Source organism: Quercus robur, chromosome 7, assembly GCF_932294415.1.
Source record: "Quercus robur chromosome 7, dhQueRobu3.1, whole genome shotgun sequence".
Taxonomy (NCBI): Eukaryota; Viridiplantae; Streptophyta; class Magnoliopsida; order Fagales; family Fagaceae; genus Quercus; species Quercus robur.
The window spans coordinates 35,392,960-35,464,838 of record NC_065540.1 but is presented as its reverse complement, the minus strand read 5'-3'; the positions used below and the strand labels follow the sequence as shown (position 1 = coordinate 35,464,838).

At 35.2% G+C, this 71,879-nt stretch overlaps 5 protein-coding genes across 6 annotated transcripts in view; 3 read left to right on the top strand and 2 right to left on the bottom strand.

The window, feature by feature from the left end:
* Positions 1–15,183: 15,183 nt before the first annotated feature.
* LOC126693233 (protein ROOT PRIMORDIUM DEFECTIVE 1) lies at positions 15,184–17,765 on the bottom strand. The gene is made up of 2 exons (XM_050389142.1): positions 17,420–17,765; positions 15,184–17,328 (listed from the first exon to the last, which is right to left on the bottom strand). Exons 1-2 carry the CDS (start codon positions 17,534–17,536, stop codon positions 15,850–15,852), a joined length of 1,596 nt encoding a protein of 531 aa, XP_050245099.1. The 5' UTR covers positions 17,537–17,765; the 3' UTR covers positions 15,184–15,849.
* A 24,278-nt stretch (positions 17,766–42,043) lies between these two features.
* Positions 42,044–50,885, top strand: LOC126693231 (aladin). Of its 2 annotated transcripts, none has more exons than XM_050389141.1 (14): positions 42,044–42,386; positions 42,479–42,534; positions 42,740–42,889; positions 43,609–43,723; positions 43,879–43,975; positions 44,107–44,290; positions 44,645–44,699; positions 45,962–46,049; positions 46,142–46,217; positions 48,330–48,429; positions 49,434–49,485; positions 49,883–50,020; positions 50,194–50,281; positions 50,526–50,885. In XM_050389141.1, exons 1-14 carry the CDS (start codon positions 42,329–42,331, stop codon positions 50,586–50,588), a joined length of 1,320 nt encoding a protein of 439 aa, XP_050245098.1. In that variant the 5' UTR covers positions 42,044–42,328; the 3' UTR covers positions 50,589–50,885. The 2 variants fall into 2 exon arrangements, with proteins under 2 accessions (XP_050245098.1, XP_050245097.1); XM_050389140.1 differs by having other exon boundaries at positions 42,047–42,386; positions 43,876–43,975.
* Positions 50,886–56,635: 5,750 nt separating this feature from the next.
* Positions 56,636–59,530, top strand: LOC126693230 (50S ribosomal protein 5 alpha, chloroplastic-like). The gene is made up of 3 exons (XM_050389139.1): positions 56,636–56,859; positions 57,730–58,098; positions 59,168–59,530. Exons 1-2 carry the CDS (start codon positions 56,745–56,747, stop codon positions 58,071–58,073), a joined length of 459 nt encoding a protein of 152 aa, XP_050245096.1. The 5' UTR covers positions 56,636–56,744; the 3' UTR covers positions 58,074–58,098; positions 59,168–59,530.
* Positions 59,531–62,399: 2,869 nt separating this feature from the next.
* Positions 62,400–63,599, top strand: LOC126693229 (50S ribosomal protein 5, chloroplastic). The gene is made up of 2 exons (XM_050389138.1): positions 62,400–62,600; positions 63,013–63,599. Exons 1-2 carry the CDS (start codon positions 62,510–62,512, stop codon positions 63,372–63,374), a joined length of 453 nt encoding a protein of 150 aa, XP_050245095.1. The 5' UTR covers positions 62,400–62,509; the 3' UTR covers positions 63,375–63,599.
* Positions 63,600–66,711: 3,112 nt separating this feature from the next.
* LOC126693228 (E3 ubiquitin-protein ligase At1g12760-like) overlaps positions 66,712–71,879 on the bottom strand; it is a 6,229-nt gene continuing 1,061 nt past the window's right edge. Inside the window, exons 2-4 of the mRNA XM_050389137.1 lie at positions 70,846–70,965; positions 68,954–69,245; positions 66,712–67,424 (exon numbers count right to left, since the gene is read on the bottom strand). Coding sequence (XP_050245094.1) covers positions 67,263–67,424; positions 68,954–69,245; positions 70,846–70,965 — 574 coding nt within the window. The 3' untranslated portion in view covers positions 66,712–67,262. The remainder of the gene's footprint in view (positions 67,425–68,953; positions 69,246–70,845; positions 70,966–71,879) is intronic.

Genomic DNA, 71,879 nt, shown 5'->3' with positions numbered 1-71,879 from the left:
ACAAGCACAAAAAAATAAAAATGAGATATTATCCTTGAAACCAATTTGAAAAGTTAGGAAAAAAAAGTTCATGATTGCGAAATGAGAGAGAGAACTACAAACACAATAAAATAGAAGCATTTAAGCATTTAAAGCTTTATTGGAATAGAAAATGAAAAGTTGTAAGAGTAAGAGATGTCATTTAAGGTTTTTTATTTTTACCATGGTTTTTAGACCTTGACCATTTAAAGAACTAGAGAGAGCTACAAGGTTTTTAAGGTCGAATCGAGGTTCAACTGAGATCAAACTATGATGACGTCAAAATTAATTTAATATTAATTAAAATACAAATAAATGTATTAAATGTGTAAAAATATGGAAATTTACCCTTAAAAAAATATAAATCAATTTAAACAACTTTCAAATGAATTTTTTTTTTTTTATAAAGTGAATAGAAAATAATAATATATAAACAAGCTTTAAAAAATTGTGTTTATTAATATTTCCAATAAAATCATTTTCAAAATAAATTACGAATTTCATATTCACATTTATTGATGTAAAAGCATGATTCTTGAACACAAATCAATTTAGAAAATACTATTAAGTAAATAGTGATAAAATTAAATGCAAAACTATTAATCTTGTCTGCATAACCCAAACCTTATCACGAGTACTGTGGCTGACTTAATTGACCAAGCCACTCACTCTTGGAAACCTAATCTTGTTAGATCCTTGTACCCCCCCCCCCCCCCTATAAGTTCTGAAATTCTAAGCATCCCAATCTCTAAGACAAGTTCTGTGACAAATTCTCTTATGTGGAAGTTTTCAAATTCAGGGGATTTTAAAGTTAAAAAAGCTTATGAGATTCTATTGGAAGATGCAAATGTGTCAGCCAATGCAAACCTTAGACCCCATATTATCCCTGATGTTGTGTGGAACACTTTATGGAAGGTTAGATTACCCTTGAAAATTTGCAATTTGGTCTAGATGGTAATCCATGATAGCTTACCAACTTTTCAAACTTTAAAGGGGAGGGGAATTCCAATTGCTGCCCTCTGCCCCTTTTATGACTGTGATGAGGAGTCTACTAGCCATCTTTTCCTTCATTGCCATTTTGCTAGAGCTTGTTTGTATGGTTCAGCTCTAGCCTTGCATTCTTCCTCCCTTGGTCTTATAGCTGTTCAGCAATGGATCATTAATTCCATTATTAGACATAAGAGTTTGGATGAGAGTAACTTGAAATCTTTGCAGCTGATATTCATCACACTCTGGGCTATTTGGAATCATAGAAACCGGGTGATTCATGAGGGAGTTACTCCTGATCCAATGAATGTCATTTTAACCACTCAAAATCTGTTTTGCAAGTACCAAGAGATCTATCAAAAGCATTACAGTACTGATCATAAGACATCTAGGCAGAAAATTATGGATCAAGGTTTTCATGGGCAATGGAGCATCATCCTCAAGATTTCTGGTGTCAAGCAAAGAAGAAAGAAAAGAGCTACATTTGCATATGAGGCTAGGAACAGGCAGGGTACAGTGGTGTTCTACAGGTGCAGCAACAGTGCCGCTAGATCAGTCCCAGATGTTTTGCTTGAAGGCCTTAGAGAAGCAGCTGTAATAGCTTTTAGGCCTCAGTTCAACCAAATTTTGGTTTTGAGCAATTGTAATTTTTTGGTTCAGATGTTTAACACAGGCCAAGTACTAGATTGGGAAGGAAAAACCTTGTTTGCTGATTTATAGCCCTTAAAGCAACGGGGTATATGCTTTTCCTTTCGTTGGATCCCTGCTTTTGTGCTTGTTAATGTACATAATATGGTTGTTATGGCCTCCAGTGCTCCCATGCACTTCCAATGGCCGCAGCACCTAACTTTGTAATGCTCTGTTTTCTGGTTGTTTATCAAAAAAAAAATATTAATCTTGTAAAATTAAAATAAATAAATTATAAATTTTATGGATGACACAAGAAAGCCAACCAGCTCAGCTGTTAGTGCACTAGACAAAGGTCTTAAATGCGTGGAGAGAAAGTTTATGGAGTGAAAGTCATTGTCTTCAATAATAGGTAACCTAAATGACAATAATAATAGGAATTAGAAGACTAAAAGACTCCAGAAAAGATATTTAACTAATAACTAATAGAGAGATACTACATTTACAACATTTTCATAACAAATTATAAGTGATAAGTTGTTATTAATTCTAATTTGAATTCACAACTAAAATTACATTTTTGCTCAACCATAACAACAACGTATGATTAGGTGTAAAAAAATATATTTTGGACATAGCATTTCTCTAACTAATTACTTCTTCTCCTTTTTTCACCACTTCAGCTACCAAAAAATTTATGAGTACAAATTTATTGTCTTAAAACCATTATGGGAGAAATTTATTGCCCTAATAATAGGCTTTATTAAGAAGTAATAACTATTATTTTCTTTGTTATTAGGTTGCTTAAATGAGAATGAAAAGTTATGAAGAGAAATTTATTGTCTTAAAATATATATGTGAGAAAAAAATTTTTTTTTTTTTTTGAGAAGATATATTTGAGAAATTAATTGCTCTCACATGGGCTCTGTTAGGAAATAATAAGTAATAACTCAAATGAAAATAAGAAGAAATAGAGGAGTTCTAACACATATTGTTATCTTATGATTTGTCAAAAGGACACGTGTCATGGTTGTATGCATCCATATATATTTACGGAAAAAATACTCATAAACCCCCTGAACTTTGAACTAATGGCCAAAACACCCCCCATGAACTTTTATATTGGCCAATTCACTCCTTAAACTTTACACTGCTGCCAAATCAGAACTTCAGTTAATCTTCCGTTAATGTGCAAATGGAATAGTCACGTAAGTGTCTTGTGTACTTTAAAAAAGCCAACTCATCAATACCATGAAATTGAATCCCAACGGAGAAAGAAGAAAAACATTGGTCTAAGAGCATCCACAATAGTGGATCTAAATTTTTAGCTTTTTAGCTGCACAAAAAGTCACTTTATCTATTTTACCTTCTCACACCCTACAGCAATGGAGCTATTTTACCTTTTAACACAATAAAATAATATAAACACTACAATAAAATAATATTTCATTCAACCACCAACACACCACCACAACCACCATCAAACCCATAAAAATCACTGCACACCCACAACCCTACCGTCCGCATCAAAACCAATGAAGAAGAACAAAACAAAAATCCAGAAAAATCAACACAGCCAAACTAGTGAAGAAGAACAAAACAAAAACCCAAAAAAATCAACACAGTCAAACCGAAACCCATGCCTGATACTCTGTCCGATTCGGTACCGACCAACGAGACCTGCGTCGATCATCAATCAGTGATCATAAACAGTGATGATAAGTGCAAAGTGAAACGGAATGCTCCGATTAGAGGTGAGTCGGGTAATGTGGGACCTAATCGGAGCTAAAAACGGAGAGAGAGAGAGAGAGAGAGAGAGAGAAAATGATGAAGATCGGCAGAAGTGGTGGGCGATGACGATGACATGTGCAGTAGTGGGCGATCGACATGGGACGGCAACATGGGCGATGATGATGAAGATCCAGAATAGATCGGCGAAGCAGAGAGTAGATAAGGGAGAGAAAAAAAATGAGAAGGAAAGAGGAAGAAAGAACAGAAGCCGAAGAGAGAGAGAGAGAAAAAAAAGAAAGAAAGAGAAAATATTTTTTTAATGGAAGAGGAGAGAGAAATTTAATAAAATAATTTTTTTTTTAGCTCTTATGAACCGTGCACATCTATCAATAGATGTGCACTGTAGCAATGGAGCTAAAAAAAATAAATTTAGCTCCACTGCTAGGTGTTGATTTTGGGGTTTGAGGAGCTAAAATATAGCATTATAACAATATAACACCACTGCTGTGAGTGCTCTAATCGACACAGAGCAGAGTGAGAGAGACGGTAGAACCACAACCACCACGATGTCCAATGCTTTATCCTGCTGGTGTCTCGCCGTATCACAGAAACCTCAATCCAAAAATTAAATCAAACCTAATACAAAAACTAGCAAGTGAATATGTGTGTGTCTATATATATACATATTCACCTTAAGATCCATCTTTACAAAAGCTACACCTTATTATGGATAGGAGTTTAGATTTAGTGGTTGTAATTGAGTTAGCCAATGGATTGATGAGGGTAAATAGACTGAGAGAAACAAGAGCTCACGCCGTTGTTTGGATTGGCAATAACAGCAATGTTAAAATTCACGAACAAAAGAGAACAGAGCTTGACACAACAAATGGTTCAAACCCTTATGGAATCACAGCTTCAGGTTCAACAATATCAACATCACCAGCGCTTAGGAGAACGGCCATGCTCTGGTTATTAAGGTCGGTTCAAAGCGAACACTGAAAGATAAATAAATCGGCTTAGTTTGTATGCTTAGTCCCACCGTGCCGTTCTACAACCACCATTGTCACCGCCTCTCACCTCTGGTATTTTTTCTCTTTCTTTCTTTCTAATGCAGTTTTGTTACCTCTGGTATTTACCAAGGTTTTTCTTCTTTCTCCGTTGGGTCTCAATTTCATGGTATTGATTTGCTTTTTAAAGTACACATGAGAGTCACGTGACTATTCCATTAGTACATTAATGGGAGATACACTGGAGTATTGATTTGGCAGCATTATAAAATTTAAGGAGTAAATTGGCCAATATAAAAGTTCAAAAGGTGTTTTGTCCACTAGTCCAAAGTTCAGGGGTCAATGGGCATTTTTTTTCTATATTTACTCTATAGGTGATAAGTACAAGTAGAGGTGGCAAAATCTAACAAGACTCTTGAACGCGACATGAAGTTAACAGGTTATGGATTGAGAGTTAACTGATTCATGTTATATTCGAGTTGACACAATTAACCCGTTTAATAAACGTGTCATATTTATATGGTATTCGTGTCCAACCCACAAAACCTATTTAACCCGTCTGACCCGTTTAATCAAATATCATTTTACCAATATATCCTTCAAAACCGTAAGTATATAAACTTATTGGTTATTGTGGTTTATTTTCTTTGACATATTATGAATGATTATTTGTGATATTGAGTATTTTAGTTTTGAATGATTATTTGTGATGTAATTATTCGTTGGTTTTGAATTTTTTTTTTTTTTTTTTAAATCTATCTATTTGGTTTTTTGTAGTTTAGATCAATTGGGTTAATACTAAAAAAAAAATTTTTTTTTTTTTTTGCTTTGATAAAATATGATAAACAAGTCAACACGATTAACCAGTTTAATAAACAGGTCATTGTAAGATTGAGGAATCTTGACCCGCTTAATAAACTTGGTAAATTAGTGTCGACTTATATAATCAAAAAATCATAAATTGACACGACATGATCCCGACACACAAACACGAATTGTCTTCCCTAAATACAAGAGTCTTCCATTTCTCTTGGGAGATATCTCTCTCTCTCTCTCTTCTACTAGATATCAACTATTGTAATGCAGAAATTCATCCGTGGAAGGTATTTGTGGACGGCGCTTCAAATGCTATGGGGGTCGGGGCTGGTATTGTCATAATCATCCCTGAGGGCATACGATTGGAACACTCCTTCAGATTGGGATTCAAAGCCTCAAACAACGAAGCCGAGTATGAGGCCCTACTGGCCGGTTTGAGGACCGTATTGCATATAGGTGCAAAAGATATAGAGATTTATTCGGACTCTCGGCTGGTTGTTTATCAAATCACAGGAGACTTCGAGGCTCGAGACTCTCGAATGAAAGCTTATCTAAGTGTGGCCTGCCGTGCACCGGGCACGAAGCGGTCAATGGTCATGACCTTCCTTGACACCATCCTTCCGCCGGGTTGGATAACTTCAGCCGACAAGGCAGCCGCTTCAATCACTGGTTGCTGGGGCTCAGCGGGCGGATTCTCGGGCTGCTGCTGCTCTTGAACAGGGTCCTCTTGTTGGATAGCTTCGTGGGCTAACTCTCTAAGGCGCCGAGACACGCGTTCCGCGGACTCGTCTCGCAAAGGGGCTAGCTCGTCCGAGCAGGTGAAGCGGTGTCCAAACTCCCTCGCCTCCCCGGTTGTAAGTTTCGGCGGCAAGAAGTTTGCATATCGGACGTCTATGTATGACAACAGGGGGCTATCAACTAGAAGTGCCTGCTTAAAGTTCTGCCAAGTGGAGTAAACTGGCTCTACTCCGAGGATCAGGTGCGAAGCCCGGAGTTGTTCGTCCCAATGCACGTATATCTTAGAACGAAGGATGAAGTTCAAATCCTTGGCATGGACGGTTCTGATGTCCGGAACAAACACTTTGCCGTCTGCAAAAGAGCAAGTGTCATATCAGTATCTGATAATAAAGATTTACTTCAGTAAAAAGAAAAGGAAAAGTGGAGGAAAACAATTAGATCAAGGGATTGGTACAAACCCACTTCGTGCAGTGAAAGGGGGCAAGGGACGTCCCCGGCAAACCAATTGCCGCGCACCCGAACGAACTCCCCGGCGGAGTTCCTGTTCGAATCAGGTAGGCATGATATCAGCCGTACCCGATTATCTCTTGTCTTTAGGTAATAGTTGGTAGCTTTGTTCCCACAGAGGCTATACATATGGTTAATGTCATGGTAATTTAACTGTAAATCAAAAGTATGGTTCAACCTACTGACGCAGCTAACTACCCGGTAAAAGTTGGGGGGAAGCTAGTCGGGACACAGCCCCTAGTACCTAAGTGTATCTGTTAAAAGGGGATCCACGGGGAACCTAACCCCGCCTTCTAAAATTGACATCAGAGGAAAGAAGGCTATACCTAATCCTCGGTGGAAAGCAATATCACTCTCATGGCAGTAAGCCACTTCCACGTCATCGGGAATACTAAATGTGCTCCTAAAGGTGGCCAAGGCAGCCGGAGACTCTAGAAGATAAGAGTAACCCATCTATAACGCTTAATGCTATGAAAGGGAAATTGAAGAAATAAAGTTGAAGGAATAGGAAAGGGAAGAAAACTTACTTTGGGTTCTAAGGAGGAAAGGAACACTGGGCAGGTGAGTAAGCGCACAGAGAGTTGATCGACAGAGAGTAAGCGCGAAAAATCAGAGGTGGAGGAAAAATGAAAGAATGTTCTGAGGGAAACTATTTATAGAGTCAAAAAGGGGGGCAAAGAAACGTTTAATCAAGCAATAAATGGGCACGATTTACGAACGGCCCTGCGAATACCAAACGTAACCAATACGCGCGCCGCTTCGGTTCACGAACCGTCAAGCAATAATGACAACTGTACCTGACGCCGCGAAACAACACGTCTTTTGAGATGAGCATTAATGAGAAACCATAACCACAAGTCCCAGGCCATAAGATCTCCGAGGTCAAAAAGCTCGGCCAGCTCCTTGATTCTTCCCAGCAACCGGGTATGAATCAAGGGGAGGCTAATGTACGGCACCGAGATCCCAAGACCCATATGGGCCCTAGGCCCAGGCCCAACGGAACAACCCCATTGCCCTAAGCCCTTCTTGAAACTGCCTTAGTGGAAAAACAAGTTTTGGGCCTTGAATTCTAAGAAGTGTTCGGCAAAAGCTTTCCCGAACAAGCGTATGAACCGTGTTTGGGAAAATCATGAAATGCTCGGGAAACTGCATTACCGAGCACAATCGACTAAGCTGGAACCAAGTTCCAAGGCCATAATTGTTGCATCCCACTCTCACCTAAACACCCACTTAAATCAGATAATATTGGACCTTCAATAGCACTAGCGGTGGCTGTAATCATAATCTCTCCACTAACCTTAGCTATAAATAGCAGAAGTTTGGGAAGAGGAAGGGGTTCAGAAAAATAGAGAGAGAAAACAGTCAAGGAAAAAGAGAGATTGAGTGTTGCTTTGAGTCTCTCTGTCGAGAACGACCCAGAGTAGGAAATCTTGAAGCCCACTACAAATAAATTGTGAGCCCAAGTGAGTTAAAGCCCAATAGTCTCATCTCTGGTTCCCACAACTATCATCCTTCAGTGCGCCTTTACAGCATTTTCATAAACAAATCTTGTCTCCTGTCTACAGCATACTTCTTTTAATTATCCAACAAAGAAAAATTAGATTGCTGCAATCAGCTAGCCAGCAACATCAATTTTGTTTTCTCTCCCTTTTCTTCTAATTCGGATGGCCCAAGAACTGGATCTTAAACTCAAGAAGCCATTTAATGCCATTTAACAGAAAAGATCACGACTCCAGAATGAAGAAGAAGACAAAGTGAAATGACATACACAAGCCAGCTATCATGAACATAATTACACTCAAAACTGTATTATAAGATAAGGGTCCGTAGGCATAGCAATATAGCATGCTGTATTATCTGTTTGATTTTCCTTTGACCCATCGATAAATTGACAATGCAGGGACTGCTCAGTTGACCCAAAGTTGAACGAATGCTTAGGTACAGTATTATTGACCCACGGACTGCTCGTTTAACCAAATCGGAGAAGCAGTTTTTGCAGCCCAAAGTTTGTGTTCAGACAAGCTGCGCACCTCTGTAGAGCTCTGTATTATAGTATGTTTTTATAGCAGCAATATATTCCTTGGCTGCCCTAGTGTCCACAATTTTGGTCGCCCGAGAAGGTAAAAATTGTTTCTTGTCTTATCTCTTCTTCCTATCATAATTTTGTTCCAATCAGAACAGAAATGAATAAGTATGTGCAACATCGCATCATTAATCCATCCAAATTAGCTCAAATAACCTTCTTGGTGTCCAAATGCATAAAATGATTCTCATTCAAATTTGTGCCTCACATATATAGTCAAATAGAGGAAAGAAAGGAAGTAGCAAATCAAACTATTTCAATATATACCTGAGATATTTGGAACTCTTAAATCAACTCTGGCAAACCATGAAAACGATTTTTGTTTTTGCTGTTAGATGTATTAGTATTCCATCTAATACTTCATCCATTTGAAGTGCGAGTCATATATCCTTCTCTAAGTAAAGAGAGGTCAATTTGTTTCTAGATGAGATCTCCTCCATAGTAATTGTCATGCCAAAGCATAAAATATCGAGCTTATCAAGTTTTCTTATTTTTTATTTTTTTATTTTAATTTTAAGTTACACATGCAAGTAGTGAGCTTTGAACAACTTGCGACACCCTCCACCCACACTTGTGAGAGGAGGAAATGTCATTTGAACTATGGCACATTGGCAAGCTTACCAAGTTTTCTTTATAAACTTTTGAAGAAAAAAAAAATAGTAGCAAATTGGTTCTTTTGTTGGGACTTCGGACATAAACCACTTTCATTATGTTGAATATTGACTCAAATTCCTAATTATTTTTTGTTTGGGTTTCCTTGACATAGAAGGAAAGGTTTTTTCCTTGGTGTTGAAGAAATCATTTACTTGGTGTGAAAGACATTGAGTCTCCTTAACATAAAAGGAAAAAGGTTTTCTTGTTGAAGAAGAAATTCGGTATTCCTTATCCATCAAGAAATAGGATTAGAACCTTATAAACAGGCATTATTGCAAAAGGTTTGGTGGCTTTTGCCCAAGTTTCCTCCCACATGAGAGAGTAGAAGACTCCTAGAAGAACATGAGTGGGCTTCTTAGAAGAGTAGTTTGGTAGATTTTTGGGTTGAAAAATTACCCATGATTGTGGGTCGAAAGTTTATTTGTTTTGTGAGTATTAGAGAGTTTTTGGGTGTATTGGCACCTTGGAATTGTGAGTTTGTGTTTGCAAGAAGAGAGGTTTGCTATATGTTGGTGAGATTTCTAAGTGTTGTTTGTGTGAATTGTGAGCGTTGTGAGGATTGCTAAGAGTCATTCTAATCCATATCGTTGATATTGGATATTTTTGGTTGGCGTTGCTCATGGACATAGGCAAGGAGTTGGCTAAACCATGATAAATATTATTGTCTCTTGTAAATGTTTTACTTTCTTGTTCATGTGAATGTTCTTCCATTAATCCCAAATCATAATAATTGATGTTAAAGCTTCCGCTATCACACGACACATTACAATGACAAAAAATTTCAAAAATAAAGAAAACATGAAATGATCAGAGTGATAGCAAAAATAATAAGATGGAACCAGATAAACAAAACATGTCAGGGATTAAACATTGATTTACAACGAAATTCACAGGGAACTGAAGCCCACTTAGAAAGAAGAAATTGGGTGGAAATTGAAAGAGACTTTGGTTGTTTTTTAAAGACTTCAGTTTTTAATTATTTAGTTTTCATTTGAATAGAGGACTGTCAAAGAATTTAAATGAGAATACAATTATTTCATAATTTTCTTTTCTTCTCTTAAGTTGGATGATTCATAACTATTTATCTGAGTCCACACATCAGGTGTTTATCTCAATTCTCGACTCCATGGGTCAATTTGGGCTGTAGATATGAAAGAAGACAAGCATTTGGGGTGCAAGGAAATCTGAAACATTGTGACAGCTGAACCTTTACTAGAACATTGAAATTCTATTTCACAAACACTAAAATGACTATAATTTTAACAAACACTAGAATTTCTATGTTCTACTTAACATTTATTGTAAAATTATTGCAAAAATAATATTGTTAAAGTATCAAGTTTTAATTGGTTTTTATGTAGACCTACAATTAACATCACTTTTTACATATCTTTAACAACTTGTCACCTTTTTTTCCTTCTCCTCAAGGTAGGAGCATTTTCCTCTCACCCTGGAGAGTATTTTTTTCCACCGAGCAGCGCCGCCAAGTGGACCTTCACCCCATTATTCTAATATTTTCTTCTCTGCCCTCTGCTACCTACGACCCTCACCCCCTTTTTTTTTCTTCTTTGTTTTTATGCTACCTAGGACCCTCTACTGCACTGACCATACAAAACATCCATAAACACACCTATTTCATTTCTTTGGTGCTCAAAAAAGATATTTAGTTGCCCTTGAAATTCATTTTCCTTCTACTTTTATAGTTGAGGTTATCAAGTTGTAGGTACACAAAGGTTGTTCAAATTCTTCCACCCAATGTATTAAATGCAAATTAACTTTTTTTATGGGAAATTATGTGAATTTTATGGGAGAAATTTATTGTCAATAATTGTATGAAAGAAAGTAATCTTCCCATTGACCAAAAAATAAAATACCTCTATTCTACAATCAATATTAGAAAAGTTACAGAAAAAAAAAGTTCATGATTATGGAATGAGAGCCAGAACTACAAACACAATAAAAGAGAAGTGTTTAGGCATTTAAACCTTTATTGGAATAAAAAAAGAGAAATGCTATGTCTACAACATTTCTACAATATTTTTACAACAAATCCTAAGTGGCAAGTTGTTACTGGTTGTTTTTGTTGGGGCAAAAAAGTAATCTTAGTGTTAGTTTTAAATTTGAACCAATAACAACTAACCACCCATGATTTGTTGTAAAAATGTTGTAAAAATGTTGTAGACGTAGCATCTCTCATAAAAAAATGAAAAGTCGTAAGAGTAGGAGATGTCATCTAAGGTTTTTTTATTTTTACCCCTTTCACATTGGCTACTAAAATGTTTATGGAGAGAAAGTTATTCTCTTCAATAAAAGGTAGCCCAAATGACAATGATAATAGGAATAGAAGACAAAAGGATGCCGGAAAAGATATTAAGCTAGGGAAATTATGAGTATAAATTTTTTGTCTTAAAACCATTATGGAAGAAATTTATTGCCCTAATAATAGGCTTTAATAAGAAGTAATAACTATTGTTGTCTTCATTATGAGGTTGCTCAAATGAGAATGAAAGTTTATGAGGAGAAATTTATTGTCTTAAAACATTTAATGAGAAATTAATTGCTCTCATATGGGCTCTATTAGAAAATTATAGGCAATAACTCAAATGAAAATAAGAAATAGAGTTCTAACTTCTAACACATGTAATCTTATGATTTGTCAAAAGGATACATGTCATGGTTGTATGCATCCAAATATACATTTACTCTATAGGAAATAGGTAATACAAGTAGAGGTGGCAAAATTTAACACAACCCGTGAATGCAACACGAAGTTAACAGGCTATGAATTTGAGACATAAGAGGCTTGTGTCATATTTGGATTGACACAACTAATCTTGTCATTCCTGCCTCTACATACCGCATGCTTCTTTTAATTATCCAATAAAGAAAAATTAGATTGCTGCAATCAGCTAGTCAGCAACATCACTTTTGTTCTCTCTTTTCTTTTAATTCAGATGGCCCAAGAACATGATCTTCAACTCAAGAAGTCATTTAATGCCATTTATCAGAAAAGATCACGGCTCCAGAATGAAGAAGAAGAAAACAAAGTGAAAAGACATACAATCCAGGACGGACTCAGGATTTTACATTTAAGGGAGCCACAGTATAAGCAAATAAAATAAAATAAAGAACTCCAAATAAGCATTTATATAGTATTAACAAATTATAAATACACAAAATCATTGTTTCTTAATACATTAAAAAAAAAATTAATACTAGGCTAGTTGTTTTTTTTTTTTTTTTTTTTTTTTTTTTTTGAAGTTAGAGCATTTACAATATTGGTGCTAAAAAATTTAGTTTTTAGCACCTTAAAAAGCTACTTTATATATTTATACTACTTCACTTTACAATACACCTAACATCAAATATTCTATATTTTTAACACATCATTTAAAATAATATAAACAACTCATTACAATAATAAGGATGAAAAAGAATTTGAGTTTTTTAATTGAACAAAGAAATAATTTTAATAAAATATTGTATTTTATTTTTAACAACTTGCTACAGTAAACTGGTATAAAAGTTCAAAAAATTTAGTTTTAACTTCTCCAATAACACATGGTTTTTTGGTGGTCAAATAGTTATACAGAATTTGACAATCAAAATCAAATTTTTTATGACCTAATTTTTGCTAACTTATTTAGAATGATCATTCCGCACATACTGGCACTAAATCAATGATTCAATATATTCCTTGGCTGCCCTAGTTTCCTCAATTTTGGTCTTTCTTCTTTATATCTTCCCCATTCTCTGGGCCTCAGACTGAGGTAAAAATTGTTTCTTGTCTTATATCTTCGTCCTATCATAATTCTGCTCCAATCAGAACAGAAATGAATAAGTATGTGCAACATCACATCATTAATCCATCCAAACTAGCTCAAATAATTTGCATGGTGTCCAAAATGCAAAAATGATTCTCATTCAAATTTGAGCCTCACTTACATAGTCAAATAGAGGAAAGAAAGGAAACAGCAAATCAAACTATTTCAGTATATTCTTGAGATATTTGGAACTCTTAAATCACCTCTGGCCAATTCTGTAAACGATTTTTTTTTTTTTTTTTTTTTTTTTTTTTTTTTTGCAAATAGATGTATTAGCATTCCATCTAATATTTCATCCATTAAAAGTACGAGTCATATATCCTTTTCTAAGTAAAGAGAGGTCAATTTATTTCCAGATGAGATCTCCTCCATAGTAATTGTCATGCCATGGCAGAAAATATCGAGCTTATCAAGTTTTCTTTCTTTTTATTTATTATTTTAATTTTAAGTTACACATGCAACTAGTGAGCTTTGAACCCATGACACCCTCCACCCACACTTGTGAGAGGAGGAAATGCCATTTGAACTATGGCTCCTTGGCAAGCTTACCAAGTTTTCTTTAGAAACTTTCGAAGAAAAAAAATAGTAGCAAATTGGTTCTTTAGTTGGGACTTTGGACATAAACCACTTTCATTATGTTGAATATTGCCTCAAATTCCTAATTAATTTTTATTTGAGTTTTCTTGATGTGGAAGGAAAGCTTTTTTCCTTGGTGTAGAAGACAAAGAATTTACTTGATATGGAAAACATTGAGTCTCCTTGACATAAAAGGAAAAAGGTTTTTTTGTTGAAGAAGCAATTGGGTATTCCTTATCCATCAAGGAATAGGATTGGAGACTTATAAATAGGCATTATTGCAAAGGGATCGGTGGCTTTTGCCCAAGATTCCTCCCAAATGGGGAGAGAAGAAGACTCCTAGAAAAACATGAGTGGGCCTTCAAAGAGTAGTTTGGTAGATTTTTGGGGTTGAAAAATTACCCATGGTTGTGAGACGAGAGTTTGTTTTGTGACTACAAGAGAGTTATTGGGTATATTGGGTGTATTGGGACTTTGGAATTGTGAGTTTGTGTTTGTGAGAGGTTTGGTTTATGTTGGTGAGATTTGTCAGCGTTGTTTGCGTGAGTTGTGAGTGTCATGAGATTTGCTAAGAGTCATTGTAATCCATATCATTAATATTGGATATTTTTTGTTGGCATTGCCTGTGGACGTAGGCAAGGAGTTGGCCAAACTATGATAAATATTGTTGTCTCTTGTGGATGTTTTACTTTCTTGTTCATGTGAATGTCTTCCGCTAACCCCAAATCATAATAATTGATGTTAGAGCTTCCGCTATTGCACAACACATTACAGTGACCAAAAATTTCAAAAATAAAGAAAACATGAAATGATAAAAGTGATTGCGAATATAATAAGATGGAAACAGATAAACAAAACATGTGAGGAATTGAACATTGATTTACAATGAAATTCAAGACTTTGGTCTTTTTTTGAAGACTTCAGTTTTTAATCATGCATTTTTCATTTGAATAGCAGGGACTGTCAAAGAATTTAGATAAGGATACAATTAATTCATAATTTTCTTTTCTTCTCTCAAGGTTGGATGATTCGAAACTATTTATCTGAGTCTTCACATCAGGTGTTTATCACAATTCTCAACCCCAAGGGTCAATTTGGGCTCTAGTTATGAAAGAAGACAAGCATTTGGGGAGCAAGGAAATCTGAAAAATTGTGACAGCTGAACCTTTACCAGAACATAGAATTTCTATTTCACAAACACTAAAATGACTGTCCAAGCAAGTGTTTCAGAAATTTGGACAACCAATAAGAAAAACAACCAAAATATGATAATGAGCAGACAAATATAAACAAAAATTGTAAAACTCTAAGCTAGTGGGCTCACAGCCTCACATACAAACAAAGAACCAAAAAATGAAATAGCCATGAAGAAGCATATATTGAATTTCCAGCAAGTAGATGGAAACTAGCAAAAACTTCAGGGCCTTATTGTTAACCAAACAAGAAACAAGACATTATGTAATTTTATTATTATGAGCAAATCAATTGTCACAAACACTATTCCCCCAAATGGTTGAGAATATAAAGCATAAACCAATACCGGGATTAGATGATAAGTTGGAGATAGAGTTTATTCACCATAAGATATGCAAAGAATAGAGATTTCTCCAACAAGTGAATCAACAAGCCTAGATAGACCAAGAATTTAACCTGCTTTGAATAACAGATTTTCGGCTCTGCACATTGTTCTGTAGTAAGGCAGTTCTTACAAATAACATGACAGAAATATACCCAAAAAAGTATGTCAAGGGATATGTCTGAAGCTTCTTTAGAGAAAAAAAAAAGTTTCAACAGACATAGCAATATTTAGCATACAGGAGGAACCATGACAACTTTCAAGCAAATGATAAATGCTTTCGCTATAATACAAGGGAAAATCTATGCAGATATCATGAGATAACCAATACTTATTATGAACAAATGTTCTTCCAGTGCTAAACAGATGTTTACTGAACCAATCAATAAATTCTATACCCAGGCCATATTCACACATACAAGCATACAATCAAGACAGAGAATTTTTAATGAATATGAAACTTACCATACTCAATGTCCAAGGTGAGTTACTTGACTCTTGAGTGGATCATTGTCTGATGGAACCTTCTTGAGGTCCATGGCCACAATCTGACCTATTCAAGATTATGGGTCATTGTTGGACCTATTCACATATACACACTTGCTGGAGAATAAATGTTGACCATCATATGGCTTATTTGATTCAACCCTCAATGCAATTTTCACTTTCACCACTTCCTTTCTCATTGAATTCAGTAAACTCTGATTACTCACTGATTTCACTCACACTGTTATCGGGATTTTCATTGTCAAAATTCTCCAAAATTGGGATAACCCAGTCACCATCTCTCCTACCTCCATCTGCCGTACACCCTGCAGAACTACTCAGCTCCTTGATTTCCTTTTCAGCTGCCAGTTCTCGAGTACTTCGACAGCCTTGCAAGACAAGGTCCAACAATTTCCTTCTAATAACATATATTGGATTTGGCTCGATCAAATGCCCTTTACTATACACCTCTCTAAGAAAAACCGTTTGTGCATTCCCTTTAGTAGAAATGTAAAAAATTCCAGGGTTCTCCAAAAGTAGTTCACGCACATTAACTTCAATAGCAAAATCCCTCTTGAAATGAGCTAACCGTTCAACCTCAACCTTGTTCTCCACCATCAAGCTCAAGAACTCATGAAGAATCCCAACCGCCCGCTTCTCAAACTGCTCAATCCCACCACAAGTTCGAACCTTTACAACCTCTTTCCTATCATAAGGCTTCAAATAAGGCAGCCTTTGCCAATTCTTCAACTTATCTCTAAACCCTGCTTCTTTCTTAAACCCTGTAGGGAAATTGATAGGAAATGCATATTTGGTCTCGAACTCACTCAACCACTTCTCTCTATACTCTTTTTCCCTCCAAAATTCAACCTTTGCAACCCCCACACTCTCATCTTTATCAACCAATTCAACTATCTCCAACCCAACCAACCTAAAATCAGCATTATACTTAGCCAGAACTGAGTCACGAAAATCCTCAGGCAAACCCAATTCCCTTCTAATCAATCTCAAAGCATGAACACCAAGAGTCCCATTTACAGACATCATTAACAACTTCTTTACACGCTGTACAGCTTCTAATTCACATTCTTTCACAACTCTCTCTTCCTCTTCTATCAAAGCCTTCATCTTTTGCCTAACTCTACAACAAAGATTCCTCCTAATTGGGTGTTTAAAAACCTCAAAAACATGTGGGTATTTGTTGATAAATGTGCCTATGTTGACATTTAGTCCAACGATGTTTTTCCACCTGGACATGAGTTGTAATGAAACGAAGGGACCACGTTTTTTGTTTGACATAAGTTGGTGGAGATTGAGGATGGTTTTGAGTTTTTTGAGGTGGGTTATTAGTTCGTCTAGCTTTGGGTCTCTGACTCTGTCCTCTAAGCGAGTTCGAGCTGAGATTACTGGCTTTTTGAACCTCTTTTGGGTGAAGGAGTTGAAAGGGCCAAATGGGCATTTTTGTGGGTCTGTGAAAGGGAAAGAAGAAGGCGTAGAGCGAATGATAATGGGTCTGACTCTATATAATGCCCTCATGATATTTGATTCAGAGAGAGAACCTGTTTTTGTGTTGAAATGAAGATGCGAGCGAGGCTTCTTGATACTTGAGTTGTTCTGCTGAATCCGAATCCGAACCTGGTGCCGTTTGGGCAAAACAACAGTCGCGGAGTAAGAGCCTCTGCACAATTTCTGGCTAAACTAACCCAAAAAAAAAAACAAAAACAAAATCAACAAATTTGCAAACAAAGTCAGTAAATCACGATGAACAGAGCATCGCATGAGAGAGAACTGCAAAAATCAACCCAAACTGAAGGATGTAGATTTGTTCAAGGAGGAGCTTGGTTGGCCATGGAAGTTTGAAAATAAATTTCCTATCACCACCAAAATCAGCCCACAACAGTGGCATAGCAATCCCAGCAACAAAAGGAGCGAGTTCACATCCGCGTCAGCGGTGCGGCATGGTGGACGGCGCGGCGTGGGTTGGTAGACAACTTGTTGAGATCGGCGGGCGTGGCTGTGAGAGAAAGAAAGAGAAGAGATACAAAAGGAGACCAGGAGAGGGAGAGAGAGATAGACGTGTTACTGTTAAGGGAACGGAGAAAAGTTTTTTTTTTTCCTCAAAATAACACTCATTTTTAATCAATTTTGTTAGTAGCGATGGTTTTAAAAACCTGTACGGTGAAAGAATAGATCGAGAAGCTAATTATCAGTTTTTTAGTCCAATCAATGGTTAGACCGGTGACTTTAAAAATAATTTAATTATTATTTATTTAAATTATATAAATAATTAATAATTTTTTAATTATATATAAAAATATATATATTAACAAATGTGTGTTTCCAGCCCCTATAGGGAGAGAGAAAAATACAATCTCTCTCTCTCTCTCTCTCTCTCTCTCTCTCTCTCTCTCTCTCTCTCTCTCTCTCTCTCTCTGCGAAATTCCAAGGCTTTGATTTTGAATCAAATTCACTTTGAGGGTTGGTGGGTTTGAGGGTTGGTGGGTTTGTTTTGTTTTTTTGATTTGAGAGAAATAGAGTAGGAAGCGGATGCCACTCATCACCAGCCACCGATCCACTTCAGCCTCTGATCCACTCCCAAATTCCACTCATCACCGGCCACCAATCCACTCATCAACGCCACTCATCACTGATTACATCTCCACCGTCATTAGCACCACCCATTGATTCACCTCCCTGAGTTTTTTTCTTTTTTCTTTTTTCTTTCTGTTATCCTCCATTATCGTCGGCCCCACTGTTTCTTGGCCACCTCCACCGTCGTTGATTCATTCTTTTAATCTTAGTTCTGGGTTTTTTTTTTTCCTTTATTGCTACATGGCTTTATTGATTTGGGTTTTTGGATGGTTTATGGGTCATGGGTGGTTAGGTTTGTGGGTTGTGGTGGATGGTTGGGATGTTTTGTGGGTCTTGGTGATGGTTGAGTTGTGGGTTTTGGGTAGGTAGTTGAATTTTCCCGGTTTTCGACCGGTTTTTCAAATTTTCCCGGTTTTTAAGCTATTTTCGATTTTTCTCATAATTGGACAGAATTGAAGGCCGATTCCCGGTTAAACCGATCGGACTGGCCGGTCCAGTCCAGTTTTCAAAACCGTGGTTAGAGCATCCTCATTAAAAATTTCAAAATATTTAGCATTTAGAATCTCAAAGACCTACTTTATCAATTTTTAACACCACAATTTACAATACACCCAACATCAAAAAATTTATATTTTTACCGCTTCATTAAAATATTAATTTTTTATTATTTTTTATTCTCATTTTCATCTCTTTCACTACCAACAAACCCACTGCCACTGCCAACACCAACTGCCACCACTGCCCACAACCACAGCCACAGCCACAGCCACCACCACCAACCACAACCTTAACCACCAACCTCCAAAATCAACCCAAAAAAAAAAAAAAAAAAAAAGTTCATCCCTTCTTCAACTTTGTAGCATGCACCCACACACACGAAAACAAACCATCAAATTCTAATTCCTACATCCTCCCATGGAAGACCCGATCTGACGGCACCATCAACTGCGGATCTGGTTCCGCCTCTTCGTTCCCACGAACACGAACACAAACACCATTTCCCTCCCAATCGTCATCTTCTTCCACGACGGTAGCTTGACTTTCCTCTCCCTTTCCTCCTTCACACTGTAAAACCAAAACACAATCCCAAAACCAAATCTAGACCCAAAATCAAATCAAACTCACCCCAATCTAAACCCACCACAAAACCGTAGCCAAAACCCACCCCAACCTCTCCGATGACCACCACCCCAGTGGCCTAGCCTCTCCGATCTCAACCCCAGCCAAGAACACTAACCACGCCAACTCAAGAATGACGTCTCAAGAACACTGACTCAACCCGGCTACACCCAAGACCCACGAACTCAAGATGCAGAGAGAAAGGGAAACAGAGAGGCAGAGAGAGTGAAAGAGAGAGGGGACAAAGAGCATGAGAGAGAGAGAGAGAGAGAGTGAAAAGGAAAAAAGAAAATAATAAAAAATAGTAGCAGCTTGCTACAGTGAGGTGTTAGTAATAAAACCTCACTGTAGCAAGTTGCTAAAATTTTTAAGATTTGACACCCTTGATAAAGATGGGTTTTTATGATTTGAGGTGTTAAAAATGCTAAAAAAATAGCATTTAGCATTTTTAACACCTTTGATGAGAATGCTCTTAGTATCATTTCCAAACATCTCAAGATTGAGTTCACTATAGCTATTCACTATAGCAACTCGAGAATTAAAGACTCGATTTCTATGAAAATCCATGTAGAACTCGAGTCTTTCCACAAAAGAAAACCAAAAAATCAAAAAACGTGAGTCTCTTCTTCTTCTTCTTCATCTAATTTCTTCCTCTTCTCCCTCTGGAAGAAAAAAACAAAAAACAAAAAACAAAACAAAACAAAAAAAAAAAAAAAAAAAAAAAAAAAACCAAACAAACAAACAAAACAAAAAACAAAAAAAATCCATGAGTTTCTACAAACAACCAAAGAAACAATAAAAACACAAACACAAACAAGAGATCAAAGCAAAAATCACACTAAGCAAGAGATCCACGAACCCGGGTGGCAAACCTAGTAGCGACCCATGAACCCAAGCTGCGAACCCAAGCAACAAACCCACAAACCCAAGCAAAAAAACCCATGAACTTAGCGGCGAAACCCACGAACCTAAAGATTAGAGAAGAAAATGAAGGAACATCAACAAACCCAAAGACCCAGAGAAGAAAATGAAGCCTTCGCAACTTGGGTTAAATCGCCTTTGTCATCATGGTTTGATTTTCGTTGTTTGGAAATGATCTTCATTGTTTGGGTTTGATCTTTGCGGTTTGGGTTTGATCTTTGTTGTTTGGGTTTAATCTTCGTGGTTTGATCTTCCTGGAGCCTTTGTTGTTTTTTATTTGTTTTGATCTTCATGGTTCGTGGATTGTTTGGGTTTGATTCTTGGAGCCTTTGTTGTTTCTGTTGTTTCTTCGTTGTGTTTCTATTGTTCTTCGTTGTGATCTTTTTTGATGTCTTTTGGGAACTCAAGCCTTTAAGACTCGAGTTTAGCTTTGCCAACACATAGAAATCGAGTTCTAGGAACTCGATTTGCTCGAGTCTAAGAGACTCGAGGTGCTAGTTTCCCAAATAATTTGGAAACGTTGCTAAATAACAAAATCGTTAGCAAAATGGTGTTATTTTGCAAAAAAATTCAAGAAAAGTTAAATAAAATAATCCTCTCAAAAAAAAAAAAATAATATTAAAATTTTAGCATTTGTTGTTCATATCATTCTATATAGCATTAGTATTGATGGTGCTAGAAAGTCAAATTGCTATTTTTAGCACTACAAACACCAAAAAACATGCAATATCAATGGTGGTATAGCTAAAATTTTTAGCAACATAGCTATTATCACTACCAGTTTACTATAGCTACAAGCTAAAATTAAAAACCATTACTTTATTACTTCTCTCTCTTTCATTCTTACTTCTCCACCTCTCTCTCATCTTCTCCATTCTTAGGCTTCGTTTGGAAGTTCATAAGAGAACGAAATAGAATGGAATGATCATAAAGGAATGGAAAGGAATGAAATGGAATGTATTTAAGTAAGAGAAAGGAATGGAATGGAATTAAGTAACTTTGATTGGATGTTTTTTTTAAAAAGGAATGGAAAGGAATAAAAATGAATGGAATGTAAGTAATCTTGTTTGGGAGTAACATGGAGGAAATGGAATGGAATCATTTTATGACAATATTATTATTAAACCCCTGTTTTAAAATAAAGAGTTGAATATATAGGGGTATTTTGGGAGTTTTAGTTAAAAATTCATTAAATTTAAAATTCATCAAACAAGGGAATGGAAAGTCCATTCCCTCCATTAAAATTCCCAAACAAAGGAAGGGAAGAATATTCTAAAATTATTATTTTCATTCCATTCCATTCCCTCCTTCCAAACGAGGCCTTAATCGGCCTCCACTGACAATACCTCCATGGAGGTGGCTGAAGCTCTCACCACTGCCTCCATGGTACTAACGTACTTACCACACGGTTCCTTCCTTAGAATTAATTCCAATCCTTGTAGGGTATTTTGGTAGTAATGTGGTGGTGTGGGTTGTTTTATTGCTACTAGTGGTGGTGGGTCGTTAGAGTTTCCGATTATGAATTTGGGTTGGGATCAAGCTGTGTTTGTGTTGTGGTTAGGATCGAGATCAGGGATGACAACAATGTTTGTGTTCGTGGTCAGGATCAGGCTGTGTTTGTGTTTGTGTTTGTGGGTTTGTGTTTGTGATTAAGATCTGTGTAGGTTTGGGTTGAAGCTCTAACCACTATTATGGGTTTGGGTCATCTGTTGTGATTCTTGATCTAGTTGTGGTGATGGTGGTGTCGTGAATGGATGTGGGTTGAAGGGAGGGAGAAGATCGATAAAGATGAAGAGAGAAAAAAAAATAATAAATAAATGAATAGTGTTTAACTTTGATGTGAAAATAAGAGCATTGATGTGGAGTGAGTTGTGATATGGTAAGTTAAAATACATAAAGTGGCTTTGTGATGTCAAATTGCCAAATTTTTTGCACCACCGATGCTGATGCTATTAAGGACAATACCGTAGCAAATGCCAAATTTGCATTTGGAACATCTGGTGTTGATGCTCTTAGTGTTTGGTGTGCTAAAAAGCACACCTGATGTTGATGCTCTTAATGTTTGGTGTGCCAAATGCTCTTAGTGTTTAGCATAGAACTTGACATTGTTAATGCCAAGTTCCATCTGTATCTCCATTTTGTTAAAATTGAGTTTAAAAAATAGAGACATTTTTCTAAATAGTTTTAAAACAATGGCATTTTGTTGAATAGTTTGTAAATTAGGAGCAAATACCCATTTTCCCAAAATTATAAGAATAGAAAGTTTTGGACCAAAAACTTAAAGTTTTATGTAGTATTATTTAATTTTTTTAATTTATTTTTAAGTGTTTCATTTACTTATTCTCTTATTTGTATTTAAAAAGGCGTGTGCACACACACACACACACACATATATATATATATATATATATATTCTAATCTTTTTTTATTTAATACTATTTTTTGTATGTGAAAAAATGCAAGTTATTTCAGATTGGCTAACTCGTCAAAAAATCAAATAAAGGTCATAGGTTTTACAACCTATTTTAATCCAATAAATTTATTATCAAAACTTAATTTGAGTTGAACCAAATTTGGGTTACACCCAATCCTGACCAACCCTACCAAATGATAAGGTTAAATATCCCTTCAAATACTCCTCAATCCTTTGTCTCTCCTTTAAAAAATAACCAAAATTCATCAACTACACCCTCATAAATAAAATAAAAAACAAAAATAATAATATTTTAGTAAATATGTTAGACACATTAATATTTTTTGAAAGCTCAAAAAAGTGTTAAAACACAAGAGCTGTTTAAACCCCCAAATTAAAAAATTACAGCTCGATTGATTTTTCTCTAACTTATACTAAGTGCGGAATAAAGTAAATGCAAGCGGATAAACAATATAATTACTCTAAGCCATATTCAATAATACGCAACAGTAATATGAAAGCTAAAAGAGTAGGGAAGAAGAATGTAAACACAAGATAACATGCCGATGTGTTATCGAAGAGGAAATCGAAGTACTCAGCGTAAAACCTTTCCGCTGCCCTCCAAGCGGTAAATCAATTCACTAGACAATCAGTTGGGATACACGAGTAGCAAAAGACTCTCCAAGCATAATCTACCCAATGCACCTAAACCCTTCAAACTCCTACTCCAATAAGACTTCTCGAAACTGTGTCTTGTCTAGCTCTCTAGGTCCCGCAATACGCTCGATTGCATCCACCAAAACTTGACTTCTTCCAATACTTCCTAACAGCACCAAAACCTCACTTGGCACTCTAAAAGGGCGTGATAAGTGTTTGGGCTATCAATCTCTCAAGAATATAGAAATGGAGAGATAAGAGTTGAGGAAAAACTACAATAGATTGTATAGAAAAATGTGGGTATAACAATCTCTAACTCTCAAGGATAGTGGCTAGGGTTTTCTCTCAGAAGCACTCATCAACATCTGTGGGTAATGGGGGTATATATAGTGTGGGTATAGATAGTGTGTATCAGATATAACAGTTCAGCAAAACAGAATGTTTCACGGGTATTTCGTGGGAAGGCCTTACCTACCCGTGAGACACTCACGAAAACCAGCTGTCTTCATCCTGTCTTGACTCTTCGCATTCCAGTCATGTGCAGGGCACATGCTTCACTTTGCAGGAAGCCTACTCGCGAGCTACCCGCGAAAACAGCTTTAGTCTTCAATTGTTTTGAGTCTTCACACTTTCTCTCTCACACACACAACCCTTACAAATAAATCCCACATAAAATACAAGGTATATAAGATTGAATAATATTACAATCAAATTTGGTACGGAATTAAAGCCAACATAAACTTGTTGTAAATTATAACTTCAAATTTTTTATAGATTATTTTGGCACAATATCAAAAGGTTATATACTAAATTATTATTTTTAAAATGTTAAAAGCTAAATTGACTGATACTGCAATTGCCATAATTTTCTCTAAAACAAAATATAAATAATAAATAATTAAAAAAAAAGAAAAAGGAAAAAAGAAAAAAAGGTATCATTAAAGTCATTAAACCCTCCCTCCCGCTCCAAACACACACTGCCATTTTGACAGAACTCCCTTTCTCTCTCTCTCCTCAGTCCCACGAAAACGTCCTCCTCTCTCACTCTCTTTATCTCTAGTCTTCACTCATCTGACCCACAACTTCGGCGGCATTCTTCACTGGCGGTACCCACTAAACTGTACGGATCATCTCCCTCTCTCTCTTATATAATTCCTTGTAAAACTTCATTAGCTTTGCCATTTAAACATGATTGATACATGGTTTACGTTAAAGTTGTTATGGCATTTGCATTTTCTTTTCATTGTGCCTCTGTTAAGTGGCATGTCTCAGATAAAAAATGGGTTTTTCATTAAATAAGTATAAATACTTCTATCTTGTTTTGTTCATGAAGAAAATTAAGTTTAATCAAGAATATTCTTGAAGGATTTTGATTATTTTAAGAGCAAAAGAAAAACTTTAACTCAAATTGCAGTGATTAATTAGAAATTTAGAATGAAGCTATTGGGTTTTTTGTGCTTTTGCTATAGTCATTCTTTGATAAGATTTTTTTTTTTTTTTTTTGACAATAGAATTTCAACCTATGGTATCTGCACTGAGAGGATTGTTCTTTATTATCCGGCCAAGATATCAATCGATTTTTGGTGTATCTTATTTGAAGGCAAGAGCCTTTGCCAATTAAGCTAACTAGAACCAACCTTTTGTTATAGTAATTCAATAACTAGGGAATTATCCCAGAGCCTTGTTGCTCAATTAGCACCTCCTGATGTTTCCAATGGAGACGTCCTAGGTTTAAATCCCCCTCCTCATTGTAACTATCAAAATTTATTTAAATTAAAAAAAAAAGGTGAACTACCCCATTCTCAATAATGATGATGGAAATGCAATAAGTAAAGGCAGAGCACAAATTGTGTTGCTATTGATTTACCATCAGCTCTAGCTCATGACGATGACAAAAGAAAAGTAAAATAGTAAAACAAAAAACAAAATCAGCTGTAAAATTTCTAAAGGGAAAGAATTAAACATATTCAAGGCAAAAGGTGCTGTTTTTAAGAGTGAAGACATTTGGCCGTTTAGTCTAGGCAAAGCTCCTCATGAAAAATAGAAATTTCTTATTAGAAACATTAAGCCAAAAATGATTCTCTTGCATCCATACATCATCATATGTAGATACATAGTTAGTGCCTTTGGAATTTAGCTCCAGTGGTTCAGGTTTTGGATAAATTGGGGCATGACAAGTTTCTGATACATAGTAATTGTGATTATCTAAATAAAGGTTTCTAACAAGTTTCTTCGACGTTGGGAATGTCATGCCAATTATTTTGAATTTGATATCAAATATTGATCATATAGTTCTGTTCAATTTGCCTTTAATGGACTTAGATGATGTAGACCTGCTTGGTTGAAAAGTTTTAACTACATATGGCACAGTGCATGTGTCATTTGGCTTGGCTAGGTAAGGTAACATGGTACTGGATTGAGAGTTTCAGTACCTTAGATTTGTTTGATACACATATGGAAGAAATATACAAGCATTTAGCGATGGCATTGTTGGTAAGCCTTTACATCAACTTGGGTGATGCAAAGTTCACGATCATATCACAAACGGAGCCAAATATCTCATTGGTGATCCGAATGAGCCAAAATATATTTTCAAGATGATTAAAATATTAAGGTGATAATAAAAAAAAAAACATAGTTAAAAGCTTAAAATTTACAAACATATCACTTGCATAAGCAAAATAGATTCAAATCTGAGCCAAACATAAAGGAACTCAGCTAACTTCCCTTCTCAATGAAATAAAGTTCAAGTCTAATTCTAAAGCTTGAAACATGAATTAAAGATATGGATGAAAAGTAAGTAGCAGTGAATGCTTGAAATTAGACTCAACTGTGTGTGAGTGGAAAGTAGATACAATCTAGTGACTGCCATAGAAACAAGCAGGACTTAGATTTGGAAAGCTAGTTTGCAATTGGTAAAGTCTTCTCAAGAGTACAAAGCTTAGACAATCAAGGTACAAAGTTTATCATGTAAATAGTGAAGTTACTAAAACTTAACAAGATAGGCCATATGACTAGGCAACGCATGTAGTAAAAAGAAGAAAAATACAAGTCTAGTTGTGAAAGCAAGACACTTAGATTCCGAAGGACACAAAAGAAGCACATTCAGATCAAGTTCAAGGTTCAAGAATCCGTTAGGATTTACAACTTTTCTACCAAAGTAAGCTTAGAAAAATCATACTGAAAATGAGTTTTTTAACAGAAGTAAAGTGACTTAGAAATTTGGAGGCTTTTCCTTTAGTTTCATACTTGCATTGGCAAATTCAAATAAGAGAAGTTAAAGGGCTTGAAAGCCTCAAAGGAGAAATGAAATGATTATTGCATTTCAAGATGGTATCTTAAGGATACTTGAACCAAACCTTTGAGCTTAGGGCAAATACAATTTAGAACAGCATCAAGGCATAAACCAAAATATTTGGACTGGATAAGCGGCTTAACCTAAAGTCACATGATGGTTTAATCCAAACATGATGATGTAAATAAAACCTAGAGCTATGGTAACACAACTTATGCGAAAGCTGTCACAAGGAGACATTAACATGGAATAAAGCTGAAATTTACTTTAGCGTAGCTTAATAAACTCAAGAAGAGCAAGAGAAAGAGGTCAGAGTATTGGTCCAAGTATTAGAATCAAAATACATAGCCAAAAGACCTTTAAAAGGGGATTCAACTTTACAAGTTGTCACTTATGTGAATAATCAATGAAGTCAGAGTACAAAAATAAAAATAAAAAGAGTACAAAAAACATGTAATTGGAATCGTAATCAAATCAAGGAATAACTAAAAAATTCAAATACCAAGGCTGGAAAGGATGAATCATGAAGAGAGTTCCTTTCCTATATGGCTATATCCCAAACTAAAACTAGTGTCAGATTCTAATTCAATCCAAACTTACTTGAAGATTTAAAAAGTGAAAGTTACAACTATGGATATCAAGAAATGCTAGCAAGAATACTCGGCCAAAGAAGAAGAATTCACCACACAGCCGAAACATGTATTAGCCCTGAGAGAAGACCATGGATTATCACTTACCTGAAACTGAAACTGAAATCTGTTTATCCTGAATAGGTTCTGCCTTGCACCAGAGTTGTCTCCCCTCCCATTAAAGCTGTTGTTCAAGTGAAACTCTCTTGTTTCATTGAGAAGAATTTAGAGTTTTAGTAAGAGATGGGCAGTTGGTGTCAGTTGATGCAGTGTATAGAAATTACAAAGACAGCCTTAGGTTTCTGCCAAATTGTCCCAGGCCCCTAAATTTAACCTCTCTTTTTTAAGTTAGTTTGTCAACTGTGGTGTACAAATTGAAGGTAGACTTTGTAGAGGTGGATTGTTTATTTGATTTGATAATATAAAGGGTGGACTGTGTATTGTTAGTTTATGCTTATTCCAAATACACAATTAAAATTCTAGCTGTTACTTGAATTGGATATTGAATAAAGTTATTTTATTTATTTTATTCCAAGTTTTGGAGATTTCAATTGGTATTTCTATACAAAAGGTCTCACATGGGTGTTACTTACTTGACTTGGAAACAGTATCAATGATTTTTCTTGGACAATTTGGATTCGAATATGATAGTTTTTCTTTTGATATGGCTCCAGGTCATGGATCCTCCTACTCCTAGTGAAGTGCTACCCAAGGACACTATCCATGTTGCTGGAGCTCAACCCATAGATGCTATCCAAGCTATTGGAACTAAAAACATTAATGCTACTCAAGCTGCTGCGACTCCAAGCTCAGTTGAGAATCCCTCACTTTCACCTAATAATAAGGTTGCGTTGAGTGAAAAGGTTGCTAGTAGTCATAGAAAAAAATCTCGTGATTGGGATCATTTTGAAAAAATAGAGGATAAGGAGGGTCAATCTAGAATTGTTTGTAATTATTGTAAAAAAGTATACCTTGTTGAGTCGAGTAACTTGTTGTCTCATTTGGTAAATTGTCCCAAGTATCCTTATAAGGAATTGCCTAAGAGACAAAAAACCTTGTCTTTTGAACCCACACAAGGAGGGGAGGAGGGTCTTAATCTTGTGGCAACGAGCTTTACCTTGGAGGCTGGTAGAAAAGCTCTTACTGAGATGATTATAATAGATGGATTGCCCTTTAAGTTTGTAGAGAAATATGGGTTTAGAAGATTTTGTAATGTGTTGCAGCCTGAGTTCTATAATATCCCTTCTCATCTTACAGTAGCTAGAGATGTGGTAAACATTTATTTTGCTGAAAGGGAGAAGTTGAGGGAAGCCTTGAGAGGTCGTAGGGTTTGCCTTACCATTGACACATGGACTTCAATTCAAAACATAAATTACTTGTGTCTTACTTGTCACTTTATTGATGATGATTGGAAGCTAAATAAAAGAATTTTGAACTTTTGTCTAGTTGATGACCAAAAGGAAGAAACCATTGGTAGGAAAATTGAAACATGTTTGCTTGAGTGGAACATTGATAGCATTTTCACTTTGACCATAGATAATGCCAATTCAGATAGTACCACTGTCCAGTTCTTAAAGAGAGTAACTAAAGATTGGAAGGGGACCGTCTTAGGGCATGAGTTCTTACACATGAGGTGTTGTGCTCATATTGTAAATCTTGTTGTAGGTGATGCATTAAAAGAACTTGATGTCTCTGTTGCTAGGGTGCGTGATGCTGTGAGGTATGTGAAGTCGTCTCCAAATAGATTCCAAGCTTTTAAGAATTATGCAGTGAAACTAAACATTGAGTCCATGAATCTTCTGTGCCTAGATGTACCAACTAGGTGGGATTCCACCTATCAAATGTTGGAAAATGCAGAAAAATTTAAAAAGGCATTTGAGCGATTGGAGGATGAGGATTCAAATTACCGGGTTTACTTTATGGATAAAGATGAGTGTCGGAATAGTGGAACACTATGTGGGGGACCTCCAAATGAGGAAGATTGGAAAAATTGTAAGTCTTTGGTGAAATTTTTGAAACTTTTTTATGATGCAACAAAAAGGTTTTCAGGTTCGATGTATGTTACATCCAATGCTTTCTTTGATGATATTTTTGTGATCCAAACCAACTTTGATCAATTAATTAGAAGTCATGATTATATTTTTTCTTCAATGGCAAGAAATATGAAACGCAAATTTGAAAGATATTGGGGGAATAGGAATAAAATAAATCTCCTTTTATATGTTGCTGTGGCGCTTGATCCCCGAAAGAAATTGACTTACTTGCAGTTTTGTTTCTCAGAGATATATAATGATGTTGTGGTTAACGGGATGCTTGATGAAGTGAAAGACGCATTGACTCGTTTGTATGAGCATCATGCTTCAACCGATTCACCAAGTGTACAAGTAGAGAGTGAGGATGAAACATCACTGATACAAGTTCACGAGAATTATGATGATCCATGTAAGCTTATTGCCTCTCGATATCAGAGGTTTTTGGAGGAGAGACAATCTATAGGTTGCAAGAATGAGGTGGATAAATTTTTGGCTGAAAATTGTGAAGGCACAGATGATGAGAAATTTGATATATTGAGTTGGTGGAAGAACAATTCTAGTAGGTATCGAATATTATCTCAAGTGGCACGAGATGTGTTAGCAGTACCATTTTCTACTGTTGTTTATGAGTCAGCATTTAGTACAGGAGGGCGTATACTTGATCCATTTTGTAGTTCACTTTCTCCTAAAATGATACAAGCTCTTATATGCACACAAAATTGGCTTCAAGCCTCAGTGCCAATTTCTCTTCGAAAAGCAATGGATGATGTGGAACAATTTGAGGAATATGACTTGGGTAATATTTTGGAATCCTCCAAACTTTTCTTATATATTTAAGTATATCTTTTCTTAAAGCAAAGTTGACTTATTGTTCTTTTTTTTTTTCCCCAGCTTATTTGGATTCAGAATCAGGTTCAAGTTCAAGCACAATTACTGATCTTTATGCTTAAGTGATTCGCTAGCATTGCCTGGTAAGATTGGCTTTCATTGTGGCATGTTCTGGGACTAACTATAAATTCTGGTGCTTAGTGTCTGTTGCAAGATTTTGAATGTTCTTGACCCTAGTTTGATTATTGTGATCTACTGCCTAGAATATGCAAAGAAAATTAAGTAATTAGCTTAAATCAGAAATTGGGTGCTTCGTTTAAAATTGAAAAAGCATACTTCATTTATAGTTAGGAAATTGGAATGTAGGCATTTTTTTTATCTTTGGCTAATTGGAAGCTAGACACTCTTTCCTTCTTTAACTCACTTTGTATGCGCAATTACCTTGAAAATGTGCTCTATATTTCTCAACACAGATCATTTTTGTTTCCTTTTTCTTTGGAGCAGATTATATATTTCTTTGTGTTTGGACCAAATTGGGTGGTTTGGAAGCTACTTATTTCTTTTGCTGTTAGTTGTGGCTGGTTTGGTTGGTTTTGTTTGCTAAAAAAAGATAACTCTGTTCTTTGCTACAACAGGATGTCTGCTATTAGTAGAACTTATGTATCATCCTCTTCTACAAGTCAAAGTCCATTGGCACACAGTTTTCTTTCTCTGCCAGTACAAGGAAGATAGATGCACCTTTTATCAATGGATAATCTGTAATTTGTTTTATTATGTGTTTTGGATAATTTGTAATTTTCTAATACGCAGGTACTAGACAGTAGCTCGGTTGATTGTCATTTAGATATGTTATTTACTATGTTATTTTCATATTCTATCTATTGTATATATTGTGAGATTTGTTTCAGAGACCCTTTTAAGAACTTTGGTCTTAGTAATTTTTTTTTTTAATCACAGTTTATTTTAAATAATTGGGCCTAAAGCTAATCCAACAAGCCCAATTAGTCCAATAAAAAATCTTTAAAAAACCAGGTCTGGTGCTATACGCATAGTAAAAATGACCGAAATTATCATAGCCCTCACACAAGCACACGATAAATTCTAGATAAAAAAAATTTCACACCTGGCTAATGTAACAAATTTTTAGTGTTACGTAAAAAAGTTATGTTAATTGTGGGTTTAAATAAGAATTAATAATAGCTTGATTTGTGTCTATAACATTGCTCCACGTATCCAGATCCCACTGTAATATAAAAGCAACAAGTGTGAAAAATAAGGTGCATATTTTTTGAACCTATACAATTTCCAAAAGCTAGTGCCTCGAGCATCTAGACCTAACTGGATCAATGCAATTTGTTAGTCAATAATAGGTGGAGCCTGGAGGCACTCCTTCAATCTTCATATTTTTTGACCCATTGCAGCCTAAGCTGAACCACCCCAAGGGTTAATTGATCAACACCTTGTAATGAGGACCGTAAATGATAAAATACAATGCTAGAAATTTGCCTACTACTTAGTCAACAAGCCATGTAGTGCCAGGAGAGTTTAATTAAAAAAAATATTTCTTGCTTTTAGTTTTTGTCTAAATATAAAATTTGGTAATTATAGTAATCGACGGTGAAGCAAGGATTTTCCCCTATATTCAAAAATTTGCATTCGTAAGTGCTATCATAAATTTGGGTAACAACTTGTAAGATTCATGTCAATCCCTATATATTTTGGCAATTAAATTTTGTTTTGTGTCGCATGCCCTGTAGAAGAAGCATCATACATGATACATGAACTTATATTTAATATTTTGTCATAAGACTTGTAGCTAAACAAAATGGTTGACATTTAAAATATACCTCACTTCTTGTTCAATAAAATTTGATCAAAATTAGGGATTTTGTTGCCATTGTATCATACAAACTCACCGTACGGTATTTTGTTTTGTGATCTCCCAAGGACCATGTGTACTACTACACTTGAATGCTTGAACTCTCCATCCACCCATTACTACAAAGAGACATGCAATTTTGTTTTATTTGACTCCACTTTAAATTTCTGGGTTTTATTAAGGAGGTAAACCTTTTATTACTAATCGGACTTCCTCCTTTCCTTACATATGATGTACTTCTTCACTAGTTGGCGCACCTTGAGTGAGATGCTTCACATTTATATATGATTCAACACCTTTTACCTAAGGCATGAACTGTAATGCGTCAATCATGATTTCAACATCTTTGTTGTCTAATATCATAGATGATACGGGGTGAAATCACTTCTTGAGGACACCCATATGTAATTGTTATGCCATGCGATTAAGAGTCAAATCGCAGTGTTGCGATTATTTTACTTTTCAATTTTTTTAAATGTGATCTTATGGTTTGGCTCAAATAAAGTTTAGATGTAGAGCCTGCATAACACTATAGCCAACTAAAACAATGGTCTAAGGCCACCAAATAAAAAAATAAATAAGCCCCCTCTTTCCATCAATAAAATATATTATATTTATCTATCTTGCATACTGCACAAAGTTTTCTCTGTTCGCTAGCGAAAGTTGGGTCCACCAACTTTCTCCTAGGACTGAGAAAGAGTCGGTCCCTTCTTTGTGAAGGCCAGTCAGTCCCTGTAAGTTGCCTTTTGGTTACTTCAGGGAGCATCAGCACTCCACAATGCTAAAGCCAAATGTAAGGAAAATTTACCATTTCAAGCCTTAAAATCCTCTCCATCAGAAAATGCTATTGCCAACTATTGCAATTTTTTTTGCAATAGTGCTACAGTGCAATTCTATCTTTAGAATTGCACTGTAGCACAATTCTAAACCAAAATAATATTTATTTATTCACATTTCTGACTTCTTTCTCTCTCGTCTCTTCTCTGTTTCTCATCTCCATTCTCTCTCCACAATGGCCTCTCTCTCTCCCTCATCACATCTCTGTCTCACGGTGGGCTATTCTGACGTGGGTCGTGGGTCCGGCTTGGAAGTGAGACTGGGAAGTCGAGATCAGTGTGGTATGGTGGTAATTTCTGGGTTTTTTGGGTCCAAATCAGCGTGGTATGATCAGTGGCGTGTTTAAACTTCTTCCGGTGTCGCTTGCGGCGTGGTTTCCTCTCAACAAGTGCAGGCAAGCCGAGTTGTAACACCCATGGAAGTGCGAGACTGAGCACCGGAAATGAACCCCATCGGGAAATGCGAGATTGGGCTATTCAATGGTCATTTTCTTGAACCTCGCCGGAAATGAAGGCTCCGGCGGAAGTTCCAGACAGAAATTTAGAAATTTTTGTTTGTGGGTTTTGTTGATTGATGCGTTTTTGGTTGATTTATGAAGTTTTGGGTGTTTGAGTTGATGGGTTATTGTTGGATTTTGTTTGAATGATTTCTGGGTTTCTTGAAAATATTCAATGGCCTTTTTCTTGAACCTCGCCGGAAATGAAGGCTTCGGTGGAAGTTGCAGATAGAAATTTAGGATTTTTTGTTTGTGGGTTTTGTTGATTGATGCGTTTTTGGTTGATCCATGAAGTTTTGGGTGCTTGAGTTGATGGTTATTGTCGGACTATTTCACCACCTCGCTGGAAATGAAGGATTCGGCGGAAGTTACAAAGGGAAGAGCTGAAAATGAGAGAGAGGAGAGAGATGGGAGAGAAAAGAAAATTTTTTGATATATATTATTTTATTTTGTAAATATATTATTTTAATGAGTAAAAGAGGGAAATAGAAGTTTGGGATGTGGAGGTATTGTAAAATAAGATGGTATAATAATAAAGTGAGTTTTTAGAATGGTAAAATAGAGTAGCATTAGCATTTCCCAATGCTAATGCTTAGTGATTTTTTTTGGGGGGTTTGGGAAACACTTCTAGGATCAGTAGTATGGAAGAGATTACAACGGGATGGAATCAAATGTCTCTTCAAGGACTGGAGAAAGACCAGTTCGACCTCCGCTCCGATATGGGTTCGAAGGACTTCATTTTGGTTGCAAAATTCTACACAAAACGGGTTATTAATGTTGAAGCCGTAGCTCGAAATTTCTCTCTTCTGTGGAGAACAAGGAATGGGTTTAAGATAAAGGATCAGGGTAATCATATAATCCTTTTTATCTTCGAAAATAAGCTTGACTGTGAAAAAATTCTCTCTGCACAACCCTGGAGTTTTGATAAGTTTTTGGTGGTCTTTCAGAGATACCATAATAACACTCACATTCGCGATTTGGATTTTGAGAGAGTTCCTTTCTGGGTGCAAGTTTATGATATTCCGATTAGCTTCATGAACAAAACGGTGGCTAAAGGCTTATGTTCGGGTATCGGCAAAGCTTGCTCCACTGATTTTTCAGTTATGGAAGGAGGCGATCATGTTCGTGTTAGAGTCGTTTTAAATGTTACTAAACCTCTCTGTCGTGGACGGAAAATTTCCCTAGATGGTGGAAACACAGGCTGGGTTTCCTTTAAGTATGAAAGGTTGTCATGCCTCTGTTTCTGGTGTGGCTGTTTAACCCATGGCGAGAGGGATTGTGAGCATTGGATTGCTAGTGGTGGTTCGCTCACAGCGAAAGACAGGAAGTATGGGACGTGGTTGAGAGCCCCTCTGTCAAACCATATCAAAAGATCAACCATTGTTGTTCCGGGTTTTTTCCAGCAAAAGAAATCTTCACATGCTTCTACGGTTGGAGAGAAGGAACCGGTTGAAGAGAAGGAACCGGTTTCGAAACCACATCAGTCAGTGTCGCCGGCGAGCGGAACCTCGACGTCATCAACAGAAAAGGTAACCCCGAAATCTGAGCTTCCTATCTTTTCATGTTCTGTAGCATATCCTAGTGTTAGGGATGGGGATGAGTTTCCTCCAGGTTTTGAGGGTCAGATACACACAAAAGGAAACTTTCCACACTCTCTATCAGTATCTAAGGAGAAGCTATGGAAAGGTGATGTGATGGATGAGGGGATAGGGAACTTGGAACTGTTACCAAGGGAGGGGTGTGAGTATTTAAAAAATTTGAGGGAAGAGGGTAATAACATAAGTGGGGAATGGGGTTCTGAGGGTCAGGAAAGGAAAAGTAGTAAGTCAATGCATACTTTACATGAGGTGGATGGTATACAGGATAAAGGTGAGGTGATGTATGATGAGAAACGAAATTTGAGTCTGGCTTCAAGCAAGGAGTCTGATACCCCAGAACAGTCTTGGGTAACGGGTAGTAAAACTCTTGGGCCTATTCAATCTACGGTCACGGGTGAGTCTTTAGCTAATAGTGCCAGGTCAGCTAGGCTCCCATTGGCTGATCTCTCTAATATTCCTAATACTCCCATGTGCTCCCTTTCATCTCATAAACCCTCTTGGACACGTATTAATCGTGGCTTCTCTAATCCTGAAGCAAAATTAGATGTAGCTGTTGGGAAAAAAAGGGCTTCACCGCCTAAACAAAAATCTCAGCAAGGTGTTAAAAAAAAAAACAAAGTTGGTTTCTCAGACTGGGAAAGAAAATACAGTCATTTTGGTGGAGGCTAGTTCCCAGCCCTGCCAAGATTTATGAATCTCTTTTGTTGGAACTGTCAGGGGCTTGGGAACCGACAGATAGTTCAGGAGCTTGGAGATTTGGTCCAAGCACAAGATCCCTCGGTCGTGTTTTTAGCCGAGACATGGCTGGAAGAAGCAAGGCTAGGTTTTATTCGCGATTCTCTTCAGTTTGGTCATTATTTTGGTGTTTCAAGAATCACTCGTGGGGGTGGTTTAGCTATTTTTTGGAAGCTTGGTTTTAATTTAGATGTGGAATCCTCTTCTCAGAATCATATTGATGTGGTGATAAATAAAGGTAAGGCAGATGCTTGGCGCTTCACAGGAATTTATGGAGCTTCGGAAACTCATTTACGTTTGGTTTTTTGGGATCTGATTCGTGGGCTTTACAGACAGTGTTCTCTGCCTTGGCTGTGCAGAGGCGATTTTAATGAAATCTTGAAATCTCACGAGAAGAGTGGGGGTAGGCTTAGACCTTATGGATAGATTGATCAATTTCGAGAAGTGTTGGATGAGTGCAATTTAATAGACCTGGGTTATTCCGGAAATAAATTCACTTGGTCTAGGTCTTATCCGAACGGAGGAATGGTTTAGGAGAGTTTAGACAGGGCTGTGGGTTCAGTGGATTGGTATGATTTATATCCAGCGACTTATGTCCAGACTTTAACTTGCGTGTCCTCTGATCATAGTCCTATATGTATTCATCTTGAGGGGATTGTAGTAAAATCTTCGAGACCTTGGCGTTTCGAGCAGATGTGGCTCGAGGACATAGGGTGTAGGAACACAGTGGTCCGGACTTGGGAGAGTAATGTCGGGGGCTCCCCTATGGAAGTGGTGGTTACAAAATTGGAGGCTTGTCAATAGAGCCTTACGCATTGGAGTAGGAGCTCTTTTTGCCATGTGAAAAGGGAGATTGCGGAAAAAAAGAAGTTATTAAAAGTGGCTGAATATGAAGCAGCCAAGGGGAGACAAGTGGATTGGTTTATCAAGCATAAATTAGAAGTGGTTGATTTACTTCGTTTAGATGAAAAAATGTGGCAGCAACGTAGTAAGGAGCATTGGATGATCTCCGGAGATCGAAATTCAAAATTCTTTCACATAAGAGCCTCACAACGGTTTCGTCGAAACAGAATTAGGGAGCTTTGCAATCAAGAGGGTGTGTTGGTCTCGGGAGAGGGTGATCTTTCGGAAATGGTTAGGGACTATTATAAAAATTTATTTCTTTCCTCTAGACCGACGGAAGTGGAAGAAGTGGTTTTGTCCATTAAACCAACCGTGACTGAAGATATGAATAACAGTTTGATTAAGCCTTTTTCTCGGGAGGAAATTGAAAATGCTTTGAAGCAAATGGCTCCGCTAAAGGCTCCTGGCCCCAATGGGATGCCTCCCATCTTTTTTCAGAAATTTTGGAGTGATATTGGTGATGATGTTGTCCATGCAATGCTGTCTTGCCTTAACTCTGGTAGTCTGATCCCAGGTTTGAATCATACTTTTATTTCTCTTATTCTAAAAGTAAAAAATCCTGAGTTTATTACTGAATTCCGACCTATTGCTCTCTGTAATATTTTATATAAGTTGGTTTCTAAGGTGTTAGTAAACAGGTTGAAAAAAGTCCTTCCTCATGTCATTTCTGAATCCCAGAGTGCTTTTCAATCTGATAAGGCAATTTCTGATAACATTTTGGTGGCATTTGAAACTCTCCACCATATGAAGAGAAAGAAAGGGGGTAGAGTGGGTCACTTAGCTTTGAAATTGGACATTAGTAAAGCTTATGATAGATTGGAGTGGGTGTTTCTCAAAAAGGTGATGGTGAGGTTGGGTTTTCATTGTAGGTGGATTGGTTGGATTATGGAATGTGTTCAATCAGTAACTTACTCAGTGTTGGTGAACGGAGAGCCTACGGATACCATTATTCCGACTAGGGGTATTAGGGAAGGGGATCCCCTTTCTCCTTACCTCTTCCTCCTTTGCTCGGAAGGTTTTACTGGTCTCCTTGAGCAGGCAGTGGCAGCAAAGTCTCTTGAGGGCTTCTCTCTTTGCAAATCGGGGCCAAAGATTTCTCATCTTTTGTTTGCTGATGATAGCCTCCTCTTTTGTCGAGCTAGGGTGGAAGATGTGTCAAAAAATTTTGAGACTCTTGGGAAGTATGAGCGTGCCTCAGGTCAGAAATTAAATGCAAATAAGACTACTATTTTCTTCGGTGGTAATGTTTCTGTTGAGGCTAAGCTACAAGTTCAAAGTCTCTTGGGTGTTCCGGAAATTAAGGAATATGAGAAATATTTGGGTTTACTGGCGTTTGTGGGGAGACGCAAAAGAGCTAGCTTCAACTATATAAAGGATCGGGTTTGGGGTAAACTTCAGGGGTGGAAGGAGAAACTTTTATCTCAAGCCGGTAAGGAGGTTTTATTGAAGGCCGTTGTTCAAGCCATCCCGACCTTTGCTATGAGTTGCTTTCGGCTTCCGGTTGGTCTTTGTCAAGATATTGAGGCGCTCATTCGAAGATTCTGGTAGGGCCAATGGGGGGTCCGTCGGAAGATTCATTGGAAGAAGTGGGAAGTGCTTTGTAAACCTAAAGATGAAGGGGGGTTGGGTTTCAAAGACTTATGTAAGTTTAATGAGGCTTTGCTCACAAAACAAGTATGGAGGTTGATACACGACGAGCACTCCCTTTTCTTTAAGATGTTCAAAGCAAAGTACTTTCCTCGTGGTTCCATTTTTGAAGCTTCTGTATCTTCGGGTTCATATGCTTGGCAAAGCATCCTGAGGTCTAGGCACTTAATTGAAGAGGGTGCTAGATGGAGAGTGGGGGATGGGCATCATGTCAAAATTTTCCTGGATAAATGGCTTCCAACTGGTGAGGGTGTTCTGGTTTCTTCCTTGGGTGAGCTTCATCCGGAGGCTACGGTTTCAAAGCTGATAAATCAGGTCTCGGGGGTGGTGGAATGTTCAGCTGATTGATCGTTGCTTTCATCCCCCGAATGTGACTCGGATTAAAGCTCTCCCTTTAAGCTCAACTCCTCAGCCCGATGTGCTGATTTGGCCTCATGAAAAATCCGGTAAATACTCAGTTAAATCGGGTTTTCGTTTGTTGTGTGAAGGTCAGGACTCTACGGAAAATGCGAACAAAACTAATTCAGAAGATAGAGTGTTCTGGAAAAAACTTTGGAAAATTCAGGTTCCTGGAAAAATAAAACACTTCCTCTGGCGGGCTTGTACAAACTCTCTAGCAACAAAAGACAATCTGGTCAAATGAAAAATACTATTGGATGCGACTTGTAACCGCTGTGCAGGTGTTCAGGAGGACTTACTCCATTCTCTATGGAGTTATAACAGTCTCAAGGAGGTTTGGAGTAGAGACTTTGGTTGGATTCTCAGGTCAGGTTCGGTCTTTTCCTCTTTCAAAGAGTTGGTTGCTCTGATTCAGAAGATAGAGTGTTCTAGAAAAAACTTTGGAAAATTCAGGTTCCCGGAAAAATAAAACACTTCCTCTGGCGGGCTTGTACAAACACTCTAGCAACAAAAGACAATCTGGTCAAACGAAAAATACTATTGGATGCGATTTGTAACCGCTGTGCAGGTGTTCAGGAGGACTTACTCCATTCTCTATGGAGTTATAACGGTCTCAAGGAGGTTTGGAGTAGAGACTTTGGTTGGATTCTCAGGTCAGGTTCGGTCTTTTCCTCTTTCAAAGAGCTGGTTGCTCTGATTTTCACTAAGCCAGAGTTGATCCCTCTGTTTGCTACGACAACATGGTCGATTTGGTTTCATAGGAACAAGATCAGGGTTGGTGAGAGTGCTAGGCCGCTGGGTCAGATAGCTGGTTTTGCACGTGATTATGTGCATGATTTTAAGTCCCTCAAGAAATGCTCTCCCATGCTTCGTGCATTAGCCCCAAAAGTTTGGAGTCCACCTGGGGATAATGGATGGAAAATAAATTTTGATGGTGCGATGTTTAATGAATCTGGTGAAGCGGGGATAGGGGTGGTTGTGTGGAACTCTGTTGGTGAGGTTAAGGTTGCTCTGGCAGAAAAGATAAAAAAAAACCTCCTTCCGTGGAAGTTTTAAAGCTGCTGGCTGCTAGAAGGGCTGCTCTCTTTTCAGAAGATCTGGGCCTTGATAAGGTGACTTTTGAAGGAGATTCGGAGTAGGTCATGAAGGCCCTTCAATGGGGTGGCTGGGATTTCGCTCCAGGTGGTCATCTCATCCGAGATTTTCTTTGTATTGTAAACTCCTTTGTGAGTATCTCTTTCTCTCATGTCTGTAGGCAGGGCAATACCGTTGCTCATGCTCTGGCTCAGAGAGCTAGACACTGTTTCCCTATTTCAGTTTGGTTGGATTCCTATCCAACAGATATTACTCCTTTTGTATTAGCTGATTCTTCAGCCTTGATCTATTAATATTTCGGATTTTCCTTCTCAAAAAAAAAAAAAAATCTTGCATACTACACATTTTAACAAAAATTTCTGTCACTAAGATAAAAAAATTAAGGCTCTTCTATTGACCAATAAAATGTATTGTCTATTAAAATGAAGAAAGGACAAAATTTAGGCCCCGTCACCCAAAACAAATAGAGTGAATATACATTTTCTACTTTATCAATTTTTTTTTTAATTTAACTTAATAGTTAATACACTTAATATGGAGTGCGATTGACATCAGCTTATTTAGTTTTTTGGTGCAAAAGTGCTAAAATGTACTTGTACTTTGAAAATGCGAGAAAAAAAGTAAGAAAACATAAGTAGATTAGTCCGTGGGGGTCAAAATTTATCAAAAAGATTTTGAAAACCTTTACGAGAAATTCCTACTTAGATAACCGATTAGCACAATTTAGTTATCTAATGAATAAGGTGAAAACTCCACAATGGGAAGCTCAAACAACTAATTCATGGAAGCAAGATTGTATTAATATTACTAGCAATAACCATTACACTCTTTTTCCGTGGTACTGGGATTCAAAGATAAAGGAATATCTCATCTCCTATTTTTGTTCTCTCTTCCTTAGTCTCTTTTTTCTCATGCCCTCCTCTTTGTTGTCATCCCCCCTCTTTTATAGGCCTTCTCCTTTCCTTATCCCTCCAGCTGGCTTACTCCTAGTTGGATCTTTTTGGGATATTTTTCCTTCTTCTATTGGTTTCCCTTCCATTCTTATCCTGAAATAGAACTTTTGGGGGGTGTTTGTACTGTTTAGGTTGTCCTATATGTATTTAATATGGCAGAGATTAGGTAGAGAACCTCTCATTAATGCGAAGGTGGCAGTCTCTGTGATCCTTATCCTTTCAGGGAGTTTCCTGAGGTATACATGGTGAGAATGGCATTTCGATTTAAGAAAAGGAAATTGGTTCTCTGGGATCACTCCTTTGTATTCTCCAAGGTCACCCATGTTCATTACCTCAGATGAGAGTTTCAATGTTGGTGGCATATCCAGAACTCCTCGGGAATTATCTGGGGGGACACTTCCTTTTTTGATTCATAGAGATGGACCTAGCCCATCCTTTCTAGTATGAGCTTTCAAGCCCTTTGGGCCTCGGTTTAGAATTGAATCCACTCCCCTCACATAGTCGTTTTATAAATAAAAAATAAAATGTTAGCAAAATTTGAATACAAAAACTCAATTAATTATTTTGCATCTCAAAAGGTAAGAAAAATAAATTGTAATTGAAGAAAAAATTGATACCAAAAGTTAAATAATATGATTTAATTAATATTTAAATATAAAAAACGCCCTTTTAAAGTTGTCGCTTAAGTTCCCAAATATATTGAGCCGACCTTGAGAGCCTGATAATCAACTCTTTAGTGTGATGTACTTGTTTTAGGTCTTGACCCACTTCAATGAAATCTTAAACCATTTCCAATCCTTAAAATTAAAAAAATTAAAAAAAAAAAAATCTCCAGTTTTGAGGAAATATGATTTCACTATTTAACATCAAAATCGTTACTACAAAAGATGATTTCAATTTTAATGTTGAAATTTTTGTTAGTAGAAATAAAATCCCCAATTTTCTCGTGTTAGGTCATATGGCACTTTTTTTATTATTATAGGATATGGCACATTTTATATAGACTTAAATTACCGAACAAACGTACGCTTCCACCCCCAAAATCAACTACTAAGTTTTGGTTGGAAAAAATTGATTAAAGCATGGAATGATTGTTATGAAAATGTTATTTTAGTATCTAAATAGATCCTAATTTATATAAAATATGAATCATTTCATCTAAGCATAAGATGATTGTTATGAAAATGTTATTTTATAAATATTTTAAAATATTACCATTTTGTAAAATAATTTTGTTTATAAAAATTCATTCTTTAATCTTTATATAAAAAAAAAAAAAATGATCTTCTTAATTTTTTTGGGTAAATTGTAAAGTATTTTACTAAAATTTGGGTTGTTCCACGTTAGCCTTCTCAAAACGGCACGGCTTCAACTCAAATTGAAATCCAGTGCTGCTGCCGGTCCAAGAATAGAACGACGCTGTTTCGCTGAAGAACGCCGAACGACGACGCCGTTTCACTGAAGAAACCCAACCCACGCCTACACGAATGAACGACGAACCTGTTTCAACTCTAGAGTAGTCTAGTATTATTTTAAAAAGTTTCCCCCATTTCATTTCCATTTATTAACTACTACCCCAAAATTGAGTACTCACTCGCTCACTCACCACTCAGCACAAAAAAGTGAAGGATAATTTCTCTCATCCTTCGTTTCCTCATCACTCATCATCATGCCTTCGTTTCCTCATCCTGGTTCTGTCACCATCTGTGAAATCAATCGAGACCTCAGTACTCTCTCTCTCTCTCTCTCTCTCTCTCTCCATATCATGCTTTTTGGGTTTGTTGTTTTTCTTATGTATTAATTTTATAGATTTCTGCAGTTACCGCAGAGAGCCTCTCAGACGATCGAGCCAAAGACACCTATGCCAAACTTCTTGTAAGTCTTCTTACATTACTGTGTCTATGTCTATACTTAAAACCCTTTCGCTTAAATACACTATTTCTCCCTAAACATTTTGGTTCATTTGAGAGATTTTTGTCTCTCAAGTTTAAAGTGATGAACAAACTAAAACCTAACGCGTAGTAGTAGTGTACTTTGGACTTAAAAAAAAAAAGCTTTTTGGATTCTTCATTTGTTATAGGGAATGGTGTTCAGCCCGGTTCCATTTCAGTCAAATCAGGTGGTGCCGCCGAGTTCTGAGCAGGACACAGAACAGCAAGGAAAGGGTTTAATATCTGCATTTCAGGGGATTCTCAATGACTCCCTCACACGCATTTTTCATCCTAATCATGTATGTATCACTCTCTCCTCCTCAATACATTTTATTATCTCTAGTTTGTAGAAAATTTTTCGGTTCAAGCATATGATTTCGCTTGTAATTTAGATATGTTGTACATCTTCTTTACTTTAAACAAAGGGCCAATGAGCTCTGGCTTAAATAGCACTTTGTTCGTGGCGTGGGTTCAGAATCCATTAGGTACATGTGTAACAGAAAGAATTTTGATGTTTTGAAATAATTAAAATAAGCCCAGTACGCAAAGTTCCCATTTGCGGGGTCTAGGGGAGGTGATAGGTAGGCAACCTTTCAACTTTTTTTTTTTTTTTTTTTTTTGAAGAGGTTGATTTCTAGACTCAAACCCACAACCTATCGCTTTTGGTGGAAGGTGCTTGCCACCGCACCAAGGTCCATCCTCTTTTGAAATAATCAAGTGAATTGGAAAGCGATAACAATTTGGTGGCGAGTCTGCACTGCCCTATGTAAACATGTTGTGAATTACAAGTTTTAGAGTGCCGTGTATATTGATTGTCTGTACATCACAAAGCTTGCCGTTCCTGTCCTAGTATGTCGCAGAACCTTATTTTTTACTTTTCGGGTCATGTAACTGAATGTTAAAATTCTTAACTTAATTTTGATAGAATTCATGTTAGAAATTACACTTGAGAAGCATGTATTCAAGCAGGTGCTTATGGATATCTTAAATTTGTGTTGTCAAATTACAACATTTACAGGTAAACTTATTACCGGAGGTTGATCTTCATGGAGTAAGCTGGCACCAACATAAGCATATTATTGCATTTATATCTGGGCCAAGTCAAGTCATGGTTCGTGACTATGAGGATTCAGGTCTGTAACTTATGCATGCTGTCAATTAGTTATCGTTTTTTCTGCAGTATGAGTTACTTCTTTTGTAAGTTCATTAGCATCTTTGTTTGTTTAGAAAACTCTCCTTTTAGCTTGTTGCAAATGACTGCCAATGCAATTTATATTTTGGACAGAAGGAAAGGATCCCTGCATTTTGACCAATGAGTCACAAAGAGATGTTAAAGTACTTGAGTGGAGGCCAAACAGCGGGAGGGTGCTTTCTGTAGCATGCAAGCAAGTATCATAAATGTTACATTCTAGTTATTTGAATTTATGTCTACATTTTAGCTTTTTGTTTGGTAGATATGCTATAGTTATCAAGGTCCATGTAATTTCTCAATAATAGATAATATTTCACTTTTCAGGGGCGGAATTTGTATTTGGGCTGCTTCTTTCCCAGGCAATGCAGCATCTGTGAGACCTGGTGCTGTTTCCTTCTTGGGAACCAACTCTAGGGGCTCTGGAGTCCGATATATTCTGGTGGATTTTCTTCGAAGTCCTAATGATGAACAAATTAGTGCACTGTCATGGAGTCCAGATGGAAGATATCCAAATCAACTCCAGTACTTAATTGATTTTAGTTCTGTTTATTATATGAACCCGTAGATATTATAATTTTTACCGCCACTATCGCTTGTTCATGCAACTTATCTTTTTTGTGGCAAGTGATCTCTTTGTCATATTGAAGCCCTTATAATCAAACTCTTTTCAAACACCCTTTAGACTTGTGATAGTCTTTAGATATAACATATTCTACAAAGACCTGTTATTTTGGACAATTGAGCCTTATCTTATATTTTGGTAGTATTTTTATGCAGCAGAAGTAGGCTTTCTGACAAATTATTTTCCCTGAGGTTTTTTTAAGCAGTGTAATATAGAAATTCCTTGACTATTTACACATATTTGGCATCTGCCTCTTATGAGAGCTCATCATTTACCGTATGGGATGTTGCTCAAGGTATGATAACAGTATTGTCCCTTATATTTCTGTGAACTTATTATTAGCTTACTTTGGCAATCCTTCTGCTTACAAAATTCTGTAGAATTGCTAGCTCAATGACTTTAGAAGTAATTAGAAGTCATTGTTATTGCTATTTTCCCCCTGTTATGTTTGCTATATGAAATTCCTAATCCCCATTATCATCAATTTCACCATCATTTTTGTTGTTGTTGAGGCTTTGCCTGTTTGATTTACCTTGTCTAAAATTTTGGCAACCTAGCATGTGTTAAAACACAGCAGAAATGAAATAATTTACCATATAATCTCTAGAACCATGAAAATATGAAGGATGTACAGAAATGAATTCTTTAGGCATGCAAAGAACAAAATCAAATTACAAGCTTAATGGCCTTTTTTTTTTCAATATAAATGATAATATATATGTTAAATTATTTGGTAAAGTAACATTGTTTTAAACTTAATTTGCAAAATAGTCTTTTTCTTTAAACTCATCTTTTGGAGAGATGAGTTCTACTTCTTTTTTGTTGACATGGCTAATGTGATGTAGAACTTGTCTTTCCTTAAGACAAGTTTCCTTTAAAAAAGTGAAACTGGTCTTTCTTAAAGATGAGTACGCTTGGACTCGCATGCAGAAACTATTCTCTTTCACATAAAGTCTATTTTGCAAAATAAATTTACAACATTGCTATTTTAGAAAATAATTTTAGAAAATGTATTTTTTAACAAAAATGGCCCAAGCGTAACCATTTGAAGGAAACCCTTGTGACTCCTTTAATACGTGGTTTTATTGTTTCATATGATGTAAGAACTGTTAAATATATATCAAGTGAAGAAAGAAGTTCTAGTTCCAATTACTTTCTTGACAATGACATAGGAATGGATGGTTGAGCTGACATGATATATTTGAAATTATAAGTTAAAAGTTAAAACTTTTGAGAACACCCCCCCCAACCCAACCAAAATATATATACATCAAGTGAAGAAAGAAGTTCTAGTTCCAATTACTTTCTTGACAATGACATAGGAATGGATGGTTGAGCTGACGTGATATATTTGAAATCATAAGTTAAAAAGTTATAACTTTTGAGAACAACACCCCCCCCCCCCCCCCCCCAAAAAAAAAAAACCCACCAAAAAAAAAACGTCACCCTTCTGTGGAACTTAATAATTTTTTTTATGTGACTGTTGTATTTCCTTAGACTACAATAGTTAATTTCTTTTTTTGTATTCATAAATTAATTTCTGGATGCAATTTCCAGGTGTGGGGACACCCATTCGACGAGGATTAGGGGGTATTTCAATGATGAAGTGGTCACCTACTGGTGATTACTTTTTTGCTGCAAAATTGTATGGTCATTAACTTAAATATTGCTCCTTGATCTAACTGATCTTATTCTTGATTGAACATGAAGTAAGCTGATTAGCCTGCTTCTTTGTAGTGACGGGACATTTTATCTTTGGGAAACAAACACATGGACATCTGAACCATGGTCTTCAACTAGTGGATTTGTCACGGTAAAAATGACATTTACTTTATTCATTCAATGATACAAATTACTGTAATCGTATAGGCTTTTAATGGTCACATTATCAAATTCCTAGTTGCAAATCTGCAATGGATCTTGCCAAATCAACATTCTTGGATTTAATTCATGTTTTTGTCTGACTTGCTCTGATTTCATCTATTTAGACTTTTGTTTTTTGGTCAGTCACCAACATTAATAAGTGTATCAAAATGGTCATTTTTAAGCTTATATTCCCATGAGATGTTTTAGAAAATTGGCACTTTCTTTTTTCTTTACATACATACATACGTATATGTGTATGTATACATACTTAAATACATGTGTGTGTATCTATTTGCCTGCAATATTGTTAATTGAATGGAAACTAAATGCACATCACAAGTTGATGTAGGCAGGGAAGAAAGGTTAACTAGCTGTCTGTGGCATAAGTTTTTATTTAGTAAATCCTTTTTTTTTTTTTTTGTGTGTGTGTGTGTGTGTGTGTTATTAGGGCTATGTGCAACATTGGATTAGGATGGGTCTTATATAATTTTGAAGGTTGAGTTACTAAGGGTATATGGTGAGAGTATTTTTTAATTTGGGTCATTAGTTTAATAGTTATAGTAGCTTTTGAGTGCAGGGGCGGATATAGCAAAATTTGAATTATCCCTGCATGTAATAATGTTTTTATGGTTGTTTTCTAAATTATTTTTGGTCTAGAATGGTGTAGAATTTCTAGTAGAATTAAGAGTCCTATAGTGGGTTTTATTAGGCTTTTAGTTTACTAGTCAATATAAGAGTTCGATGCTAGTAGGACAATGAACCGAGTCTCTATATGTATGCTCATGTACGAGAAGATTCAGATTTAATTAATGGAATGTTGAGTATTAAGGTTTGCCTTCACTAATCATCTTCATCTTGATGCCTGTTCACATCACTGTTCATGCTGTCCAGAACAAGGAGTAATTTCTCCATTTTCTTCTCTCTTTCAACCACAGATCGTACCACCACTCTTACACCTATCAAAACCCTAAAACCCCACTAAATTTACTTAGCCATTAGCCACTAGCCACCAAAGAACCTATCAAAACAATCCTTGAAGTTCTGTTATTTGTTGCCCAGAAAATCCTGCAACCTGTACTTTGATCAAGTATCATTTCCTTGGCCTAAATAATTTTTCAAGTAAACAATGAATCTTTAGATTACAAATTTTGTTCAATCCTAATCCACTTTTGGAGATTTAACTATGGTAAAAAAAACTATGCTCTGAACTATGAAGAAAGTTATTCCCTGTTGGTAATCCTTCCTACATTTGAAATTGGGAATTCTTTTGACATCTTCTGGAACATGTACTGGTGGAGAAATTTTATGAATATTATAGATCTGCAATTGTGGGGAAGAATAAGAAACATACTTGAGGAATAATATAGTTTGATGTTTAGGACTGATTTAGGGGATCTATTTACAAATGATTATTGTGGGTTTAGGGTTTGGAGGAAATTTAGTAGAAAGGTTAAGGATTAGTAGATTGAATTATGGGTTGAAAAGATTCACTTTTGATGGCCAATTAGCTTTAGCTCAAATCGCACTTCTTCCTCCCATAACGGGATGGAGGATGAGATCTTGGGTTCAAGACCCCCTAAGTGCTTGTGTAACTTATAAATAAATATATATATATATATATATATTCACATTTTATGGATGAAAGAAACTGAAACCAAGAAAACAACTTACTGCAATTTTCTGGCAGTGGTAAAGGTTGTACTGTTAGAAATGCTTAGACTGAAAGATTGTTATATTTTAGGTCACAAGGTTTCAAAGGGTACAGAGAAGGGTTCTGATTTGGGTTTGGAAAAAGAGCGAAGAAAAGTGAAAATATTGTGTTTTTTAAGGGCTGTGAATAAAATAATTGTGCCAAAGAAGAAGAGAGACAATAATACATAGGGCCAACATACTTGAGAGTATTTACCCCTGTATTGCTGAAGATGAGTTGGAAGTCATATTATTGATGCACTGATTGTCAATTAGTTCAGTACCTTTTTCTTATTTGGATTGTATTTGATGCTGGTCAACATTCAGTGGTAGAAAGTTCACTAATTTCTTCTTATTCTTCTAAAATCAGGGAGCAGCATGGGATCCTGATGGGCATATGATACTAATTGCTTTCTCAGGGTCGTCAATGTTGGGATCTGTACACTTTGCATCAAAGCCTCCATCATTAGGTTTGCAACCTTAGTTTTCTACTTCTTATTTTGAATCATTTAATTTTAAGAAAGAAAAATTGAAATTTTGATATCTATATTTTATTTCAACCCTCTCTAAGATTTTCAAATGTGTGATCTTGTCTATTAAATGATATTCCAGAAATTTTATATTTTTCTTTTGAATCATAGGTTACATATTAGATTCACACAAGAGCCTCATCTTAACATACTAGAAACCTCATGAGGTTAATGCCAAAAAACAAAGGCAAGAAAAAAGTATCATCTTGTACTCTATTTTTTTTTTTTTCTTATTTTAAATATAGATGCTGGGTTATCAACCCAAATTTGAACAGTGCAGAACTCCAATTTGGTTGCCAATTTATTCTTCATCTTAATAAAGTGGCAAAGAAAACAACGTTCCCACTCTTACCTTCCCAGGTAGTCCTTCAAGTACCTTGATTCATAACAAACTTTTACCAGCAGCCCTAACTGCAAATGTAATATCAGTCTCTCTCTCTGCAATTTCAGGCTGAGCAACGTTTTTTGTATTTACTAAAATATTTTCCATTACCGTGCTTAGTAAACAGCCATCCACACATTGATTCAGAGTTAAATGTTTTAGTTTTCTCAATTGGTCCAGCTTACAAACTACAACCTTTTACAAATTTGTTACGTATTTCTTCTTTAACAGACATTTTATTGGTTTGTGATGTTCCATCAATTTCATAATTTTACTTGGATCTTTAATATCATGTGCTTGCAAAGATGAGCCTTCAAATGCAAAATCATCAGGTAGTCTTTTGCCCTTTTGACAATATATCTTTAGCATGGATAGATATCAGTTTAACATGTTTATTTGGGTCCATGGGCTTTTTCATTAAGATACTTAACTGTGGTGTTTGTATGTGTGCATTTATACATTCATACTACATATATGTATACATATGTTATTGTTTTAAATAATAGATCTAGGTCTTAATTGTTATTAGGCATGCTGTGATTAATGCCTTCTTTTTTCTCAGACGCGCACCTATTGCCGGTTGATTTGCCTGAGATAATGTCTTTGACCGGCAGGTAGTGATGAATTTACCTTTTGTGCTTAGCTCAAACTTTTGACTTTCAAAATGCTATATATATATATATATATATATATTCTTTTTCTTTTTAATATTTTGGAAATCTTTTCATTTCACCCAAATTAATTCTTGAAAGAGCTTACTATGAATAATATCTTTTTTGATATGCTTTGGGGCCAGGCGACCTCTTTTTTATTTTTGGTTTTTAAATGGGAGCAAAGCTGCCCCCCACCCCCCTCCCCCTCTTTTCTAATCCTTGTCAAGATATTTTGGGTTGTGTCGTGGTTATAGAATGGTGGTCCCAAATTATGCCTTGAATTTTGTTGTATGTCATTATGTGTTGTGCACAGTAATGTTGTCAACTAATGATTCTATATGTTGTGTTAATTCTTCAGTCAGGGCATTGAGAAGATAGCTTGGGATGCTTCAGGAGAGCGATTGGCTGTATCTTACAAAGGTGGGGATGAACTATACAGGGGTCTGATCGCCATATATGATGCTAGAAGGGCTCCCCTACTTTCTGCGTCACTAATGTGAGTTTATTTTTGTTGTTTTAGTTCAGTTGCTAGTGGTTTTTACTTTTCTATTGGTTACATGGTGAATATTGTTTCTTATATCTATAAATGTTCTTTGCTCTCAAAAGTGTGATTGGTTAGAATATTATTTTAGACATACTAATCTATGATTTGCCATGATATGAAATCAGTGGGTTCATTAGAGGACCTGGAGAAAATCCAAAGCCAATGGCATTTTCATTTCATGACAAGTTTAAGCAGGGACCATTACTTTCTGTGGTAAGTCCTTGTATGGCATTCTCCTTTTGTGTTCTGCCTTGTGTATGTTTATTTATTTCATCAATGTTTATGATGAATATCAACTTGCATGTGCTGAAGCACAGGTGCATTGACTGTACCAATACACTCGTAAATATATATTATTGAAAATAATTTTGACAAAATTTTGAAAATGCTTTGTTAAAGTTTTGAATTTGCTCAAATATCTACGATGCTCTGACTGGGCTCACTTTCCCTTGTGCAGTGTTGGAGCAGTGGATTTTGCTGTACCTACCCCCTTATATTTCGTTCTCATGTTCTTCCCTAGTTTAGGTTCTGTTTGAATTTTTGTCAGCACTGCAAATTGATTTTGCAATCCAAGAGGTGTTTGTATGCTTAACACACACACCCAAAAAAAAAAAAAAAAAAATCGAAGAGGTCTTTGTATCATAACTGTTTAGTTTTGATATTTTGTATGGTTAGCAATTTGGAGGTACCCCGATTTCTAGAAAGAATTGGTATGGTCTCTACCAGCTTTCTTTGTTGCCTTTCTGGTTAGTTACTTGTATTATGTTTGACGCTACCTACAAATACAAACATGACACAAATGAATTTTGATTTTTTTTTTTTTTTGGAGGAAAAATGAATTTTGATGTTTATTTAGTGACTCTCTATGAGTCAATTTCATGTTGATTTGTTTAATTCGCAATCAGCTCAAAATAACCTAGTTCATTACTTGTGTCATGGTGGCTTAACCATTTTTGGCATGTATATGTTTAACATATATAATTAAATATCATTTTTTATGCAGCATAAATTTGAATTTTAAATATAGAATTGAATAAATGAAAGAATTTTATTTGTTATATTGGTAAATTCTCCTATGATATGCTAAATGATAAAATCCCTAATCCTTTTATAATAATAATTAAAAAAAAATTTATTTTATTCTATTTTATTTTTTAATCAAGTGTGAACTGGTACCCTTCATTTTAGGGTTCAAATAAAGTTTAAACTTTAAATCCAATGTCAAGCCAGATAATTTGATACATTCCTTATCAAAATAATAATAATAATAGCTTGATATATTCTTTTAATACTTTCTTTGCGGTTTTGTACTTGACGTGAGGATTTCACATAATAGCTTTGTTATTCATGTGAAGTCTATTGAACTTTGATGCCACATTTTGCGGATTCTGTGCATGGTAATTTTAGTGGTTGCCACGCGAGAATTTCTTTTTGAATTGCAAATCTTTATATTGATATTTTCGGACTTTTTATCTTTATTTTTTATACAAAATAGAAATTCCACTCATTTTCAGACTTTTGAATTGCCCTCACATGGTTACTTCTTACTTCTTAAGTCTCCTGTGAGGAATTTTTTATTTATTTATTTTTTTTATTTATTATTATTTTTTTTATAGTTAAATTGCACTTTTGGTCATCAAATTTTAACCTTTTGGAACTCGTATACATACTTCTAAATGTTTTATTTTGAAATGTTTAAAAAACATATTTTTCTGTTAATTGATGGATAATGTTGATGTGGCAAATTAAATTCATGCAATTCAAGTTAAGTTAAATGAATTTTGTTTGCAACTTTATTATTTTTTTTTATCCATTAGTTGATAACAAATGCACCTTTGAAACATTTCAAAAATGTATAGGAACTAAAATGAAAAATCTAAAAGTACATGGATGATTTGAAATACGATTGCACATGAACTAAGTCATTAACAAATAACTCATTTTTGACTCGATAAAAAATTTGTTCTGTGTTTATTTATTTACAAACAAGTCAAATTTTAGCATTAGTTTTAAGCCTGTTTAATAAACAAGTCAAATTTAAATTTTTTTAAAAAAATGTTCATGAATAGCCTTGTGAATAATGGGGTTCGATAAAAAAACAAGCCAAGCTTAGGCTTGTTTATGGGCTTGAAATAAACTCATATCTTACTAAGTTTTTAATTAATTGGAAGTTAGGGACCATTTTCTCAAACCAAATGGGTTTGACAATTATGCTTAATATGAGTTTGATAATGTACTTGTGTTGGATCTTAAACTTAAGCTTGGCTTGACTAATTAATCAAGTAAAGCCAAGTCGAGCTCAAACTTTTGAACTTTTTGATGACCTTTTTTTTTTTGGATATTAACTTGTTGATGACTTTGAGTTCCAACATTGTTTGTAGACTTAGTTCTAGAACATTTTACTTTTGTTGTCAAGTTGAGTTTAAACATTATTTGACAAAGCTCAACTTACCTGTAATCTATATATATAGGTAAAGTTCAGAGAAAGTTCAATTAGAATTTGAAATTAGAATCCAATTTTGCGCCATGTGTCTAAATTTATGTGGGGACCACACCATAATTATCCACATAAGTTTGTGTCATGTGTTCACTTAAGTTTTTTAACCTTTATGTCAAGTGAGTTAATGAGTACAAAATACTAAAAATTTAATATTAATGAACTATAAAGTTAAACAAAAACAAAAAAAAATCAATCACATATACTTAATAAAAATCACCACACGTTCTATCTTATTAAAAATTAGAAAAAAAAATTATCATAAGTAGTATTAAATTAGGTAAGAATTTTAATATGTGACTAATTACGTTTACCTTTTTAAAAAAATAATTTGACCAATGATTTATATTTTATGATAAAAATTGTATTTAATTTTAAATGTATCTTTACATATGAATGTGTTTCATGCTATTTGTTTTTAATAATTTGACTAATCTATCTATACTACTAACAAGAGGTCTTCAATTTTTGGCATACCAAAATATCCTTATACAAATTCTGAAATAACATACCCTTTAGTTTAATTTTTTTCTTACAAAAAAATAAAAAAGGTTAAAAGAGTAATACTATCTCATGTACAAAAGGAAAAAAAATACAAAATTATGTTTATAAAAAAAATATAGAAATGTCTAATACCTATCTGTATTTGTTATCTATTTGAATTCAAATACTTCAATTATGTTTATCAAAAAAAAAAAATACAACTCACTACCTCATGTAAAAACTACTCATTTTTATCCCGTATTCAAATGTCTGATTCCTATTTTTATTTGTTATCTATTTGAATTCAAATAGTTCAATTATGTTTAAAAAAAAAAAAAAAATCATTGTCTTATGTAAAAACTACTCATTTTTATCCCGTATTCAAATGTCTGATTCCTATATATATTTGTTATCTATTTGAATTCGAATTCTTCAATTACCTTTATCAAAAAATAAAATACAAAATTACTTCTTCCAAAAAAATGTTAAAAGAGTAATCCTATCTCACTTACCCAAAAAAAAAAAAAAAAAACCTTTAGTTAAAATTTTTTTTTTTCCCACAAAAAAGCAAAATTGCAACTCCTAATTTTAAAATGAAGATAAAAGCACCTCATTTTAGAAAACACATTTCTATTCAGTTTTTAACCGTTAAATCTACAAATTTTTTATTTTTTATTTTTTTGTGGTATAAACCACCTAAATATTAAAAACACTAATTCATGGAGACAAACTCCATATTTAAAACAATATCACCACAATTGGATGTGATTAATTTTTAAAAATAAAACTCACACATCCAGCACTCTCAATTCTCTCTCCGTCTGTATCAAGAAATTTTTTTTTCTCTACATCATCGAAATGCATTCCCCAACTTCATTTCCAATATAATACTCATGTTGGAAAATCAAACCACATATACGTATAATAATACCATTAGATAAGACACATATAATTTTACATTTTTTTTACATGTTTCGGATGGTTGGGTATATTTCCAACCTAGATTGGGCTTGGAATCATGCTATTGTTGGGTGTTGGTGGATTTTTAAAATAATTTTTTCGATATATATATATATTTTACTTTTGCCTAATAATTGTGTGAACCTTGGCTTTTGTCCCTCCACCTCACAAATACTTATACTTGTGGAGTGACCATTGTGCCAAGTGTGCATAGTGGTATAATAATATATATTTTTTAGATGGAGATTATAGGTGGAAGGATCAATTTTGGCAATAAATGTGAACTTGAATGTTGTGAGGGTCCTTTTTGGACGGTGCCCAGGCCCAAGTAGGAACGAGGGCCTTGTGCCTTTTAGTTGTTGTTTTAAGGGACTAAGCTTGGTTCACCGCAACTAAATGGGCTAATTACGAACCAAATGGTGCACAAAGCAGTAATCCTACAACACATACATACTAGCAAACAAGAGATATATGCATTGAACAGTAAGAAACAATAAAAGGGTAATGCGATAGAGAAAAAAAACACAAAGTAAGCGTTAGGGGTTCTTAAGACATTGTGAAATATTTTATCAATTTCTTAATTGTGTAATACATCATACTCACTAGGACGTGTCACAAGGTCCAAATAAGTTAAAAAATTACAGACTTAGATGGCTCTTCAGGCCTCTATGACTTGCAAAGTTTGAATCTCTTTGAATCCAGGTATGTTCTTTAGTAGCTGTTTGAGGATACCGGGTGGTATTTCCCTCTTTTTTCTTACTTTCTTTGAATTCTAACAGAGTTTTCTCAATGATTCTACTCTAATTCATTGTTGCTGAATGCCCTTTACTGTTGGCTGCTTCCCCCTTTTATAGTGTCATCCTAGGGTTTCCAGGGTACCATTGATTCCCCCCATCTGCTCCCCTGGGTATCAGAACTAATGTTGTGCCAGCACCATTAGTGGCTAGCCCCTTTCTTATTTCTCATAATTTTCTTCTTTTGGTGTTTCTTCCTCGAAAGTCTCTTACTGCCTTTTCGTTCTGGTATGTCTTGAAGAGTTGACCTTGGGTTTTTCTCCTTTCAAGGTTTCTAGTTCCCATCTTTTTAGACTTAGCTTTTGGTTGTTTTTCCCTTTGTCATTTTTTCCAAGTGAGCTGATTTCTTCCTGCTAGGTTGAAAGTTTCTCAGCCACTTCCCTTCATAGTTCTTCTTTCTGGGTTCCCCGAGGTATCAGCCCCTTGTTCATGAATTGTTGGTTCCCAAGCTTTCTGATTCCCTTCTGCATCATTGGGTGGCTAATAGGGACACATCTATTCTCATTCCTTGTGTTTCTTGGCATTCCCTTTGAATTGTCTTAATCCAACCCTAGCTTTGCTGCATGTCTTGAGGATCCCAAGCTCTTGGTAGTCCATAAGTATCTCAGCCCAAGTCATTCCATGGGGCTCCCTAGCAATTTTTTGACCTTGGCGGGCTGGGCTTTTTTTCTTCCCTTCGTTCCATGAGTTCTAAAGCTTACCCATTCATGGGTTTAGGTTCCTCCTTAAAACCTTAATGGACTTGGGCCTATCATCCTTTTTCTTTATTGCAGGCTCAAGTATATTTTTTTTTATGGAGTTCAATTCTTTGTGCCATTTTGGGCCTTGGTGCAACTTCATGATTTTTTAGACCTCAACAAATGTTGCACACAATTCACAAGTAGGAAATATGCATGAGTCATGTTGGGTTGGGTTTGACATATTTTTCAACCCAATCTAACCTCTTTGGGTTGAGAAGTCTCCAACCTAGGACTAGGAGAGTTGGATTGAGAACATTTTGTTAGGATTAATTAAAAAAATTTTTGATTTCTCATTCATCTATTAAAGTTTGTTATTCAATAAATAATTACAATGTACACAATTGAATAATATTCCAATTTTATTAAAACCAAGCTCCCATATATCAAAATAAATCAAACTAACGAATTTAAACTAAGTCTCATAATCAAAAAATAAATCTAACTAGCAAATTCAAATCACATATAATTTTTAGAGTATTACACGCACGAGTTAGGTCAACTGGTTAGGATAATTAAGTTTATTATTTTTTAACTTGATCTAACCCAACCTTTATTAAAACAAAAATAAATAAATAAAGACTTATCAACTCACGAAAAGTCAACCCAAGATACTGGGATTGGTGGATTGAATGCACATTCTTAATGATAAAAATAACTTTTTTAAGGATTAAACGACAATTAACGAAAATTTAGAGGGTATAATTTGTATTTGTATTTTATTTATTAGTAATTTTTTTTTTTTGGTCCGGTTTGGTAGCCAAACAGCCCAAAAGATTTTTATTTTTATTTTTTTGAGAAATAAAAAAGGGGATTTACGTGTGACAGTTATTCTCTCATATCTCACGGCATATTTAGGTAAGCCATGTGTACCATCAGCTCGAATCAGAGCTTGGAAACCCCAAACTCACACACAATCTAGACTCTATTGATTTTTGAGACTTAACCAAAAATTGCAATTACAGTCTCATGTAAACTTGAACATAGAATGTGGTGAACCATCAGCAGTCCCATACCAAATGTACACACTCGCGCGTGGTAGACCAAAAGAAATTTGTTACTTTCGACCAAAAAGTGATTTGGCTTTCTTCTTTTGTCTTCTTTGCCATTGCCGGGAGACAAAAAGAGAAAAAACTCAAAAACCAAAAGAAAACCAAAGAGAAGCAGAAAAAAGGAAACAAAGAAAGAGAGAGAGAGAGCGCGCAATGGCTCTCCTCGTTAGCTACAGTACTGTCGCGTGTTTCTCTTCTTTGTCAACTTCATCTTCTATGTCATCATCATCGTCACCATATTCAATCTTGCCTATCACTACAAATCCAGGTGAGATTATCTCTACACGATGCTCCTCTTTGTTGTTTTCCTTTCCTTTTTTTAATTTATTTATTTATTACCCCTTTACACTAGTCCATCAAGAAATACAAAAAGACCAATAGATACACTTTCACTCTATCTATATAACAACCCAAAACCAACCGAGCTCACATTTTGACATTTTACTGATTTAGTATTACTTGAGTTTCTGCAGAAGAATTCATTAGCATACCCATGTGTTCTTTTTTTGCAAGCTAGGGAATGTTAAGAAAAAAAAAAAGGCGTTCTTTTAGGCAACTAGTAATCTGTGATTGTTTTTATTTGTGATTGCCTTTTGTTTTAAGCAAGTGGGTCTTAGTTATTATACTCCGTTGGTCTTCCTTCAATATTGCCTCTATTTTTTAGGAGTTAACATCATCACACATTTGGGGTTTCTTGGAAACGCCTTTTCATTCTCAACCCTATGATTTATGCATTTTCTATTTTCACTACTACTTTTAGTGTTACTATATGGGTTTTGTTTTAATTATTAATATCTTTTTTTTTTTTTTGCCAAAATACATTGTCTGTGTGTAAACTTTAGCCCATGAGTGATTTTAGTCCCTAACGAACTTAAAGTGATTGATTTTATTCCTAACAAACTTAAAATGATCTCTTTTAGCCCATGTAGAGTGATAACATGTTAGTTTTTAGTTTGACCATGCTATTTAAGGGACTTAGTTAAAGCGATTACTTTAAACTTTAGAGACTAAAATTACTCATGAGCTAAACTTTATGGACTAACTGTGTATTTAAGCCTTTTTTTCCCCCTTATTGCCAAGTTCTGTTAAATTTTATCTGCTTTATTTTTCATTTTGATCAACATTGTTCTGCTTTTAGTTTCTAGGCTTCTCATGAACCCCATTGATCAGCATGCTAAATCATTCGATGGAGCCTGCACTTATGCACCCATTATGACCAAGAAAAGAGCTGGAACCATTGCTAAGGTATCTTCTGAAATTCATGATGGTGGTGAGTCCCAGTCAGAAAGTGATGGTGATGTGGATTTTCCACTTGAAAAACTTCCACTGGATTCAAAACTGCAACGGAAGCTGGAGCACAAGATGAAACTGAAATTGTGGAAGAAGATAAGGCTTCGAAATAAAAAGCTCATGAGGAAAAGGAGGATGAGGAAGAGAGGCTGCTGGCCTTCTTCAAAGATGAAGAAGTTGACTAACATCTGACCCTTGCTTCAAAGTTAACTTGCAGGTTTAGTGCTGACATTTTTGTGCTCATATGATTTCCTTTTAATTTTAATATGTTTGAATTACTGTCATATGAATGTACTTGTTTTGTTCAAATCTCAATGACTGGATTATTCTTGTCTGGAAATTGAATATATGGTGGTAGCATTGTATATCCATTGCTATCTTGATAGATAAAATGTTCTCCCACATTGTCATGTCCCCATGGACGATGGTGTTCTTGGGTTCTGTTCCTTGTGTTACGTTACTTCTAGGAGGTTGAACTTTTGTTTAGTGATTAGCTAAATGGTAATTCTCCACAATTACTGACAGAAAGTAAAGCAAGCGTATGGTTGTGTTATTGACAGACAAAGAACATTAGGTCATAGACAAATGCGCTCACATGCAAGCATTTAGGAAAGCTATCTTGACTTAGTTCTTCTCCCATCTTCTCACAAATCTATGAAAAGCATATACATCTAATCAGGTTATATATTTTTCTTTTCAAGATCTAGTAAGTTCTCCATTCTCTATAGCATATCCATGTTTAGCCATTGAGTACCAAAGTAAAGACTCATATGATAGAATAATGGACTAAAGAACAACCGTTCTTTTCACATTTTCTGGGGCAATGGTTATGCTTTGCTGATTTCAGCCTAAAACTTTGATGGTTTGGTTTTCAGACATCTGGAGGCTACTCCAAATCCATGTACTCATGTCTACATGGTCCTTCAGCCATAAACTGCAAGACCTAAAACATCCTTTTTATAAAACCTTATACTTCTTCAGCTTCATGGGCTTGGAGAAGGATATGTTTGGCAACTTTTCTAGTGAAAGTCCAATATCCTCTTGGTATTGTGATTTGTGACTAGCTCACACAAAATCATAGACCTAATCCTCCAAGTCCGAATGATAGCACACTTACCATTTGTGTATGGGGGGCTTAGGAGAACTAATTGTGTTTCTGGCTTGGAAGTTTTATATATTCATGCAGCTTTCTTCTGCTTGGGCCTATATTTTGTCATTTTTATGGAACCTATATGATCATATGTATTGTAGTATATTGTATTGACTGTTGTTCTTTGGTGAAACAGACTACTAAGTTGGAGATTTCCTCAGCAGCTAACTCTTCCGACATTTTCTTCCTGTTTGCTCAATCACTTTAGTGCCTGTGAATATGTTGAATGAAGACCATTTGAACATGTTACTCCTATTAAGGAAGCCCATGGACTTAGTTACTGATTGATTTTGTTAGCCCTCCCTGACCGAGCCATTCCCTTCTAATTGCTTTCATTTGTCTAGGCAATTTGTTTAAGGCCTAGTGGAGTTGTTATTTTGGGTTCTTTCTACTGGTACATATAGATATAGTATCATTCTTCTGTAATGACACACCTCTGTCAAAGTACTGTGTTTGTTGCTTCCTTCTTTCTAGTCGTGCTGGCTTTCTTTAGTTTAAATTTTGCTGTTACTTTGTATATGCTCTTTAGTTTAAATTTTGTTGTTAATTACTTTGTAAATGCTAGCATGCAGACTCCTGGCTCCTGCATTATGGGCATCTCTACTATTAATTAATAGAACTCTTGGGTAATTTTAAGTCCCAATTTTGTCACTGAATATTTCTAAAACACCTATCATCAACAACTAATTTATAAACAAGTGAATTAAGTTTTGAGGCTAATGTAATAATTTACTTCATTCAAATATAAAATTTATTTTATTTTTTTATTTTTTACTGTCTCCCTTACTTCCTCTATACTTTGAACATTCTCTTTTATTGTTGGGGTCCTCAACTTTTGTCTCATGTTTAAAATGGTTCCTAACCTTCCAAAGTAGATGTGAAGCCTATGTGACATTTATAAATAAATAAAGACTAGAGAAAAAAGGGGGAGGAGGGAAGAGAGGGGGGGGGGGGGGGGGGGGGGTGTGGTTTGGTTTGGGCTATAGATTATTACAAACAATAGAAAAATAATTGATTGAAGTTAATTTATTATAGAGTTGGGGTAATTAAAGTTACCTTTTATACACAAGGTCACGTCTTTTATAACATGTCTTTCAACCCAACACTAAATCATTAAAATTCACATGTACAAATGATGCACTTTAAATAGATCTAAGACCAATTACATTGATTTCCTTAAAAAGGGTAAGACACCAATTTAGGAAGAGAAACTCAAAAAACTTCCTATTCCCTAAAATAAGTTTTTGCTATAATGCCTCCCTATCTTTAGGGGGGAACATGGTTGGTTCTCCCAATCTTTATTTTATTATTTTTGGTGTCTTGTTAACTAAAATAAAGAAAAGTGGAAAAATAATAAATAATAAATAAAAGGATAAATATTTTAATGAAATAGAGTATGGGTAAGATAATTTGAGGTGAGTGTTTTGTAAATTGATTGGCACTTTTTTTTTTTTTTTTTGCTAAGGAAAAATGGTAGGTTGTTATCATAAAATAAAAAGGAAATTTTAGGTAAGCTAATGTGAATTTTCTAAATCCAAAAAACACAATGACTACCTTAAACCATTTGAAGCTTCTTTGTTTTGGTAGGAAGTGGCTTTTCTTTTCTTATAATTTTTGGGTTTTGATATTGTGAAAAAACCAAATCAATGGAAAACAAGTACAATATTAGTGGAAAACGTTTTCCTTTTGAATAGCAAAAAAAATTTTCCACTCTCGAAGAGTAGCAATGTGTTTCTGGAACATTAGATACTCAAAAAAAACCACTACAAACTACTCTCACAAATGTAATTACACTCTTTTTGTCATTTTTCTTTCACGGGCATAGATTGTTATTATCAATTGTTGTCTAACTATTGATTTTTTCCAAAATTGAAAATTTTTAATTCAAATTAATCACCTTTTTGCTTAATTTTTTGAGTGTATATTCCAAATTTGGGATTTGTTTTCTTATTTGTGAAAAAACCTAGAAAATACTTTCTTATTTGACGTCTATTTACGTAAAAATAAGTTTGGTTTATAGAGTAATTTGGAATTATAAGAAATAATTTCGAAGTATATGAAATATGTTTTGACTTTTTTCTATAAAATATTTTTAAATAGTAATTTTAGTAGGATAAATATTGGCCTATATAACATTGGCCCAAATAGTGGAAACAAATTTAGCATTGACTCATTTTGATAATGAATATCGATCCTCAAACTGGTGGTCAAAGCTTAATACGCTCCCAAGCCCAATATTGAGGTTACATCCGAGGATTGTCCAAGCTTTTGAGGTAGAATCCTAGAGAAGGTAAACTTCTCCGAGGTAACTTTCTGAAGCTTCTTAATGATTTTACAACAACCTCTGCATTAATGAAGGTCACCTGCCTGACACCACTGCATTTAATGTAGAAGGACAAGCTTGAAAAGTAAAAGGAAGCCCCGGAAGTCTCTATTCATTATGAATAATCAGGAAAGAAGAGCCCGATAAGACCAAAAGTTATATAGGTGAACTCTTAAACAGTAAGAAGAAACCCTAGAAGACTTCATTCATGATGAATAATCAAAAAAGGAGAGCCTGATAAGACCAAAGTTATCCAGGTGGATAAAGACAAAATACGAAAAAGAGGAAGATGGCTCATACAAAAGAGAAGAAAGAAGAAAGAAGAAAAAAAAAAACAACACACAATGTGCAAAAAACAGAGATAGAGAGTGTAAATGTTCTTGAGAACTATTCTTGTAACACAACACACAAAATTAAAGAAAGAAGAGTTCATCTCCATGCATTGGATGAACCAAGTGATTCATGTGTTCTTGTTCAGATTTCCCATTGTGGCTCAATATTAATCCATAACATAAATTAGTTGTAATATTTACCTTGCTTAGTATCCAAAATTACTGAGCTAAGGTTTACGCCCGTAGAGTAATAATTTTTTTTTTTTTTGAGAAGTTCGTAGAGTAATAACTAATAAGTAAATATTACAACTTTTTATTTGAAATTGAGGTAGGAATTTGAACCCGAGATTTCTCCATTATAAGAATAATGCTAGAGATACAAACTTTTTTTATAAATTTTTTTACAAATTGTTTATGTGGTGAGTAATTATTTGTAAATGAAAAAGTGATAATGATATATTTAGATAAAAATCAATAAAATGTTAACCATATCAACATTTTGTAAATATATTGTAAAATAATTTGTGACTACAGGCATGTAACATTACTCCCATTATAAACATAAACATTTTTATACAAAATATTTTTGGAGAACTTAATTTTGAGCGATGTCACATTTTAACATTTGAGTAAAAATTGGGGGATTAAAGTGATGGGATGGGTAGTAAAATTAAAAATTCTTCGTTATGGTTACCTTATCGAGTGGAGAGTGGACTATAGACTGACAAATACACGGACATAGGAGGAGGAGGAGCTTGTCAAGGCTTATCCACTTTCCACACATTCATATCCAAACCACCAAATTTCAAAGAGAGCCAGCGTTATGGCTCTCCTTCTCTGCTCCAATCCTCTCACCTCTCTCCCTTCTTCTTCTTCATCTTCTTCTTCATTGTCTTGTTCATCATCATCACCAGGTAAGCCTCTCTCTCTCTCTCTCTCTCTCTCTCTCTCTCTCATTTGTTATTCCTCTTTACGTTTTTAATTGTTGCTGATACAATTTTTATGCATATATCCCTAAGTCACTGAATCCGAATTGAGCAACGTCATTGTTGTTTTATAATTTATTCTCTTGTAGCAACCTTGCCTTAACTTCATATTCAATCACATACTCAGTTGGGTTTTTCTTCAAACACGTAAAGATCACTTTAATCTGCATCTGTATTTACTAGCTTGAGTAGCTTCTAAAGGTTAAAATGCCATTTCATATATTGCAACAAATCATTATGTTATCTGGGTTTTGTATAAAGTAACTCAATTTTCCTTCTTTTGGTTGTATTTCAAGCTTTAAACTTTTTCATATCCAAATTTTATGCCATTGGCTTCCAGTCTCCAGGTTGCATATGAAACCCATTGACCTGCACCCAAAATCTTTCAAAGGGATTCACATTCACACACCCTTTATCATCAAGAAGACGGGTTCGCTAATTGTGAAAGCTTCTTCCGACATTGATGGAACCGGTGCTGAGCCTTCTTCGGATAGCAAGGAAGAGGCTGAGAGCAAGGAGGAGGTTGTGCCGGTTAACAAACTGCCCTTGGAATCAAAGCTTCAGGAGAGGATGGAACAGAAGGAGAGGATGAAATTGGCAAAAAAGATAAGGCTTCGGAGAAAGAGGCTTGTTAGAAAGAGGAGATTGAGGAAGAAGGGCCGATGGCCACCCTCAAAGATGAAGAAGTTAAAGAATGTATGACCTTTGCCTCAAATTGTATTGCAGGTTTTGTGCTGACCCTTTTGCTTCTTTATGTGTCATTTCAATTTGTTCTTGCCAGCTTAGACAATATCTGTGCATCAGTGTATCTTGTTACTTTCAAATTAAAGACTTAAGTATTAGACGTACATTTCCAATTTGTAGATGGTTTAAAGTCACCTCTTTTTAGACTGATTAGATAGCCCTCTTATCTTGAGATTATTTCCATTCTATTAGTGTACTACAATTTTGTATCCTTTTTTTTTTTTTTTTTTGATGAGTACAATTTTGTATCCTGGTTATAGTTGGTTATTATGTGATTGTGAGGTAAAACTAAAAGTGTCCAAGAGTTAAGAAAGATAGGTGCTTCATTTATAAGCAACTAACTCAATGGCGTTGTTTCCATAAACCATGGATTGTAAATGAAATGAATGCATCATCATACTATTTAGAGATGACAGTCTTGAGGTTGTTAGGTTACATCTTAAACTTGGAAAATTTACAACAGCTAAAATGTCCCTTAATTGTTGCTAAGCTGCAGAAATTATTACTCGTTAATCATCTTCCTGATGTCCTTCACTTGAGGATTTCATGTTTAAGTGTCCTTTGAAATTTGAATCCCTTAAAGGGTCGGCAGCAAATAGAGGGAGAAACTGATGGCCAACAAGAAAATCAAGCAATCCTTTTTGACTCTCCAGGTATATAAAATTTGGGTTAGTGGGAACTCTGGCTATGTATACTTCTGTGACACTCCACAGCAGCCAGCAGCCATAAGAACTAAATTTTGGATTTAAGGAGACTCCTTGGAAGTTAGAAGCTGCATGGCTTTGTGTAAATTTGTTGTTTACTTCACTACCAGAGTAGGAAAGGCAAGCCTTGAGCAAGATTTAACACAATATACTACATAATACATTGCATTTAGCTTGTGATAGTTCTGGTCAATAATTTTAGTGGTCTCACATATTTTTGGCATTTGCATTAGAAACATGAATTTGTCTTAAATTTATGCTTTAAATTGTGCTCACCCCCACCCGCCCTCCCCCTTCCCTCTCCTATCTACAAGAAGAGAACAAGAAAGCTTTCTTGAAATCCCTTTTCATATGGTTCAAAGTTAGATCACTCTTAAGTGAAATAGGAGCAGAGCTCGAGCAAAAGGTTTAAGTAGAATTATGAATCTTCCACTCTAAAGTTTAATGCTTTGTAAATGGTATATACTTATCAAAATGTTAAAGTTCTCAAAGGTTCAGTAATCTATGTCTTTAATGGAGTAGCAAAAAGCAAGTTTTCCAGGAACTGCACTTAAAATATGCAGACAAAGACCGAAAAGCAGTGACATATATAGTGTTTCTTAGTTTAGACTTTAGATGATGCTTCTCCTAGATTTCTTGGGTCTATGCTAATACCATGACTACTTTCAGTGCCATGCATGCACGGCTGTACCATAACGGCCTCCAAGGTTTAACCAGATTATTAGTGGATATGATCTTTATTAAGAAAAGAAAATGTTAAGTCCTGTTTGAATCTGTAATTTGAGAACAGTTTTATTCACTCAAGTGTCACAGCAGAACTGCAGAACAATATATTTGGGAACTTGTCTTTAGTTCTTCTTCGGTCTTCTGTCCTGTCCTCTTGTTCATGACAAACGAGACGACAAAAATGCTTGTTTCCAAAACTTCCTTCAGTTTTTTTTTTTGGGGAAAATGCAAGTTGGTGGAATATTTTTACTAACAACGAAAGAATAGTTTTTTTTTTACCCAAAATTTTAAAATGAAGAATTTTTATTAGTGATAAATTACTAATTGTTCCAAAAGTTTAAATATAGTTCAAATTCAAGACCTCCTGCGCTCTAATACCAAAATAAATGATTGATTGTCCTAAAATGTTGAGCACTAAAGAAATAGTGAATTTAATCATCTAACCAATATTTTAATAATTAGATATTAAAAAACATTATAAACATTCTACAACCACTTAGTAGGAAACACATACATAGACACGGACACAATGTGACACCAAGACATGACAGATTTTGACACAAGTATGGATGTGACACCAAGACATGATAGTTTTTGAAAAATTAGGACACAATACTACTTGGATAAGCTAATTGTTAAATATATCTTTATTTATATTTTAACATATCATTAACATTTATTTTTTCATATAATGTTAAAAATATATAAGTATTTTTTTAGATGAAATATGTCGATTTTTTTTTTTTTTTTGAGAAACAAACACACATACACACAAGGGAGAAAGAAAGAAGTTTTAACACAAATGCACTCATAACTCCACTCAAAATACATCGAATTTTAATTAAAAGAAATTAGTCATGATCGGCCAAGAGTACATCATAAAGAGTAATAATAAATAATAAAGTGAATTCATAACTAATAAATGATATTTCTAAATTAGAATACAAACCAATGATAAGATTTAAAAATGTAAATAAAAGATGATTGGATAAGTGTTCAAGATTGAGACTAATAATACATCATGAAGAGTAATAATAAATAATAAAGTGAATTCATAACTAATAAATGATATTTATAAATTAGAATACAAACCAATGATAAGATTTTAAAATGTAAATAAAACTAACAAAATAAAATGTAAATAAAAGATAATTAGATAAGTGAAAAAAAAAATATGTCGTGTCCCACAATTTTTACCAAAAAATAGAAGAAAAGGAATCTACTAGGACACGTGTAGAGCTGTTTCAGAAGTGTCTAACACGGCACGGCACCATCTATACTTCCTAGGTAGGAAGTAGTGGTGGTCCTAGAGGATTGACCTAAGTTGATTATATAAATAGAATATCCTAAATTTATGCAAAGCTGATTGGGATTGCAGATTTGCAATCAATCAGTCACATTCAGCATCATGTAACGTAGTTTACATTCAGATTCAGTGCAAAGCGCTCAATCCTGGGCATGGCCTGTACTTTACATCTCACAAAATCTGAATCCACTTCCAATCCCTTTGCATAATGGAGGCACAGCATTCGAGTTGCATGAAAAATATGCACTTCCATTTTTCTTGACAGACACGCCTACTAAGGAAATCTGTGGTTCTGTAATGGCCTTCAAATTACAATGACAGCCAACGACTTTGGTAAAATAGTGAAGCCTGCCATTTCCTTGTTATACAAGGTTTTCTATAGGTATCTGATGCCGCCCTGCATGTTACGCATTGCTACGTTTGGGATTTGTTACCTGATTTACTAGTAACCAAGTTCTTTGGTTGCTTTTTCCAGATTCACAGTCTTAATCCAAGAGATAAGATCTCTTTCTGTTAATTCTTTCACATCAGTCATAAATCACCATGCTGATTTTGCCAATTCATGATAAAAGCAAAATTTAAACTTGTCACCACACAAATATAGATATTCCTACAAAACATAAATCCAACATTTTCCCTACTTCGCCCTCTGGCTCTTTGGTTCCTGCCACAGGCATGAGGAGTGGAGGGCTTGTTTGTCAAGTGAAACTTGTTCGGTGGCTGCAAAAGAGCAGAAATTTCAATTGATTTCCAAATTTGCAAATCAAATGACAAGGAAAGACCCCATCTCCAACTTTTTGTCCTAACTTACCACATCTACAAAATATACAGTCAATGTAAACTAGAGTTGAAAATGCAATCTATTTACAAATTAAGGGTTTAGGAACTGGAACCATGTAAGAAAATTTCACTCTTCCCGTTTTCTTTTTTTGTTTTTTTTTTTTTTTTTTTTTTTTTTTTTTTGGGTTTCTATGCCCTTCTCTGTTCTCTACATCAGTAGTCAGCACTCAGCAGGTCAGTGAAATGACCATCAGGATTCTGCACTCTCAAATCCGCTTTCAATAAATATATAGCCTCGCTGTCTTGTGATTTGGACACAAGAAAAAATGGTCAAACCAATGTATCACCCCGGAGGATATTATATTTGCAGAGAGGGCAGGTCGCATTTATTCGAAGCCATCTGCTGATGCATCCACAATGGAAATGGTGATTGCAGGGAAGGGTATACAGCTCTACTCCATCTACATACTGTGAAAGGCAGATGCAGCACTCCTACAAAAAAGACAGGACATAAATTAGGATTCATGTGTCTCTTATTCTGAAAATTTTGCAGTTGCGATAACAATAACACTTGAAAGAAAAAAGATAGCTTCCACTCCATGATATTAGCACTGTATGCACAATCACACAATTCGTAGCAGTGTAGCACCACCAATGAATCAAGTGCAATCATAAAAGTTTGATGCTTATCAACCAATAACATAGCTTCCACTCCAAGCTATAAGCCTTCTATGCAGAGTCACATAATGAGTAGCACCACCAATGAATCAAGTGCAATCATATAAGTTTGATAAATATCAACCAATACCATATGGAAAAATGTAAATTTTAAGGCAATATTACAAGTTGTTAGTTTATCTACAGTGATGAGATACATGATGACCGGATTTATTAGGATAAGTGCGTTATGGAAAACCACTTTTTGAGTAATTAATATTTATTAGGGGGGACGGGGAAAAGCAATGATGGAGTTCAGCACTTCAGCTATGTCACACCATGTAAAAACAAAATTGGTAACTGATACATAAGTATCACAAGGGAGCAAGTATAACCGGTCCACCACTGCATGGGACTTTTCAAAAAAAAAAAAAAATGTCACCAAAAATTGATCAAATAGTAGTACCTAAGAAGTAATCTTATCATTGATAGTTTATAAAGCCTTTGCACATCTGCATATATTTTTAATCCTCACATGGATCAATCTTGTTTGGCATGTCAACCACCACTTGAAAAGACCTCAATTAGAATTTTTAATCAAGGTTTGCTTAATCAAACATTGTACAAAAATCCAGTATGTGACTAATATGTCAGCCAAAAGAAAATTAAGAGAGAGAGAGAGTTGTAGTTTTCCTATTTCTCAAATGCACATAACATGAGAATAACCAAGTAATATTTCAAAAAACTTCCTAAGTTGCACCAGGAAATGGATAAAACATTTCATCCACATTTCCTTGGCCGAAAAATAAGACAAAAACTTATAAGCATACTTTAAATACTTGCATTGTTTCACTAGCCTCATAACAGTTATTTTTAAAACCCATCATAAATTCCATAGCATAAAAGGCCTACAAAAGTTTTTAGCATGACTTTGGAGGTTGAATTTGTTTTGTAATCAAAACAAAAATATTGATAACTTGACCATTGAAATTTCTCACGACAATAAATATTTATGGATCAATGAAAATTGTGGAATTCTAGGAAAAATTAGTAAAATGACAGTTTCAAATTGTATTAATCAAAGAAACAATAGCTCTAGTCAAAGCCAAATATCACAATATTCTATTAATATCAACATATACGTCACAGTAAATTTGTATGCCAGCAAGGCAGATGGGTTAAAAGATTATTATAGCGTAGAAGATGCAAAGAACCATGTAGAAAAAACAAAAAAGGGGAAAGACTACGAAAAATGATGAGTAAAAAAGATGCTTCCATGCAGAATGAAGCAATGAATTTGAGCAACTGAATAAATCTGATATGATTAAAAAAAAAAAAAAAAAAGATGAGGAATTGGTGCTCACAGAATCCTCTGGTTGAAGAGAAAGTTCATTGACAGAATTACTGTTTCCTGACTCCATTGCTCCAACAACTTTCATTCCATCATTGTCAAAGATCCCCATCGGATTGGCCTGTCGAAATCTATACTTGGGAAGAGAGCCGATATCATCTTCAGATGCACCTTTTCTTATTGTCATAGCATAGGCAAATGCAACAAGTGGAATGCAGCAGCAGAGAGCAACGAAAATGACAAATGCCATTCCAATGCAAAAGATGATAAAGAACAAATCAAAGGCTAGAAAAACAACAGTTAACCTGCACATAATTTACAGGGAATATCACTGAGGGTTCCATATGTTTGTTGAACATGAAAACAAATAATAATATATCATGGCTGAGTTTTTAAATATTGGTATTGCTTCTCTTTTGGCTGTTTCCAATCGATAACTAGAAACTATATAAGTGTTGACTTGAGCCCCTATCTGGGCTCAAATCCTATGTAGATCAAATACTTTGCACAGGCCATGAATTTTGATATAAGCTGAACCAAAAATAAAACTAGTCCAAAGATGAACTGCTTTTGTTTAATATCTAGTTTGTCTAAATGTAGGTTACAATTAGTTACTACCAGATTTGGTGGTAATATATATGAAATTTCCAGATTTAAAACTAGTTTGTTGCTTTGTCATCAAAATATGCATGTGAAAACACCAAAAATTTATAAGTTCATTTCAGAGGTAATGTGTATTTGAACAAAACCAAATTTATAAGTAAAAAAACTAGCTTTTTATAGGAATATATCTGGTCCATTGTTGAACAATTTTCTGACAATTTTTTTTTTTTTTTTTTTTTTTTTATCAAATTGAAAATAATTAAGACCGATTATATTGTTCTTAGTTGGCCAGGTTCTATGACTTACCAAACACCCCCTTATTGTTGAAAGGCCATAGAATGATAAACAGTTGAACTTGGTGAATAACAAGATATCACCTCACACAACAAAAGCAAAATACTTCACAACACTTGGAAAAGAAAGGGACGGAAGAGTGATTTAACAGTACGAAAACATCAATAAATCATAAAATTTAAAGATCTTCCTTTGAGTATTCCCAAGCTGTTAGGATACTAGCTGTATCTGTATGTACTGAAGCTACCATGTGTTGTATTGTATGCTAGTATTGTTAGCACAGTAATACAGTTAGTTACAGTAATGCAGTTAGTTAGCTTTTGGGTGGGAATTGGTTAAGCAGAGATTGCATTGTATATAAGCTGCTAAGATGATCAATAAGAGGTATCCACAGAATTAACCCAAGTTAGTGCTTATCTTCTTCTTCTTCTTCTTTCTTTGCTTAGGAGGTTGGTTACTCTCGAAGTAACTGTGATCTTCTTCCTTAATTCCCATTCTTCCTTCTCCAATTTCTGAACTACCAAGAACTTAACACAAGCTCTGCTCTTAATTTATATAATTTTAAGGAGAAGAGAGAAAGAAGAAAACAAGAAAATTTTATTTTATTGGGAAGAAGATCCTCTATATAAACATGACGTTCCAGTGTGCATAAGTGCTTCCTTCCCCCCCCCCCCCCCCTCCCTCTCTCTCTCTCTCTCTCTCTCTCTCTCTTTCTGATATATAGAAACATAAAGCAGTTAACTAGAGTTCCCACAAGAAGTACAAAATAGGCACAAAATCCACAGAAGAAAATAAATTTACCAAATTTTTATGTTGATGCACCTAATGAATAAGTTTCAACATAGATTTAAACTTCATCTTTATTCATATTGAGATAAAATCATTCAAACACTTGTTTTTTTATTTCCTCTTATTCATTCATCATGATGTATGTAAGTACGTTTATGTAAAAAACCATTAGAGATGTCCATTTAGAATTAGTTCAAAATCTTAAGCCATGTCTCTTACCAATAGAGGCGAGGAGAATCCTGCAAAAGTGCTTGGCCGCCCGCAACAATCCAATAGAATCCAAATACCCACCAGATGGATGATATCATTGTATTTATTGACTCCAAGCTTTTCACAATTCTGAAAAACAAAATAAAAACAATAACAAGTGTTACATGAAACATTCTTCCATTGTTAAGGGTTTAGGATTTTGCATACTAGTAATTGTTTTCAATCTCTCCCATCTTATTAGAAAGGGGAGAAAAAGTTTATTTTTCAGTTCACTACAATGCAGATGTTTATGCCTTTAGCATCAAAATGATATGTGATATGTCTTGGTACAAACTACAAAGTCCATATCTTCATCCCACACCCTCCGAACACAAAAACACAGAGGGAGAACGTAGAGCATGGATCAGGACAATCAAGTTTAAAGAAAAGCTCAAGCAATGAGAATTACTTTCGTTGCTAACCTGTTTCTCTTAAAATTGTATCTTTGAGAAAAATTACATATGGAAGATCACTAGGCTCCAACAATGAAAGGAGCTGACTAATGATGAAAGCTAATAAGTACAGTATCATAAACACAACTAAGTATAACAAGACTCTATCCGCCACCTCAAGCAAAAGGTAAACTCACATGCAGTAGCCTTCAAAGATGACATAATTGCTGGTTTCATTGCACTTTTGCCCACACAATGTAACTTATCAAAAACAAAATAAATGCATGCAAGCTTTAATCATATACATCGTATGGAGGCAACCTTTTTACCTTTTTTTTTGCCCCTTTTATTTAACTTCCTAGATTATTATACATATAGAGCAAAAAAAATCCTAAATTATACGTATTAAAAAAAAATCCTAGATTATTATCCTCCAAATTTGACATTAATTGTCACATTTTTTAATTCTCAGAATCAAAATATGAATGTGGTCCATTGTTTCTACTACTATCCTACCCATCAGATAAGCTTAAACCCAGTCCCCCAACATCCTGTACCCAACATAAGCTTATGCTGTAATTTGAGACATGCTCTTTATTACTACTAATTTAT

Bases quoted from the DNA above. Each gene is read 5' to 3' on its own strand.
- LOC126693230 (XM_050389139.1), top strand. From the start codon at position 56,745: ATGGCTCTCCTCGTTAGCTACAGTACTGTCGCGTGTTTCTCTTCTTTG. The intron at 56,860-57,729 runs GTGAGATTATCT...TTCTGCTTTTAG, and splicing joins GCCTATCACTACAAATCCAG to TTTCTAGGCTTCTCATGAAC.
- LOC126693229 (XM_050389138.1), top strand. From the start codon at position 62,510: ATGGCTCTCCTTCTCTGCTCCAATCCTCTCACCTCTCTCCCTTCTTCT. The intron at 62,601-63,012 runs GTAAGCCTCTCT...ATTGGCTTCCAG, and splicing joins TTGTTCATCATCATCACCAG to TCTCCAGGTTGCATATGAAA.
- LOC126693233 (XM_050389142.1), bottom strand. From the start codon at position 17,536: ATGCCACTGTTGTGGGCTGATTTTGGTGGTGATAGGAAATTTATTTTC. The intron at 17,329-17,419 runs GTTCTCTCTCAT...TTTTTGGGTTAG, and splicing joins AGTTTGGGTTGATTTTTGCA to TTTAGCCAGAAATTGTGCAG.
- LOC126693231 (XM_050389140.1), top strand. From the start codon at position 42,329: ATGCCTTCGTTTCCTCATCCTGGTTCTGTCACCATCTGTGAAATCAAT. The intron at 42,387-42,478 runs GTACTCTCTCTC...AGATTTCTGCAG, and splicing joins TGAAATCAATCGAGACCTCA to TTACCGCAGAGAGCCTCTCA. The intron at 49,486-49,882 runs GTAGTGATGAAT...TTAATTCTTCAG, and splicing joins ATAATGTCTTTGACCGGCAG to TCAGGGCATTGAGAAGATAG.